We start from the raw sequence: 72,089 nt of genomic DNA on the forward strand, positions 1-72,089 counted from the left end.
CCACCCCCCACCACTCCAGCAACCCTCAGTTTGTTTCCTGAGATTAAGAATTCCTCATATCAGTGAGGTCATATGATACATGTCTTTCTCTGATTGACTTATTTCGCTCAGCATAATACCCTCCGGTTTCATCCACGTCGTTGCAAATGGCAAGATCTCATTCCTTTTGATGGCTGCATAATATTCCATTGTAATATATTACATAATATTCCATTCCAATATATATACCACTTCTTCTTTATCCATTCATCTGTCGATGGACCTCTTGGCTCTTTCCACAGTTTGGCTATTGTGGACATTGCTACTATAAACATCGGGCTGCACATACCCCTTCGGATCCCTACATTGGTATCTTTGGTGTAAATACGCAGTAATGCAATTGCTGGGTCATATGGTAGCTCTATTTTCAACTTTTTGAGGAATCTCCATACTGTTTTCCAGAGTGACTGCACCAGCTTGCATTCCCACCAACAGTGTAGGAGGGTTCCCCTTTCTCCGCATCCCCGCCAATATCTGTCATTTCCTGACTTGTTAATTTTAGCCATTCTGACTGGTATGAGGTGGTATCTCATTGAGGTTTTGATTTGGATTTCCCTGATGCCAAGCGATGTTGAGCACTTTTTCATGTGTCTGTTGGCCATTTGGATGTCTTCTTTGCAGAGATGTCTCTTCATTCTTCTGCCCATTTCTTGATTGGATCATTTGTTCTTTGGGTGTTGAGTTTAATAAGTTCTTTATAGATTTTGGATACTAGCCCTTTATCTGATATGTCATTTGCAAATATCTTCTCCCATTCTGTTGGTTGTCTTTTGGTTTTGTGGACTGTTTCTTTTGCTGTGCAAAAGCTTTTTATCTTGATGAAGTCCCAATAGTTCATTTTTGCCCTTGCTTCCCTTGCCTTTGGCGATGTTTCTAGGAAGAAGTTGCTGTGGCTGAGGTCGAAGAGGTTGCTGCCTGTGTTCTCCTTTAGGATTTTGATGGACTCCTGTCTCACACTTAGGTCTTTCAACCATTTGGAGTCTATTTTTGTGTATGGTGTAAGGAAATGGTCCAGTTTCATTCTTCTGCATGTGGCTGTCCATTTTTCCCAACACGCTTTGTTGAAGAGACTGTCTTTTCTCCATTGGACATTCTTTCCTGTTTTGTTGAAGATTAGTTGACCATAGAGTTGAGGGTCCATTTCTGGTCTCTCTATTCTGTTCCATTGATCTATGTGTCTGTTTTTGTGCCAGTACCATACTGTCTTGATGATGACAGCTTTGTAATAGAGCTGGAAGTCCGGAATTGTGATGCTGCCAGCTTTGCTTTTCTTTTTCAACATTCCTCTGGCTATGCGGGGTCTTTTCTGGTTCCATACAAATTTTAGGATTATTTGTTCCATTTCTTTGAAAAAAGTTGATGGTATTTTGATAGGGATTGCATTGAATGTGTAGATTGCTCTAGATACTATTGACATCTTCACAATATTTGTTCTTCCAATCCATGAGCATAGAACGTTTTTCCATTTCTTTGTGTCTTCTTCAATTTCTTTCATGAGTATTTTATAGTTTTCTGAGTACAGATTCTTTGCCTCTTTGGTTAGATTTATTCATAGGTATCTTATGGTTTGGGGTATAATTGTAAATGGGATCGACTCCTTAATTTCTCTTTCTTCTGTCTTGTTGGTGTATAGGAATGCCACTGATTTCTGTGCATTGATTTTATATCCTGCCACTTTACTGAATTCCTGTATGAGTTCTAGCAGTTTTGGGGTGGAGTCTTTTGGGTTTTCCACATAAAGTATCATATCATCTGCAAAGAGTGAGAGTTTGACTTCTTCTTTGCCGATTTGGATGTCTTTTATTTCTTTTTGTTGTCTGATTGCTGTGGCTAGGACTTCTAATACTATGTTGAATAGCAGCCGTGTTCCTCACCTTAGGGGGAAAGCTCTCAGGTTTTCCCCATTGAGAATGATATTTGCTGTGGGTTTTTCATGGATGGCTTTTATGATATTGAGGTATGTACCCTCTATCCCTATACTCTGAAGAGTTTTGATCAAGAATGGATGCTGTACATTGTCAAATGCTTTTTCTGCATCTATTGAGAGGCTCGTATGGTTCTTGTTCTTTCTTTTATTAATGTATTGTATCACGTTGATTGATTTGCGGATGTTGAACCAACGTTGCAGCCCAGGGATAAATCCCACTTGGTCGTGGTGAATAATCTTTTTAATGTACTGTTGGATCCTATTGGCTAGTATTTTGGTGAGAAATTTTGCATCCATGTTCATCAGGGATATTGGTCTGTAATTCTTTTTGATGGGGTCTTTGTCTGGTTTGGGGATCAAGGTGATGGTGGCCTCATAAAATGAGTTTGGAAGTTTTCCTTCCATTTCTGTTTTTTGGAACAGTTTCAGAAGAATAGGTATTAATTCTTCTTTAAATGTTTGGTAGAATTCCCCTGGGAAGCCATCTGGCCCTGGGCTTTTGTTTGTTGGGAGATTTTTGATTACTGCTTCAATTTCCTTGGTGGTTATAGGTCTGTTCAGGTTTTCTCTTTCTTCCTGGTTCAGTTTTGGTAGTTGATACATCTCTAGGAATGCATCCATTTCTTCCAGGTTATCTAATTTGCTGGCATAGAGTTGCTCATAATATGTTCTTATAATTGTATTTCTTTGGTGTTGGTTGTGATCTCTCCTCTTTCATTCATGATTTTATTTATTTGGGTCATTTCTCTTTTCTTTTTGATAAGTCTGGCCAGGGATTTATCAATCTTGTTAATTCTTTCAAAGAACCAGCTCCTAGTTTCGTTGATCTTTTCTACTGTTCTTATGGTTTCTATTTCATTGATTTCTGCTCTGATCTTTGTTATTTCTCTTCTCCTACTGGATTTAGGCTTTATTTGCTGTTCTTTCTCCAGCTCCTTTAGGTGTAGGGTTAGGATGTGTATTTGAGACCTTTCTTGTTTCTTGAGAAAAGCTTACATTGCTATATACTTTCCTCTTAGGACTGCCTTTGCTGCATCCCAAAGATTTTGAACAGTTGTGTTTTCATTTTCATTTGTTTCCATGAATTGCATGGAAGCAATCATTGTGTTTTTAAAATAATAGTTAAAACATAAAAACAATAGAATCACTTTCAGGAAATGATTTGTTGTTTGTTTCATTCACTCCACAGACAGATGAAAAAGGCAGAACCTCCCAATTCCTTTTTCTTTTCTTTTCAAGTAACATCTTTCATGAAGATAGAAGTGTTTTCCTTTTTTTTTTTATTCTTTATTTAAATTCAATGTAGTTGACATATAGTGTATTATTAGTTTCAGGGGTAGAATTCAGTGATTCATCAGTTGCATATAACACCCACTGTTCATTACATCAAGTGCCCTCCTTAATGCCCATCACCCAGTTTTTCCCTTCCCCCCAACCCTCATGAACCTCCCTATTCTTAATGACATAGGATCTCAAATGGCTCCTCTGGTGGTGGAAGGGTACTACAGTGCTTCAGAACATGGTCTCTGGATTCCTCTGGCCTAAGCTGAAATTTCTGCTCCATGATTTATTAGGCACGTAACCTTGAGCACTTCACTTCATTTTGCTAAATCTCACTTTACTCTTTTATGGAGACTGGATAATTTAGTTATTCTACTTCTCAGGTTGCTGGGGGCATTGAATGAAATGGAACACATCAGACATTTAGCACAGTGCCTCATGAATGGCAATTAACCTTTATAGTATAATATTATATAATAATAATTATTATTGTATACAATTAGCATTTACTCTTACTATTATTATTATTGCTATTGCTACTATTTGTCCACCTTGGAGATAAAAGTAAAAATGTCTAGCCAATTTATCATGAGCTCTTTCCCTGCTGAAAAACTCAGTAGAATTTATCACAAAGACACTAGAATCAGATAAGAGGCCAGTGAAGATAGTCTCTGGGTGCCACTGAGCTTCCTTGAGCAGGCTGTCTACAGCACAATTCTACAAAGCAGCTCTGGTAAACTGCAAATTTGTGGCCAAAAAACCCAAGACCAAACTAACCCCCCATAACATTGTTGGTATGGAGACAAATCTTTAAATGTTGACTTGTCAAAATGGTGCCACTGTTGGTTTTCAACTGTATTTAGAACAGCAGTGCTTTTCCATTTTTGGAGAGAAAATAGCAGAATTGCCAGAATGAGTACCATTCAGCACCATTTTTAGTTTGAGTGTATGGAGGAACCCTGAGACTATTTCTATCAACAGATGAGGTGCCCTCTTCTAACACCTGGATGTCAGCGGCAACAGAAGAATGGGCATTACCAAAAAATTCAGTAAATGGTCAGTGAAAATTATATAAATTGAATAAAGTTGCCATGACATTAGTGATTTAATGTTTAGATGAACTTTGCTCAACTGAGGTCTTGTTGCCTACCCTGTCTCACATTCCCCAGTCCCAATACATGCTTGCTCATGGCATTTGTACTGCTGTAGTGACTGGAGCAGCCCAACCTCAGCCTTTATCTGCAGGAAGGAAACTGGGGGTAGCAGTAGCTGAGCAAGAAACAAGTTGAACAGAACTAGAGTCAGCTCCACAGATAAGCCCAGGGCCAAGCCACATACACAGGATTGGCTACATAATATGTGGGGCCCAGAGCAAAATGAAAATGTGGAACCTTATTCAAAAAATGGCTAAGAATTTCAAGGCAGTGACAGCCAAGCATTAAACCAAGTACCAGGCCCTTTTCAGTATGGAGCGCCAGGCAGCTGTTCAGGCTGCATGCCATGGGGCCAGCCCTGCACATATGTCTTTCCTTCTCTCCGTAACACTAGTCCTATCCCTATAGGAATTGCCTCTGGTGGCCCAGCCTTTAGCATGTCCATGGAAGTTTACTTTAATCTAAAACCAAGTAAACACTCAGGCTTTAATGCCAGATACATGATCCAGCTAATGATTTAGGATTAAATGATCCTTCTTTTCTAAAGCCTCAAAGACAGGACCCTTTAATCAACTGTCATCTCCCCATTGTCTAAAAACTAGGCATAGTTTATAACATATGTGAATGTATATGAAAGAATAACCCTCAGGAATTACTTAATCCTCAGCAAGCAATGGAAAAATATAAATGGAAACATCGTCTGTAAAGAGGCCAAAAGTTCAACAAGGAAAACCATGAGCTTCACATATATTTCAATTTGATTCAATTATTTTAAAGACCCTCAGAGTAGCTATGCATTTTTCTTTTAAAGGCTACAGAGTAGTGAGTTATACCAATAAAACTGACAAACCTCTTAACACTCCTAATACTTTTTGGGTCACATGTCCCTCTGACAACCTGATGAAAGCCATAAAACTCATCCAAGATAAATACATATTCCCATAAGTGTGCATGCACCACACACACACACACACACACACATATTTCTCAAGCACCCTGAAGTCCATTCAAGAACTTCAGGTTAAAAATATTCTTGATCTGAAACAAAACTGTCTCATATGTTAAAATAAGTTTACTAATCCTGAAAGAGTGAAAGAGTTATTTTTAAAATGGTAGTAAAGTGACGCCTGGGTGGCTCAGTCGTTAAGCGTCTGCCTTCGGCTCAGGTCATGGTCCTGGGATCGAACCCTGCTTCGGCCTCCCTGCTCAGCAGGAAGCCTGCTTCTCCCTCTCCCACTCCCCCTGCTTGTGTTTCCTCTCTCGCTGTGTCTCTCTCTGTCAAATAAATAAATAAAATCTTTAAAAATAAATAAATAAATAAAATGGTAGTAAAAATACTGGTGATATTTATTATTTTACCATATGACTGGATGAAACTAGAAAAGTAAGCTGGAGTCAGATCAGGAAGGATCATGCAAAATCCTCTTTAAGAAAGAAATTGTTTTATAGAGAAGTATTTTTAAAAGAATTCTAGATATCACAATATACCCCTAATAATTTGGTGTACAGTTCTTAAAAATAAACATATTTTCTTACATAGTCACTGTAACTATTTTTATACCCAGCAAAATTAATAATTTCTTACTTTCATTTTATACCCAGCCATAATCAAATATCTCCAATATTCCTCAGCTTTGTGCAAAATCAAGATCCAATCTAAAACTAAGCATTGTAATGATTGTCATGCCCCATAAGCCTCAGTTAGTCTAGGACAATATAGATTGTTTGCATGTCATTCCTTGAAGATAACAGATCTCTGGATTTATCTCCTAGCTTCTTCTTAGCATGTTTTAAGTCTAACCTTAAATTTTTTATTAATTGGAAATTCACTCCGAAAGTTGATGAGATTTAAATTCACCATGTGGGCTGGAATGCATTGAGCCTGGTATTACGTTACAGTAGGAGACAAAGCCTATCTCCTAAGATTTGGTTTAATATCTAACTCAAATGACAACAAATATATTTTGCTGGCCTTCCCCTTATCTTAGTGTAATTGTGCACTGAAGATTTTTTGTAAAATTAATTTTAAACCAACCAGCAAATTACTGATGTCCAATGAAACATTGCTAATGGGAGCCCTTTCCAGCTTTTCTCTGCTTTTAAAATGACTACATTAAATTTTGAAAATTGTCTTAGTTTCAAAACCTTTAACTTGATTTGTTTCCAGTTTTATTGAGATATAATTGGCAAATACCATTGTGTAAGTTTAAGGTACATAGCATGATGATTTGATAAATGAATATATTTTAAAATGATTACCACACAAGGTTAGTTAGCATATCCACCACTTCACATAGTTGCTGTGATGTGTGTGTGTGTGTGTGTGTGTGTAGAGAACACTTAAGATCTATAAGCTCAGCAAATTTTAAGTGTACAATTCGTACTGTTACCTATAGTTGCTATGGTGTACATTATATCCCTAGAATTTATTCATCTTAAAATTGAAAGTTTTTTTTTTTTTTTTAAAGATCTGTTTATTTATTTGAGAGAGGGGGGCAGCGACAGCAAAGGGAGAGGAAAGAGAGAGTCTCAAGGCGTCTCTGTGTTGACCCATCGAGCCTGGCACAGGGCTCGATCTCAGACCCTGGTATCGTGATCTGAGCTGAAACCAAGAGTCAGACACTTAACTGACTGCATCACGCAGGTGCCCCTACAATTGAAAGTTTGTAATCTTTGACTAACATCTTCCCATTTATCCTATTCTTCAGCCCCTGACATCCACCATTGTAGTCTTTATTTCTATGAGTTCTGTTTTTTTTTTTTTTTAGATTTCACATATATGTGAATTTGTCTTTCTCTGTCTGATTTATTTCATTTAGCATAATATCCTGAAGGTCCATCTAAGTTGTCCCAAATGGAGGATTTCCTTTCTATGGCTGAATAATGCTCCATTATATACATATATATATGTGTGTGTGTGGTGTGTTTATATATATCTCCACACTTCCTTTATCCATTCATTAGTCTTTGGATATTTAGGTTGTTTCCATGTCTTGGTTATTATGAATAATGAATAACTTTCTTTATATATATATATGTAGAAACGGGATTGCTGGATCGTATGGTAGTTCTATTTTTAATATTTTGAGGAACTTCTATACTGTTTTCCATAGTGTCTGTACCAGTTTACATTTCCACCCACAATACACAAGGGTCCCTTTTCTCCATATCTTGAGCTCAAAATATCCCAGGCTTAATCTATACCTTTTGTGTTCCAGATTAAGAATGAGCCACTTCTCCAGGGAGTTCTGATTCCTTTTACTGAGGAACGTTATTAAAAACAAAATTTCAGTCTAAATGAGTTTAATGATATTGAAGTGAAACTATATTAAGGCCATTTCAATGGAAGAAGCAAGAAAATATATATTTTTTTCATTATGTTTCTTTTTATTTATATTTATATATTTTATTTTATTTTATTTTTTATTATTATGTTATGTTAATCACTATACATTACATCATTAGTTTTTGATGTAGTGTTCCATGATTTATTGTTTGCGTATAACACCCAGTGCTCCATGCAGAACGTGCCCTCTTTAATGCCCATCACCAGGCTAACCCATCCTCCCACCCCCCTCCCCTCTAGAACCCTCAGTTTGTTTTTCAGAGTCCATAGTCTCTCATGGTTCGTCTCCCCCTCTGATTTCCCCCCCCTTCATTCTTTCCCTCCTACTATCTTCTTCTTCTTCTTCTTCTTTTTTTTAACATATAATGTATTATTTGTTTCAGAGGTACAGGTCTGTAATTCAACAGTCTTACACAATTCACAGCACTCACCATAGCACATACCCTCCCCAATGTCTATCACCCAGCCACACCATCCCTCCCACCCCCCACCACTCCAGCAACCCTCAGTTTGTTTCCTGAGATTAAGAATTCCTCATATCAGTGAGGTCATAAGAAAATATATTTTTTAAATCATGGGTTTATATTCAGATTTTGAATTCATTGCTAACAATTCATCAATTTTACATAACTTCTTTGATTTAATAATTATACTTATTTTTCCCTAATGCTGAAAATCTTCATTTCTAATAAAACTAATAATACTTATTAGCTTCAGTGCTCGTCATTAGCCTGTTTGCCCCCAGATCTGTTTCATACTCTTCCCATACTCCATGACATTTGTAGGCTTCTATGCCAGTCAGTAGTACTCGCTGGTGGGAGGTTTGGGGTGGGGTGGTAATAGGGAGAAGGATGCAGCCAGAGTATTCCTACCCTTTTCTCCCTGTCTTGGGAGACATCTCTGAATGAGACTGCTTTGTGGTTTCAGGTCCCCAGGACAGGCACACATCGGTTATAGCTGCCAACAGGTGTCCTGGTCCTCTGGACTCTAGAACTCCATCTTTTCTTTTTTATCCATCTAGTCTAAAGTTGGAGCATCTTCCTGCTGGGTCTAAAACCTGGGTTGCCTTATTGCTCCCTCTCCATAGCTTCTCAGCTCTTCCTTTACCTCTGGTAGGTGATGCTCTAATTTATATTCCTTTAAAAAAAGTGACTTCCCCTCCCTGCCTTGGTGGGACTTTAATGATAGAACTTTTTAATAGTTTATAAATAAAGTAGTTACCAAAACACTAACAATAAAACTACTAAAGGAAGTTTAAAATGTCTTGGTTGTTCTTTTCTCCCCCTACGGAGTACATCCCTGAAGATGTACAGTTAAAGATCTATGTGCTAAAGTTACTGGGAAAAAACATTTCTTTGTGATTATGTTATCCATCTACATAGTTATATGTAATTACTTAAGTTTGCTTCTAGTTTTAAGGATTACCTTTTCACTTTTATCTCTTTAAAACAGAAAGATCTATGCATTACATGGTATGAAAGTCAAAACTATACCAAAAAAATGTATGCCTAGATGCCTCTCCTGGTCTTTCTCTTTAACTTACCCGTCCCTGATCTCTGAATTAACTATTTTCATTAGCTTTTTGTTCATCTTTCCAATGTTCTTTTTGCAACATATATATTTCCCCATTTCATATATAAAAGATGATATACCATATATACTATTCTTTACCTTGCTTTTCATTAAGGAATATATCCCAAAGATCTCTCCTTATCAGTACATAGATAGTCCTCATTACTTTTTATTGTTGCATATTACTCTATTGTATGGATTTATTACAATTCAGGCAACTCCATATTGTTAATATTTGAGTTATTTCTAACTTATGTTACACAAATAATATCCAAATGAAAAACTTTGTTCGTATGTCATTTTGGACATGTGTGGGTGTGTTTATAAGCTAGATTCCAAAAAGTGGGATTGGTTCAAAGTCTAAATGTATCAGTACATCTGTACTTTGATTAAATTTGCCAAATTCTCCTCCACAATGTTATACCATATTTTTATCCTACCAACAATATATGAGAGTACCTGTTTCCCTATAGTCTCACACACAGAGTTTGTTGTTATACTTTTGGTTTTGCCAGTCTGATGGTTGAGATGATATTTCTGTGAATTTCTTTTGTTATATTGAAATCAAACAGCTTTTCACATGCATAAGGGCCATTTGTGTAATTTTCTCTGACACCTATGTTCAGACATTTTCATAACCCTCTTGGAAAAATAAGAGGAAAAACACTGACCTAGAAGTTGGGGACTGGGACACTATCATGACTTTTCAATTAACTAGTCTTGGTTCTCAAGCAAACCATCAAGTTTATCGAAGCTTGTTTTGCTCTACCACCCAGTGTTTGAGGATGAAATAAATATAGTTGGAACATGGTTTAGGGATCTGTAATATCTTGTGCACTTTTCCTCATCATTCAATAATCTATATTTCACATATGACTCAATATTCTTTCCTTTCTCATAACATTTAGACTCTACCCTACAGCTTATAGTCATCAAAACATCTAGAATGAAAGCTTTCATGACTTTTGCATGTTCAGCTTCTCAGACAACTAGTTTCTACTGATGACCATTTAAATTGGATAGAAGTCCACTACTTTAACCAGAAATAAACTAAAGTTCCTTTTACTTCTTTTTTTTTTTTTAAGATTTTATTTATTTTATTTGAGAGAGAGGATGAGAGGAGAGAGAGAGCACATGAGAGGGGGGAGGGTCAGAGGGAGAAGCAGACTCCCCACTGAGCAGGGAGCCCGATGCGGAACTCGATCCCGAGACTCCAGGATCATGACCTGAGCCGAAGGCAGTTGCTTAACCAACTGAGCCACCCAGGCGCCCCCTCTTACTTCTTAATGCTACACCTTTGTAGTTATTTAGATAAAAATTGAGGTTTACCTTTCGAAGATTTGATGGAGCATATTTACTAGCCTTCTGAAATCTGAAGATTGGTGTAGAGATGCTAGAAGAAGATAATAAATAAGTGGGGCTCCTGGGTGGCTCAGTCGTTAAGCGTCTGCCTTCGGCTCAGGTCATGATCCCAGGGCCCTGGGATCGATGCCTTTGGCTCAGGTCATGATCCCAGGGTCCTGGGATCGAGCCCCACATTGGGCTCCTTGCTCCGTGGGAAGCCTGCTTCTCCCTCTCCCACTCCCCCCTGCTTGTGTTCCCTCTCTCGCTGTCTTTCTCTGTCAAATAAATAAATAAAATCTTTTTATTTATTCATTTATTTTTTAAGATTTTATTATTTATTTGAGAGAGAGAGAATGAGAGACAGAGAGCATGAGAGGGAAGAGGATCAGAGGGAGAAGTAGACCCCCCGCTGAGCAGGGAGCCCGATGCGGGACTCGATCCCGGGACTCCAGGATCATGACCTGAGCCGAAGGCAGTCGCTCAACCAACTGAGCCACCCAGGCGCCCCTAATAAAATCTTTTTTTTTAAGATAATAAATAAGAATCCTAATCTTAGATACTAAAAGAAATAAAAATTGGAAAAAGTATTGAACTGGCTTGTCCTGAAATTTCCATGAGTTTGGGCAGTGGCTAGAGGGCATTGTGTTGCCAAACTTCCTCAAAGTACACATTCCTTTGGATTGCTCTTCAAGGAGTTCTTCCTGAATTAAAACAAAACAAAACAAGCAAACAAACACACACTAGATAAGTGGAAAAACACAGTTTTCTCTTAGGAGATGAGCTTTTCTGATACTGGTAAATGGCAAAATTCCTTGTTGAAGAAGAAATGACAGCTGTTTATATAAACAGATTCCATTCATTTTAATTATTGCTTTGGCAAGGTACAGAGAGTTTAATCTTTCCTAAATCCCACTGTAATGTTTGCTGTTTAAAAGATTCATTTACCATGGACAAGAGCTTCATCAGCTTCTTGCTATGCTTTGATGGCTACTTGATACGGTTAAGCTAGTTGAAAGGGTAATTAAATTAATAACCCAAGAAATGAGATACATGCAAATCCAACTCTTAACCAGAGTTTCCTAACAATTAGATCATTGACTTTATTTTTATTTGTATTTCCTGATGTAGGTCAAGTATTTCATCATAATTTCCTCATTTGGCCTCTTCAGATCTAGAAGAATCAAAATACATATGTATTTTAATGTCTATTTAGCAAAAGGAATTGCCTAAATAGACTGATTGGGGCCTCAGGCCTTTTCTATATATACATGTTATTTTCCTGTATTTATATTTGCATACACAATTTCATAGAATTGTACTTTTGCATACTTTCAAATTGTAAAAAAAAAATGTTACATGAAAATGAAAGCCATTGTTTCAAATTTGACAGTCATTGGTTCAAATAGTGAAAGAAGAGCCTTAATTTCTGAAACTTCTTTCCAAATTTTTTTCATAATTTTGTTAAACACTTAGGTGGAGCTTTGTTTTCTTTACTCAGAAACATCTCCACTAAATTTAATGTTCTGAAAGACATATATGATATTTCTTGCAAGAGTAATAAGATGAAGCACAAGGACAGGAAAAATCCAAGAGTCTATTATACAATTTGCATTTTTAGAGACTTGCTTATAAACCTTAACTAAAAAAATGAGTCTTAGATTAGATTAACTTAATATTCATTTAATGGAGGAAAACCAGAACTTTTTCTTTTATGTTTCATGTTTGTAGGACAGGCAGAAATGTGCTTTTTCTTTTTCTACTTCTCAAATTCTCTGAAGCTTACAACATGAACTTAGTATCTAGAAGAAATGTGTTTGCAGTGAATAAAGAGACACAATGTTTTACAATTAGTTTCTTTTAATTCAGACTGATGTCTGTAGGTGGTTTGGCTTAATATATTATGAATAATTAGTAAAAAATATGCTATTGGCTATGTAATTAATGGACACACATGAGAGGATAGGATAAGAATGTAATTAATTGTATACATAATGCTTAAATAAGAATGTATATGAAAGAAGTTGACTCCATGTCTTGAATGGATTTTGGAGATTAAATGTTTATAAAGGAATTCCCACAGCAGCAAATATTACCAACATAGTAATATATTTGAATCTAATGATTTAGAAATGAATTTTCTTTTTTTAAAGATTTTATTTATTTATTTATTATTTATTTATTTATTTGACAGAGAGAGAGCACAAGCAGGGGAGCAGCAGGCCAAGGGAGAGGGAGAAGCAGGCTCCCTGCTGAGCAGGACCCTGGGATCATGACCTGAGCCAAAGGCAGACGCTTACTCGACTGAGCCACCCAGGCACCCCTAGAAATGACTCTTAATAGAACATTAATTTGCATTGTTTTCCAAATATTAGTTAACTATTTAAGCATTTCCAAATATTATTTTTTTAAAGATTTTATTTATTTATTTGACAGAGAGAGAGAGAGCACAAGTAGGCAGAGCGGCAGGCAGAGGGAGAGGGAGAAGCAGACTCCCCACTGAGCAGGGAGCCTGACTTGGGACTCAATCCCAGGACCCTGGGATCATGACCTGAGCCGAAGGCAGCTGCTTAACCACTGAGCCACCCAGGTGCCCCGGTTTTTTGTGTTTTTTTTTTCTTTTTTTAAATGTGTGTTTGATATTGCATAATGAAACACATCAACATTTGGACGATCTACGTTTCCCAGTGAATCATTATATCTAAATGATCAATGTGTGATAAATGCAAAAATAAAAGATATATTCAATGTGCAGAACAGCCCAGTGGATTTTATTGTCAGAGTACAAAATGTTCCCTGATAGGGTTTCAGATTACATATTGCAACCATACATTCGGAAATTGCCACTTTTTGGGTTTTAGTGTGGTATGAAAGAAAACTCCACACTTATCTGAAAAGACTGTTGAAATGCTTTTCCCTTTCTTAACTGCGTATCTGCATGAGGCCAGATTTTTTTCATGTACTTCAACCAAAACCAGAGATGCAATAGATTGAATGCAGAATCAGGAGAATCCAGGTGTTTTATGTTAAGCCAAATTAAGCAAGTTTTCAAAAATATAAAATCATGCAATTCTTCTAAATGTTTTAGAAAAGTTATGTTAAAGTTACTTACATTAATGTAATGGGTTTTTTTTCTAAGGAATTCATTTTTTTATTTAAATTTCCTGCATTAGGAATTAAAATTGATAAACAACACACAAACAAAAGTTCTTCGGGGTCTTCACTAACTTTTGAGAATTGTAAAAGTCCTAAAACAAATTTGAGAACTATTGGATTAAGTAACACTCCTTTTTATAATCCAAGTGCCTTACTTCTTAGGATTATTTAAAGTAGATTTTTCCTGGAGCAACTGCCTGACTCAGTTGGTAGAGCATGATATTCTTGATCGAGACACATTAATGTAAAATGAAATTTACAGGTTTATCTCTATAACCTCCTGGCGTATTTCTTTTACCCCTATGACCTCTTCAATTCCTTTTATCAACCAACCGATCAGTGAGGTGTTTATTAAATGCCTACTACAGATCAGTACTCAGCGATATTGAGGGTGGGTCATGCATAACACATGGTCCTTCAACTCAAGGAAATTATAATTCGATTGTAAGTGCTATGGGAAACAAAGTGAATAAGTGGACATGAAAAATTAGAGATCAAAAACAAGGTAGACAACAAGGATATTAAGATAGTTCAGTGAGGAGGGCGCCTGGGTGGCTCAGTTGGTTAAGCGACTGCCTTCGGCTCAGGTCATGATCCTGGAGTCCTGGGATCGAGTCCCGCATCGGGCTCCCTGCTCGGCGGGGAGTCTGCTTCTCCCTCTGACCCTCCCCCTTCTCATGCTCTCTATCTCATTCTCTCTCTCAAATAAATAAATAAAATCTTAAAAAAAAAAAAAAAAAAAAAAGATAGTTCAGTGAGGAAAGAATAGTTTTTTCAAAAAGTTGGTGGTAGCACAACTGCATACCTACACACAAAAGAACGAATTGGACCTCTACCTAACACCCTCTGCAAAAATTAACTCAAAATGGACCAAACACCTAAATGTAAGACCTAAATTATAAAACTGTTAAAATGAAGTGGTAAATCCTCATGACTTTGGATTAGGCAATGAATACTAAGATATGACACCAAAAGCATGAGAAAAAAGAAAAATACATAAATTAGACTTCATAATTAAAAACTATTTGTCTTTCAAAGGACACTACCAAGAAAGTGAAAAGACAGCCCATAGAATGAAGAAAATTTTTGCCAATCATACCTTTTAAGAGACTTGTCTCTGGAATATATGAAGAGTGCTTCCTATTCAATAATAAAGACAACTCAAGAAATGGTCAAAGGAATAGAGATTTCTTCAGAGAAGATATGCAAATGGCAGATAGGCATAAGAAAAGATGCTCAACATTATTAGCTATAAGGGACAGGCAAATCAAAACTGCAATGAGATGCCACTTTATACCCACTAAGGTAGCTATAATCAAAAAGACAATGATGAATGGTGGGAAGATGTGAAGAAAATGGGACTCTCCAACTATTGGTGAGGATATAAAATAGTTCAGCTGCTTTAGAAAATACTCTGGCAGGTCCTCAAGATGTTAAACATAGAGTTACCATATGACCCAGCATTTCTCATAGATATATACACAAGAGAAATGAAAACCTAGGCTTACATGAGCCATGTACACTAATGTTTTTAGCAACAATATTCATAAAGGCCAAAAATTGCAAACAGCCCAATTATCCATCAACTAATGAGTGGATAAACACAATGGGTATACCCATAAAATGAAATATGATTTAGCATAAAAAGGATAGAGTACTTATTTAAGCTGTGGAATGGCTAAACCTTGAAAATATTATGATAAGTTAAAAAAAGGTAGTCACAGGAGGCCATATATTGTATGATTCCATTTATATGAAATTTCCAAAATAGGCAAATTCATAGAGACAGAAAATAGATCATGGTTGCCTAGGACTGGGTTTCAAATAGGGGTTGCAGGGGAAATGAATTTCTTGGGGTGATAAAAATATTCTAAATAGATTGTGGTGATGATTGCACAACTCCGAATATGCTAAAAACCATTGAATTGTATACTTTATATGAATTATATCTTAATAATGCTGTTAATTTTTTAGTATTATGAATATAACTGGGAGGTTTAAATGACATCTTCAGCCCTTATTGATTCTGTGAACAGAGGAATAATCTTTTTCTTTAAAAAAAGGGGGGGTAGGAAGCAAAAGAAAAGATAATTTTAGACTTAGAGGGGAATTTAGAAAACATGTAGTCTAACTCCCTAAATGCCCCCATTTTTCAAATGAGCAACTTAAACAATAGTTAAGCCCATGGATTCTGGAGGCAAACAGGCAGTGGGTCTCTATCACTCAATGAGTCAGTCCTGCTGGACAAGGCCTATGAACTCTCAGCCTCAGTGTTACCATCTACAAAAAGGGGGTAGGGGATACAGAATATGATCTACAGATATTATAGGATTAGATGAGAATGTTCACGTATGCTTGCACAAGCCTGAAATAGAAAGAGTACTAAATGAAAGTTAGCTGTTATTATTAAAGTGTGCTCACTCCCCCAAGTCATTTAGTATGTGTGCTGTGGAGCTAGGATACTAAACATTTTCTGACTTTTCTTCCTATGCTCTTTCCATTATACCAAAGATTGAAAATTACTAGATACTTCTACCAGAAAAGAATCAATAATCAATATCCAATATCCAAAACCAAATCATTTGAGAGCAATTGATTTCCTATGATTTTGTTTCAGATGTAGAGCTCAGTAATTCATCATTTGTGTATAACACCCAGTGCTCATCATGCATTAAGCTTTATCACTTAGACTTGATTAACAAAGCATCATTCGTATACTTATTTATTCCAGTAATTCCTTCAGGCTCATAAGTTTTGCAAATCTGTGGATTTCTCAGCTGAATGCCTTTCTTCAGAAACCGCTGCTATCAGAATATGAACTGTGAAGACAAATGGGAATACTTTAGTGCAGTTATTTTATAGCTTATTAGTATTACTATTGAATTGTATTAAATTCACCCTCAGTATTCTGACCGTGATAATGTGGATGCCGTGGCAGTGTTTCCGTAAAAGTTTTTATAAGTATTTTCAATGCGAGCTATTACTGGTGTTCATTCTTTTTCATTATATTCAATCCTTGTAAAATGTAACGGTTTTAAACAAAAGTAGAAAGAGTGGAAAGTTTTGTCTTCCTGATGTGCTGTAGTGTGTTTGAAAGAGATGCAGATGTCATCAAGGCTGTTTTCCGAGTAACTCTGCCAACTTGTCGTCCAGTCTAGGCTTTGTGGCTTTGCAACTTTGTAATCTCTCTTTTTTTTTTTTTTTTTTAAAGATTTTATTTATTTATTTGAGAGAGAGAATGAGATAGAGAGAGCATGAGATGGGGGAGGGTCAGAGGGAGAAGCAGACTCCCCGCTGAGCAGGGAGCCCGATGCGGGACTCGATCCTGGGACTCCAGGATCATGACCTGAGCCGAAGGCAGTCGCCTAACCAACTGAGCCACCCAGGCGCCCCAACTTTGCAATCTCTTTATGACCTATTGTACTGAAGGACGTGTATCTGACCAAATATGTAGTAGACATGACAGAGAACAGTCATTTTCTGTCTTGTGTCTCTTCTTGGTTTCTACATTGAGTAAAGTCTTTTGTGTTCCTGGAAGGAAACTTACCTCTTGGGATCTAGTCATTTTAGCCAGCTCTATTCTTTCTCCAAAAAGAAAGGCTGAACCCCTATGTGGACGTGTAATACAGAAAACGAGGAAAGCGATTATACTAAGAAATAGAGAGGATAAAGTAATGAAGATTCAGGCAGTGCTTTTTTCATCCTGCGGGCAGATCCCTTCAGTATGAGGGTGGGGTGCCTTATGTTCCCTTGTTCGAGGGCCGTCAAGACAGTGGGAGTGGTCAGTGATGCGCATCCATTGAACTGACGCATTCCACCACCAAGAAGCTAGTCCTCCATTCCTCGAATATTACCCTAACCCTACCTCCCTGACTGCCACTTTCCCCCCACCTCCAGGTCAAAGTTATCTCTAGTGAGCTGTTTCACAGAAAGTGTTGCTACATGGTGTTTAAAAAAATAACTACATTATGTAATGTGTGTGTGTACATATTTACACCTATCTATAGTTATATCTTTACTCTCCAACTCCAGGAGAGTTGTATCCAGCAATTGAACGGATGTTTTGTTTTCCAAGAATTTTGAGTGATTATTTGAAACATCTTTAAAATTCACACTGAACATCCTGAAAATCAATAGGTGTTTTATTTTGATAGAAAAATCAATGATCACCCCCTGTCGGCCATGATGTATAATTCAAACTCTTCCTAGCTCAAGCATAGACTCAGCACAGGCCCCTGGATCAGGTTACCCCCACGCAGATTTTGAAATTTGCCATTTCTAACAGGAGAGACAAACTGCGGATCATGCTGCCTTCCTCCCCAAACTCAGCACTGTAGACTCAATGTAAGGGAGGGAGAGGAAGAACGGGTCAACACTGAGAAACCCGGGTGGATAGAGAGAAGGGTGGCTTCGTGTGAAGCTGACAGGCAGCCTGGAGTAACGCTGGGGGAAAAGAGGCTGCAGAGGAGCTTTTGAATTCTTCCTTTTCTCTTGCTGTGAGAAAATAGCAGCATCCTCCAAAGCTCTGTATTGTCCAAGGGGTAGCATCACTATAGTGCTCAGAGAGTAAAGAGCTGAAAGAAACAAGAAAGGCAGGTAAACCCTAAACTATCCCTACTTCTTTCCTTGGGGCAATTTCTCCATTATTATCGAACACTTACTATGTTCAATTTGTCCGTTATTTTATATATTTTGTATATAATTCTTAACAAAAAACAGATTCAGAGACGCTAAGTAACTTGTTCGACATCACATAGCCAGCAGAGGTAGGATCAGGATCTGAACTCAGTTCTGAAACATCACAAGCTTGCTCTCCTTTCACTAAAGATAGTACTAATCATCCAAGAGGAAGATAATGTTATTACAAGTAGATTTGTAAAGAATGGTGTATGATTAAAAATAATTTTAAGAACTTTAGTGTTCTTGTGTATTTAGGACTACACAATACATTTAGGCAGTAAACTTTTTTTTTGGAATGTTTACCATTTCTAAGACATACTTAGATAAAATTAACAAGTTGAAATTTGTAATATCTGAGATTCAAATTTTACAAACAGCTGCCTTCAGATATTAGAAATGAATCTCCTCAGGACTCATTTTAAAATTATGCTAAAATTTAAGTGTCCTCTGAGGATGGAAAATCCCCATAAATGCAATCACATTTGGTTATTAGTATTCTTCAGCTACTAGCAGGCTGCATAGTAGAGTAATGAAAACAGTGAAAACATGAAAGAATAAAGGGAATGCAGAAGGGTTATAACTGAAACCATCAAAGTAAATTGTTCTTCTACCTTTTATTGATGCGACATGATGTACTAGGCAGAGTACAGTTTGCACTCTTTAAAAACCATCTCTACATGAAAACGTCAGAGACTTTATCTTTCCCAGTAAACACTTATGATCATAGGCCAGGATAAGAGACAAAACTGTTTATCAAAGACTAGTCCTTTTATGGAGAAAGAACAAATAAGAGGTTTCCTCACATTGAACTTAATCAAACAAAGTAGCTTAAATGTAAAGAGTTCCAACTGAAATAAATGCTTAAAGAGCTTGATTAGGAACATAAATTCACATAGTCTCTGACCATTTAAAGCATATACTGTTTCAAAGAAAAAGAAACATCTTACTCAAAAATACCATATGTAGAATAAGGCAAGTATCCTCTTACATCAAATATTGGATGTTTGCTTAAGTATTTGGTCCGAGCAGTATCACGAAATGGTATTTTAATTTGTCTATTCCAGATATTAAATGTTTTTAAACTAGTTGATCTTAGAATAAAAGAAAACAGTATTTATAGTTGGACATTTTAATTTTCTCATAATGTGTGAAAAAATTGTTTTGATAGCTATATACCATATTATTTTTCTAATTTATTCATTTATCTTTGAATTTATGTTTCCACTTAAAAATCATTTAATTATACTAGGAACTAGTTTATGTTTATCCTTGATGATATGGCCAATCATATTTATACTTAAGGATTATTATTCTATGGTCATATTTCAAAATACTTCTAACAAGAGATGGAACATGGAAAGAGCAGATTGTAATAAGTGGCCATTTTATGACTGGACATAGATATTCATGAACCAAAAAGTGATTCATATGAGAAATATTTTGATCTTTGAGAATTGTGCTTCCCTTTTAATTTCAAAGCTAAAACTTATACCAATAAAATAGTTTGATAGAAAACACAAATATGAAACACTTTACATTGACCTTTGTAGGAAGAATTGTGCTGACAAATATTGACGTGACTAAAATATAATTACAGTTGACGTAGTAAAACCCCTTTAGGAATTTTCGTTATGATCTTTCCTTTGGGCAAATGGAACAAGTCTGACCTTTGGTACATTTGAGTTTGAATCTTATGTCATAACACATTATTTCAGAGCAAACGGGACGTACAGTAGAAATATCTCTTCCAGTGACATGAAATGACATAGAATAGTTAAAACTAAGTTATTCACAGGTAAACATTTCAGCTTTCCACCACCAAAGCTATGATTGAAAATCTTGTTTGCAATAATTATTTGTTATGTTGTCCTTTCAGTTGTCTTCTGGCTTTGGCCCTTCAAGCCAGGCCACAAATCAGCTTGAGACAGCAACAACACTTACGGCCATTGTTTGGGGTCCCTTGCCCACCACTCCATCGATCTCCAACTGCTTTAGCCCTCTGGTTGACCTTTCTTTTTTTTTTTTTCCAGGGCTTAAAAGTTTCTATTTTTTATGTTATTTTATTTTATTTTATTTTTATTATTATGTTATGTTAATCACCATACATTACATCATTAGTTTTTGATGTAGTGTTCCATGATTCACTGTTTGCATATAACACCCAGTGCTCCATGCAGAATGTGCCCTCTTTAATACCCATCACCAGGCTAACCCATCCTCCCACCCCCCTCCCCTCTAGAACCCTCAGTTTGTTTCTCAGAGTCCATAGTCTCTCACGGTCGCCTTCCCCTCCAATTTCCCCCCCTCCATTCTTGCCCTCCTGCTATCTTCTTCTTCTTCTTCTTTTTTTTTTAAACATATAATCTATTATTTGTTTCAGAGGTACAGGTCTGTGATTCAACAGTCTTACACAATTCACAGCGCTCACCATAGCACATACCCTCCCCAATGTCTATCACCCAGCCACCCCATCCCTCCCACCCCCCCACCACTCCAGCAACCCTCAGTTTGTTTCTTGAGATTAAGAATTCCTCATATCAGTGAGGTCATATGATACATGTCTTTCTCTGATTGACTTATTTTGCTCAGCATACTACCCTCCAGTTCTATCCATGTTGTTGCAAATGGCAAGATTTCATTCCTTTTGATGGCTGCATAATATTCCATTGTATATGTATACCACCTCTTCTTTATCCATTCATCTGTCGATGGACATCTTGGCTCTTTCCACAGTTTGGCTATTGTGGACATTACTGCTATAAACATCAGGGTGTTAATAGGTATTAATTTTTCTTGAAATGTTTGGTAGAATTCCCCTGGGAAGCCATCTGGCCCTGGGCTTTTGTTTGTTGGGAGATTTTTGATGATTGCTTCAATTTCCTTAGTGGTTATAGGTCTGTTCAGGTTTTCTATTTCTTCCTGGTTCAGTTTTGGTAGTTGATACATCTCTAGGAATGCATCCATTTCTTCCAGATTATCTAATTTGCTGGCATATAGTTGTTCATAATATGTTCTTATAATTGTTTGTATTTCTTTGGTGTTGGTTGTGATCTCTCCTCTTTCATTCATGATTTTATTTATTTGGGTCCTTTCTCTTTTCTTTTTGATAAGTCTGGCCAGGGGTTTATCAATCTTGTTAATTCTTTCAAAGAACCAGCTCCTAGTTTCGTTGATCTGTTCTACTGTTCTTTTGGTTTCTATTTCATTGATTTCTGCTCTGATCTTTATTATTTCTCTTCTGCTGGATTTAGGCTTTATTTGCTGTTCTTTCTCCAGCTCGTTTAGGTGTAGGGTTAGGTTGTGCATTTGAGACCTTTCTTGTTTCTTGAGAAAGGCTTGTATTGCTATATACTTTCCTCTTAGGACCGCCTTTGCTGCATCCCAAAGATTTTGAACAGTTGTGTTTTCATTTTCATTTGTTTCCATGAATTTTTTTAATTCTTCTTTAATTTCCTGGTTGACCCATTCATTCTTTCATAGGATGCTCTTTAGCCTCCATGTATTTGAGTTCTTTCTGACTTTCCTCTTGTGATTGAGTTCTAGTTTCAAAGCATTGTGGTCTGAAAATATGCAGGGAATGATCCCAGTCTTTTGGTACTGGTTGAGACCTGATTTGTGACCTAGGATGTGATCTATTCTGGAGAATGTTCCATGGGCACTAGAGAAGAACGTGTATTCTGTTGCTTTGGGATGGAATGTTCTGAATATATCTGTGAAGTCCATTTGGTCCAGTGTGTCATTTAAAGTCTTTATTTCCTTGTTGATCTTTTGCTTAGATGATCTGTCCATTTCAGTGAGGGGGGTGTTAAAGTCCCCCACTATTATTGTATTGTTGTTGATGTGTTTCTTTGCTTTTGTTATTAATTGGCTTATATAATTGCCTGCTCCCATATTAGGGGCACAGATATTTACAATTGTTAGATCTTCTTGTTGGATAGATCCTTTAAGTAGGATATAGTGTCCTTCCTCATCTCTTATTACAGTCTTTGGCTTAAAATCTAATTTGTCTGATATAAGGATTGCCACCCCAGCTTTCTTTTGGTGTCTATTAGCATGGTAAATAGTTTTCCACCCCCTCACCTTCAATCTGGGGGTGTCTTTGGGTCTAAAATGAGTCTCTTGCAGACAGCATATCAGTGGGTCATGTTTTTTTATCTAATCTGATAGCCTGTGTCTTTTGATTGTGGCATTTAGCCCATTTACATTCAGGGTAACTATTGAAAGATAGGAATTTAGTGCCATTGTATTGCCTGTAAGGTGACTGTTACTGTATATTGTCTGTGTTCCTTTCTGGTCTCTGTTACTTTTAGGCTCTCTCTTTGGTTACCTTTCAATATTTCTTGTAGGGCTGGTTTTGTGTTTGCAAATTCCTTTAGTTTTTGTTTGTCCTGGAAGCTTTTTATCTCTCTTTCTATTTTCAATGACAGCCTAGCTAGATATAGTATTCTTGGCTGCATATTTTTCTCATTTAGTGCTCTGAATATATCATGCCAGTCCTTTCTGGCCTGCCATGTCTCTGTGGATAGGTCTGTTGTCAGTCTAATGTTTCTACCATTGTAGGTTACAGATCTCTTCTCCCGAGCTGCTTTCAGGATTTTCTCTTTGTCTCTGAGACTCGGAAGTTTTACTATTAGATGTCGGGGTGTTGACCTATTTTTATTGATTTTGAAGGGGGTTCTCTGTGCCTCCTGGATTTTGATGCCTGTTTCCTTCCCCAAATTAGGGAAGTTCTCTGCTATGATTTGCTCCAATATACCTTCTGCCCCTCTCTCTCTTTCTTCTTCTTCTGGGATCCCAATTATTCTAATGTTGTTTCGTCTGTGGTATCACTTATCTCTTGAATTCTGCCCTCATGATCCAGTAGTTGTTTCTCTCTCTTTTTCTCAGCTGCTTTATTCTCCATCATTTGGTCTTCTATATCACTAATTTCTCTTCTGCCTCATTTATCCTAGCAGTTAGAGCCTCCATTTTTTATTGTACCTCATTAATAGCCTTTTTGATTTCGACTTGGTTAGATTTTAGTTCTTTTATTTCTCCAGAAAGAGTTTCTCTAATAACTTCCATGCTTTTCTCAAGCCCAGCTAGTATCTTTAAAATTATCATTCTGAACTCTAGTTCCGACATCTTACTAATGTCCATATTGATTAGGTCCCTGGCAGTCAGTACTGCCTCTTGTTCTTCTTTTTGAGGTGATTTTTTCCATCTTGTCATTTTGTCCAGAGGAGAATAGATGAATGAGAGAACAAAACGCTAACAGGGTAACAACGTCCCCAGAAAATATACACTAAACAAATCAGAAAAGACCTGAAACCAGGGGAAAAGAAAGGGAAAGAAAGAAAAAAGAAAAGAAAAAAAAAAGAAGAAGAAAAAGGTAAATGAAAACAAAACAAAACAAAAAAAACAGAATATGATCAAATATGATCAGGCTGGTGCATAGATCAGGGCCATACACTTTTGGTCTGTTAGAAGAAAGTGCCTCCCAAAATTTTAAAGAAAGAAAAACTTATGTATGTACAAAAATAAGGGTTAATACGATGAAGGGATGGAATATGACTCTAAAGATGAAAATTATAAAAGATTTTATAAAAGGAATTGATAAGAAGTTGGTTGAAAAAGAAGAGGATTTAAAAAAAAAAAAAAGGAGAGAATGTGATCAGGCAGGAGACTAGAACAAAGCCATACACTAGAGATTTAGGGTATATTTTGATCTGTTAGAAGAAACTATCCCAAAATTTTAAAGAGAGAACAACATACCAAAAATAAGGTTAACTACTATGAAGGGATAGAATATGACTCTAAAAATGAAAAATAAAAAAGATTTTTTAAAAAAGGGATTGATAAAATGTTGGTTGAAAATGGTAAAAAGAAAAATTAAAAAAAAAAAAGTTAAAAAAAATTAACTTTGAAAGACTAAAGAATCGGGGGGGGGGAAAGCCTTGGATTCTATGTGCAGTATTCCCCTAGGGCTGGAGTTCTGCCGTTCTCATTGATCAGTAAACTTGGTCTTGGCTGGCTGGTCTCTCTGATCTTCTGGGGGGGGGGCCCTGTTGCCGTGGTTCCCAAATGTCTTTGCCGGAGGCAGAATTGCCCCCCCTTGCCAGTCAGGGCTAAGTAATCTGCTTGGGTTTGCTCTCGGGAGCTTTTGTTCCCTGCAAGCTTTCAGTTCAGCTTTGGAGGACGAGAGTGAAAATGGCGGCCTCCCAATCTCTGCCCCGGAGGAGCCGAGAACTCGGGGACCCCACTCCTCAGTGCGCCCCCAGAGAAAAGCAGTCACTCTCATCTCCCTGGTCTCCGGCCACACTCCGTTTTCACCCGGCCTGTGACCGAGCGTTTCTATCTCTGGCTCATGACCCCATGTGTATTCTCCAAACCCAGCAGATCCCTGTGGTGCGCTCCCATGCTGCTCCTCCCAGGGGAGGAAGGGGGGTCTCCCCACATCTGCCACTTGTTGGGTCCCTGCTGGAAGAGCAGTGGCCCAACTGTGCCGCGGATCACGGTTTATGGCAACCCGAGCTGAGAGCCCACTCCTCAGCTCCGTCTCTGCAGCCAGCTTCCCCACTCCGATACCTGAGAGCTTTGCCGCACTCAGTCACCCCTGGTCTTCCTGTGACCCCAAGGGTCCTCAGACCACATTGTCTGAGCGAGGGTTCCACCACCCCCCCTTAGCCACTGGAGCGGCATCCCTCAGTGGAGCAGACTTCTAAAAGTTCCGATTTTGTGCTCCGCGGCTCTATCACTTGCCAGTAGCGGCTGATAGAGGCCCCCTCCCCTGCCATCTATCCTCCCAAATATCACCTCGGATTCACTTCTCCACAGGTCCTACCTTCCAGAAAGTGGTCGCTTTTCTGTTCAGAGAGTTGTTGCTATTCTTTTCTTTGATCTCCTGTTGAGTTCGTAGGTGTTCAGAATGGTTTGATCCCTATCCAGATGAATTCCTGGGACCATACGAAATCCAGGTCTCCTACTCCTCCGCCATCTTGCTCCGCCCCCCTGGTTGACCTTTCTTGACTTGACATACCAATATGCAGGTAGTAGTATTTCTACATTTTGCTTTGGTCATTTATAACCAGATTTAGCTGAATTTTTTCTTTTTTTATTTTTTTTCCCTCAAGGATCTTTCTGGGCAAGATGCCTTTGCCAGTGCTTGGAGATCTTGCTAACATTCTTGGGTGTCTGCCTGTCAGTTTTGACTGCTTGATAAGTAACAGATGTGAATTTAAAAAGGTCTGAGAATCAAATTCACTTCACCTAGTGCAAGCAGAGTTGGGGTTAGGACAGATTCACTCAAGGCATGTTTCCGAACTTGAAAGGCAGTTTGGATCATCAGCTGTGACTTCAGTTTCCTTTCAGAACAGTTGACCTCATAAGACCATCTAAAAACTAGATGTAGACTTAGAGATAGTTAAACCAGGAAATTCTTACAGAAAGATGGCTGGTTCCCCAGTATTGTGGATGTGAATTTTGATAATAACAAGTCAGGTTGGGTTGGGTAATCCCAGAACAGGGCATGGGTAAATGTTATTTTTATTTCTCAGAATACTATAATCTGACCTTTCCTGAAGAGTTTAATGTACTGAGTCAAATTGGGAAAGTGGAAGGTGGGTAAAATACTGATGATAGCTGAGGACATTTAAGAGTCACTACATATCCTTGTGTGTTCTGGGGTTATTCCAGTTCACAACTGTTAGTACCATGTGTAATATTGATGATGAACTGAAACACAACCAGAGTCACGGAAATTGGTCTGGAAATGGTACTTTGTGAACTTGCCTAGGTCTTTTCTATAACTTCTATTTCTTTGTGTTCCTTTCTTTTTTTTTTTTAATTTGTATCTTTTCATATATAATAATGTTGTATTGATATATAAACATTGATATATATAATGTAATTATAATAAAATTATATATAATATATCACAGCTTCTTTATTCATTTATCTATTCATTAGGTTCTTTCCCTGTCTTGGCATTTACAAATAATTCTGCTATGAACACGGGAGTCTGGACAACTCTTTAGCAGTGTTTTCATTTCTTTTGGATATATATCCAGAAGTGGGATTGCTGGGTCCTGTGCTAGTTCTATTTTTTAAATTTTTTGAGGAAACTCCATATTGTTTTCCATGGTGGCTGCACCAATTTACATTCCCACCAACTGTGCCCAAAAGTTCTCTTTGTCTCTTGTCTTTTTAATAATAGCCATTCTGTGAGGTGATATCTCAATATGTTTTTGATTTGCATTTCACCTGATGATGAGTGATGTTGAGTACGTTTTAATGTACCTGTTGGCCCTTCATATGTCTTCTTTAGAAAAATGTCTATTCAGGTCCTTTGCCAATTTTTAAATTGGATTATTTTGGGGATTTTTTTTTCTGTTGAGTTGTATGAGTTCTTTATATATTTTGGATATTAACCCCTTATCAGATAGATCATTTGTAAATATTTTTCCTATTCCATAACTTCTATTTCTTTGCTAAGATTTTCTATTTTTTTTTCATTTATTTCACGATGATTTGTAAAATTGATTTTTGAAGCTGCTTTAAAATCCTTATCAGACCTTCTACCATCTAATTTATCTTAATATTGGCATAAGTTGATTGTCTTTTCTCATTCAGATTATGGTTTTCCTGGTTCTTGGCATGATGAGTGATTTTCTATTGTATCCTGGACATCTTGGTTGTTAGGTTAGGAGACTCTTGATCCTATTTATACCTTCTGTTTCAGAAGGTAGTTGAAGGAGTTTTGGACACCGGTTCTCTTCTACAAGGTGTTCTAAAACACAGATATGCAAAGTTTATTTGAAGTATCACTAATATTTTCTAGTGATGAATTTATTTTAAATAAATTTTCCTCTAACAATAATCATAAGGTTTGCCACATGGAAGATTTCAACAAAAGTTACAAACAACTTAATGTATACTGGGCACTGTGCAAAGTGCTGGAAATACAAAGATCAAAAAAATAATATGGATCTGGCTGCCAAGAATTGGGCAGTGTAACAGAAGAAAAAATACATGCACATAAACAAATAATTACATATAGTATTTTAAGTACAATATTACAAATATGGACAAAGCCAGAGGTTCTACATAAGAATTGCATTTGATAGCAGTTGAATCAGGAAAGACTCAGCAGAGCAACTGATATTTGAATGGTGCTGAGAATAAATAGGAACTAATCATATAGGAAGAGAGGGAAGACATGCCAGGTTTAGCAAGGTCCATGTCCAGGTCACAGAGGTGTGGGGCAGTAATGGGATTTGGGAGGTACAAATAGCTCTGTGTTGTTCAAGTACCAAAGGATGTCAGATGAGACCATGAAGGGCTCTGCATCTCATGAAAAGGAGCTCTGATTTCATTTATTAAGAAATGGGAAACTTAGGATAGATGTTAAGGAGAGACAGTATGGTATGATCAAGTTTGCATTTTCAAAAAAAATCACTTTATTACAAGTAATACTTAACACCCATTTAACAAATTTAAATTTACAAGCTCATATTCAAACATATTGCCCCTTCAAAGAGTAGAAGAGCTCTAATACTGTATAAATTTAAACATAAAAAGACCCCATTTAGATGTCCCATACCCCTCAGGTGGGGCTTATGTAAGAATAACTGGGAGCTTCTCTCTGGCCTTATGGAAGAGTAGAGAAAAAAATGGGTCCATCTGAAAAAGAGGAAGTTTCCTTTCTTGGCAAATTTTCTAGCAAGCATTGATGCAAATGGAAGAAGTACTCCTCAGATGCTTTCAATTGTCTTGTCCCACCAGCCCTTCCTAATGGAGGGGAGACCCTGCCCTCTGTAAGCATAGAGTGTGCTTGTTTGTGCTGTTAACTTATGTTCCACATATGTCTTCCTGACAACTCTGCATAAAGGCAGGCTTCATGCCTTATTTCCAGATGAGAGCTGAACTCAAAGTACACATTAAAGGGGAAAATTTAGGTGATATGTGCAGTAGAATGTATCCACCATCACTGGTTTTCTCTAATAAATATTTGACTGTAAGGATATTTTTATGTTGCTTGATAATGGTGATTGCCGGAGAAAGATCCACGGATCGTGGCTACAAGGTATACAGCACCTTATAGGTGGTAGGCGACCTATCTCCTTCTCCCTGTCTCAGTCCTTCTCTTGCCCTCATGACCCAAAGAAGCAGTCAGGCTGGCTGTATGACTGTGGGTTCTAACCCTGCCTGACACAGATTTCACAGACTATGGCTATTACTACAAAAGCACATCAGCCTGGATTTTATGGGGAAAAATACAATTTCTGTTGGCATCTTTAGTTCCTTATAGAAAGTACCCTGCATGAAGAAAGCAGCAGAACAAAAGCAGTTGATAAATAGAAAAACATGGCATCTCTGTGCCCTATGGATATGACCTCCATAGATAAAATGCAAATCTCCTTTGTGTAACTGACATTTAGTCTGTTAGCCATTTTTAATAAGAGTAGAGAAGTTTCTCCCCTGTGGCTTTTGCTGGTACTTTTTATAGCCGTGGTGTGGTAGGAAGTAGGCCCCAAGTTCCCTTGGCAACAAGTAGGGTAGAAGTGATACACAGAAATCTGAATCATCAGTGAATCATCTGAGGATTTCTGTTTCCAATCCTTGGAAATAATTTACTGATTGTTTTTAACTATGTGATGTTTGCTGACTCCAAGTGAACACGCAGAGAGCATAAGAGTTTACTTTGGTCAATCATTTAAGAAATGTTCTGAATGTTCCAAGTGGACCTTAATACTGATACCCAAAAACCACTTTTTTTAATTAAGACAACACTCACATTGCAGGGGAACAGATCAGCACATCAAGGCATGAGCAGTGGGGGAAGCTCCCCTTCTACAAAGAAAACTGATGTCCCCAGCAAGATGTTTCAGGACACTGCTGCAAGAAAACTAAATTTTTCTCTGTATCAAAGAAAGGTGATCTCTATACAGCTCGACATTAGTCATAGAGAAAATTTGCAGACGCTTGAAAAGAGAACTGAGGTGGCTCACACCTGAAATGCGCGCACGCGCGCGCACACACACACACACACACACAAACTGAGACTTCTGGACATCAGTTACTCAGTTTCTCCTGCTATTTTTTTTTCCCCACTGATACATCTCTTATATGATCCCTTCATCTCCATTTTTGTTGCTATGACCTTATTTCAGTTTAACACTTTGTCTTCTTGACTCACATTGTCCTTTACTTGACTCTTCGTGTAGAGAGAAAAATAACTTCCCCTAAAAATGCTTTTTCTCATGTCAGCATCCTGTCAAAACTCATTAATGGTTCAGTGGTTTCTTGAGGACCCTGGCTTATTTATCCTTGTATTTGCAGCTTACGTGGTGGTACCTGACTTATAGAAGATGTTCAATAAATGTTCGTTGAGCGATTTATAATTATTGTGGTATTTTTGCTTGTCTGCCTCCCACAGTAGACTTACATCTACTTGTGAGTGGAAGCCTGGTGTCATATTTTTGTATCCCTAGCTCCTCGTGTGGTCTCCATGTTCAACCAACATTTATTGAAACAGTGAATGAAATTCAAATCCTGGAAATCTTGAATTGTAGTCCCTCTCTAGATGATCTCATTTCCCTACCTTCCTGTGAGGTGAGTGTTGATACCAGTCAGGCTCCACTGAATCTCTCCTACCATTTCCCTCAGATGAATTACCACCACCATTCTCACCACCTGCTTCTGTTCTAGCCTCTTTTCAGGCCCAGCCTGTCTCATTGCATCCATAGGTGGAGAGACTTCTTGATTCTCCAGCCCTTCCAGATCTCATGTTCTTCAAACTCCTCATGTCTATGGCCTTTATTCAAATGTTGTCCTTCATGCATTCATCTCTTGTTTGCCTCCTGTTTCCTAAACCTCTCCATCTCCCACATGTTGATGACACTAACATCCTTCATTTCTAGCTCTGATATCTCCTCAGTGCATCAAAACTTGATGTTTTATAAGCTCCTCAGTCTCAAAAATGTTCCAAAGTTGGTTCATATTGTTCAATTTTATAGGCGTGTTAATTACTTTGGTTTTTTTTTGTTGTTGTTGTTACAATGAGTCCTTTTGCCCTTAGAGATACATATTAAAATACTTAAGGATGAAATGATGTGTGGTTTCAAATTTATTTCAAAATAATACAGGAGGCAATAAAAAGGAGTTAGACTATTTTATGTACTTTTGTGTTTGAAATGTTTTTTTTTTTAAGATTTTATTTATTTATTTGTTAGAGAGAGAGGGAGAGAGAGAGAGAAACAGCATGAGAGGGGAGAGGGTCAGAGGGAGAAGCAGGCTCCCCTCTGAGCCGGGAGCCCGACGCAGGATTCGATCCCAAGACTCCGGGACCATGACCCGAGCCAAAGGCAGTGGCCCAACCAATTGAGCCACCCAGGCGCCCTGAAATGTTTTTTAATACAAACTCCTTAAAACTTAATTCATTGTTTTCCTCTCTTATCCCCTTCAGCCACTTTGAACTGCTCCTCCTTTGCTTAAAAGCATCCTTTCCCCCCTTTTCCAGCCCCAACCTTCTGGGACATCCTCTAGGCATGGGGAGCACAGACTGACATGAGAAACTAAGCCAGTTTAGCTGCTGATGTGATCAGTGCTCAAATAGAAGATCCTGGTGTCTAGCCAAGTAGTTAAAAAATTTTTAAAGCAAAAGGGGAGAGCAGCTATGTTCTGAAAGAAAACAAGAGAACTGGGAGTTTACCCTTCCACCCCACCATGTCCCCAGTTTTGTGATTCTCTAAAAACACGACTGGAGAAACATCCAAAATCAGTGGTCATGTTGTGTCATTTGCTTGAACTATCTTTCCCTTCTCTTCCTGTCTCCTTGGAAATTACCTACTTAAGCTTCATTTGAGACTCCTCAACCATCCCTTTTTGTAGCACTCCCTGGACTCTGTCTCCCACAGGCAGAATTAAATGCTTCCTCATCAATATTCACATACGACATTATACTTACTTCCTTTTTTACTCCACCTCCGTGGAGTACAGTTATTAGGGATGGGTGTCCGTCTGGCATTGTGCTGTTCTGCAGAGAGAACTCAGAACACCTCCCCCAGACTCTAAGCTCTGTCTTCCTCGCCATGGTTCTGCATTCAGCACAGTGTCTCGAAAAGAGTAGATGTTTGATGAAAGGCGCAAATTGACTCAGAATTTAAATTTTTTTTTTTTTTGTATATGTTGTTCCGTTTTTCTGCTAATGTTCATATATTGGAAGTCTTCTTTTCTAATTTCCCAACCCAAAAGTACTCCTTCTTCCTTGGAGTTCACTGAATCTTTTTCCCTTCTCACAGCATGTATCATGATCTGCTTTGGTTTTGGTCTTATTTCCTTTGCTGTCCATGACTTATGAGAACAGTGACCATTCCCTTTCCTCCTCCTCCTCTCTACAGAGCCTGCTCGGGGTTTGGTTCCTGAGCACACTTGAAAGACTCATCAACTTAAATATCGAAGGGTAAAAGACATAGGAAGATATTCCATTTCCCACCTAAGATCAGCCATACTCCATATTTGATGTCCCTCATTTGCTTAAATAATTTCATGAGCTTCATTATTTACAGAGGGAATAAAGAGGTCTATAAACAGGCAGCCACAATTCAGAGTACAATAATCATTCTTTCAGGCTTCCAGAACTGTGCAGCACACACCTCCCATTTAATTAGCTCCTGCTCACGAAACACAACAGTGGAGGGTTTGAGGAAACGAGAGCTACATGAGTAACAGGTTCAGGAACAGAGCTCAGAATTTCATCACAAGACTTTTAAATCCCACTCCAATGTCCTTCCCGTCTATACCACTGGTTCCTGTGTGTAAATGACAGCAGACTGAGCTCCTCTAGTTCATCTCTTTACAGGTCTTTAGAGAAGCATTATGACAGAGCAAGGAGCAAAGCTCTGATGCCAGGCTGTGTTTCATTCCCAGCTCCGCTGAGCCGCATGACGCGGGACCAGCCAACACTCACTGTAGAGAGGAAAATAAAAAAACTGCTTTATAAAGTGAAGCACAGCATTTGATGAAGGAAATTCAGAGGGGCTGCTGTGGAGGTGTCTTGCCACCTCATGTGCTTACTCTGTGCCTCAGTTTCCACATCAGTAAATTAAGGATGATAATGATCCCTATCTGATACAGTTGTACAGAAGATTACAGGAGCTAATAATATACACAAAGCATTTACAATAGTGCCTGGCACACTGAAAGCCCTATATGTAATGGTTTGTTTTGTCACTACTTTGATCATTTATTTTGAAACAGAGCACGTGCAATGCATTTTGTGCAATATGAAAGGCAGAAATACTAAGTGACTTTTTGGGGTCAGTTTTTGAGACGAGGCCCAAGATATTTGTGGCCTTAGCATCTAAGATCTCTTTTATATTCTCCACAACTTTTCCAAACATACTTAGTTTGCAAAATCAGATTGGACATTGTACAGGAATAGCTTTTCTCATAATATTTCAGTACTTTCAGTTCCATTCCAGCTGGAGCTGGAAATAGTGTTGCATGCAGAAATTTAAAATTATGTGAAAACAATGTGACCCAAAACTTATTTTTTTATTCACTCTCAGTAAAAGTGATGGTTCACGTGTGAAACAAAAGCAAAGTTGATAGCTATTTGATATCACTGGAGTATGAATTAATCACCTCATCATCATCTTGGGAGCTATCCTGATGTCTGGCTATAAAATAAAAACTAGATAAACTATAAAAATGTTATATAATTTATTTTATCATTGAGTCTGTAACTATCAGTTGAGTACTCTCTTATATGAGGCAGTATTCTAAAAAAAGGACACACAGCCTGTGTGCTCCACAGGAAGCTATCTTACAGGTGTAAGGAGACAGAAAACAAGCAAGTAAACAAATAAAATAATTACAGATTTGATGGTGGGAGTTATGGAAGAAATGTACAGGGTGATATCTGCTAGATTAGTAGGAAGATGGAAGGAGGACCTTAAGGTAATTTCACAAGGTTTGAGCCAAAACCTGGAAGACCAGAAGGCACAAAACTTGGTGATATTTATATTGTGAAAAACAGAGTACAGAAATAACCATAGAGAGGTAAATTACCAACAGTATTTTGTTGTTGTTGCTCATCTTACATATGTATGTTTTTCCTTTCAGTAAATTTGATTTGGTTCAAATGTAGTTAAAATAGCTTAGACAAAGGTCAGATATGACCCACAATGCATACCTCTTTCTCTCTTTTAGTATAAAAGTAGTACTTATTATAAAAAAACTTTGAAAACTAAATTAAAAAAAAAAAGATAGCAGGAAGGGAAGAATGAAGGGGGGCAAATCAGGGGGGAGACGAACCATGAGAGACTATGGACTCTGAGAAACAAACTGAGGGTTCTAGAGGGGAGGGGGGTGGGGGGATGGGTTAGCCCAGTGATGGGTATTAAGGAGGGCATGTACTGCATGGAGCTCTGGGTGTTATATGCAAACAATGAATCATGGAACACTACATCAAAAACTAATGATGTAATGTATGGTGATTAACATAACATAATAAAATTTTTAAAAATGTAAAAAAATAATAATATTTACCCACAATTCAAAAATTTATATGTTACTCATATGTTGATCTATCCCTAAATCAGATTATTTTTTTTTAAGTTCTGTTTGTGGTTATTTAACCTCTGAAATGAGGTTAAATAAAGTCGGTAGCCGGTTCCACGTAGAAAAAAGAGAAGCAGAAGCAGAGGTCCTGCTGATAGTCACAGTTCACATGGTAATAAGCTTATTTTGGTTTAAAAGTTAGAATTGATCACAAAAAAAATGATGTAGTGGTCAGAACAGTAGGGACAGAGAAATACTTGGATTTCTACTATTGCCAAATCTTAACCTCCCTAAGCAGTTGAGCTGAAAAAAGATACAGGTCTGCCCCACTTAGGAAGTAGTAGCCTTGAAGGAGAGGGACCATTGAGAAACTAGCCTCATTCTCATAAGTAGAAGCTGGAGTGGGTGGTGACGGTGGTGGCAGTGACATTGGTGATGAGCCTTCTGGCCCTGCCACAGTGCCAGCTGAGCCCCAGGTGATGACAAGAACACAGCAGCGAATATCTTTGTCATTCACATCATTTGAGACCCAGTTTCTTCTTAAGTGTCAACATATTTTCTTCCTTCTCCTCTCTCTCCACCTTTCAGACTGAGGAGCGGAGAGGTAACAATCTGCTTTTCAAGGTGACCTTCATCTCACAGACTTCAGTACCACCTTCTGTGAGACAGTGTCAGGTTGTGCTTTAGGGGCTCACAGTACACACACCTTCTCCACTTCCACCTTAAGAATAAGCAAGAAAATGGAAAATCAAAGTACAGCAGCAGTGAAGTCTTTGAACAAGAGGAGCCCCTGCACACGCACTTGAAGAAGAATATGCTGATTTAAAGAATCTTCCACTGGGAACCAGGGATGGGAAATTAGAGGAGAAATGATTGGGCTATTGTTAATTGTTGTCTTATTTTTCACTTTACACAATAAAGAGATTTTTCACTTTTGCAATACCTACTGTCAAAGAACCAAATTAGACTGAAGCACTGACATAGGGTAGGGAAAGTGAAAGTACATTGTTTTATCTCGGAAGTCACTTGACAATTATTTCTTTCCTTTCAATTAGAGGTCGGTAGATAAGTAGGTAGTAGGCAGATATATGCAGGTATTTATATATACATATGGATGCTCATTCATTATTATAAATAGAATCCTGCATCTTGTCTTTTTCACTAAACATAAACATCTTCCCATGTCATGAATTCATCTTTAAAAACATCTTATTGAATAGATAATAATCTATTATACAGATGTGTCATACAGTTTGTTTAACCAGAAGTACCCTATTGCTTGGCCCTGTTGCTGGAATTTTAGTTTACCTATGATGTTGTAAATTTTGGTATAATGAATATCATAGGATATTAATCTTCTTCTGGCTGCTATTTTTTTTTTTTTTTTTTTTTTTTTGGATAAATCCCTAGACATAGATCCACTTTGAGCAGTTATTTGAATGTCTGTCAAGGTTCTTGACCCACACTGTTAAATTGCTCTCCCAATAGCAATGTGAAGGAAGACCCCTCTCACTAACTCAGCAGGATTAGCTATCTTCCAAAAAATCTTTACTGGCATTAATTTTAATAAAATTTAACTCTGAGTCATAACTACTTTTTATTTTCTTTTCTATTTTTCCTCATTTCTATCTTTTTTGGGCATGAGGCGATCAAAATAGGATTCCTGGTAGAGCTAAAACATCCACAAAATGATCAGCAACAGTGAAAAAAAAAGAAGAGCATGTAGTTCTAAAAATATTCACAAGATTGGTCTATGTGTTTACTTTTAGGAAAATTGTTTTCTTAGGGCCATTTCAGTGACCTTGGGTTAATACTGCTTTTGAATCCCGCATGGTCAACATTGGCTAATTTTGAGCAGAGAAATTCCTAGAACTTATTTAGGCACTAAATACACTTAAAATAATATGGGCCCTGGGTTAACATTATGCATTTAAGCAAAGAAGAACATTTGGATAAAAAGTTTGCCTCTTGTAATAACACAGAAATAGCACGGTTTAAATATTTTGATTTGCACTATAAATTATGCTTATTTAACTAATTTGAAATGAAATAATTTATCCCTTGAAATATTTTGAAAACATTTTATTTTACTAAAACATAGAATAATGGCGCCTGGGTGGCTCAGTCGTTAAGCATCTGCCTTTAGCTCAGGTCATGATCCCGGGGTCCTGGGATCGAGTCCTGCATTGGGCTCCTTGCTCAGAGGGAGGTCTGCTTCTCCCTCTCCCACTCCCCTGCTTGTGTTCCCTCTCTCGCTGTCTCTCTCTCTGTCAAATAAATAAATAAAATCTTAAAAAAATAATAATAAAATAAAACATAGAATAAATTAAAACTACTTGAGTCTGTGGGATTTCAGCTAAATTGGTAAAACAACATTCTTTCCCATAGTTGTCAAATCAAACAGCTGTTCTATTTCTAATAACATTTGATCTTTATATTTGTCATTTCCTTTGTTGAAATTGTAAAATTGATTGATTGCCCTTTCCCACAATGTTTTTTTTACTTATCTATCTACCGGTAATTTATGTTTTTATACATCCTTATTTAAAATTTAAGTATTATCTACAAGGCTAATGTACCTATAACAGTAATCCTAAATTTAATCCCCCTCTACACAGCCAACAATTGCCATCAAGTTAATATGGGTACTTTAGACTTTGTTTTATGCAGGTGTAAAAATTGATAATTATAGAGACAATGTATAGTATTGTTTTGATCATTCTTTTTTATAAAAATTGTATCATCATATAACTACCATGAGAACAAAACCTGATTTTTTTCCTTTATTAGTGCCTCTTTCCTTTAAACTGCTGCCTTATATTCCATTCCACAGATTAGGAGTCCCTCTATACATAGATATTGAGTTTACTTCCAGTTCTTTGTTGTTAGAAATTTTTTGTTTAAGAATACGTTCAAGATCCCAACATGAAAAAATATATAATATAATATTATGCTTCGATTATAATCATCTGAAATTTATCTTTATGAATATGAGAATGGAGCTAACTATATCTTCCTAAATGAGTAAATAATTCCCCCAAGAACTTATATTAAAAAAATGTACCCCTGGGGCTCCTGGGTGGCTCAGTTGGTTAAACTACCAATTCTTGGTTTGGGCTCTGATCATTGTCTCATGTGTCATGAGATCAAGCTCCATGTGGGGCTCCGCCCTCAGTGAGGAGTCTGCTTGAAGATTCTCTCCCTCTGCCCCTCTCTCCTCACATGCACACATGGTCAGTCTCTCTCTCTCTTTTTCTCTCTCTAAAATAAATCTTAAAAAAAAACTACCTCTTACCCCATTTATCTCATATGCCACTTTAATCATTTTTAAATTAGCATATGCTTTCATCTATTTTTTAGACTCTTATCCCACTGATCTACTTATCAATTCTTGTCCCACTAATATAATGTTTTTATTACTAGAATTCTATGTTTCATATGTGATAGGCAAGGCCATCCCTTCATTTTCTTTTATAGATTTATCTCTGTTATTTTTGCACAGAGGCCATGCTCATCCTCTCTGTGTCATTCTAATTTTAGTATATGTGCTGTCCAAATGAGTACTTACTATGAGTATTTTTAAATATTCACTCTTCTTTGTGGATTTTAGAACAGGTTTTAGAATTTCCACAAAAAAATTATTTTTTTTACTAGTATTGTACTAAACTAATATATTATTTTAGAGAGAACAGACATCATTAAAATATTAAACCTTCTCATTTATGAACAAAGTATTTTTTCCCCATTTATTTAGGTTTTCTTTTATACCTTCCAGTGAAGTCTTGTTAGGATTATTCCTAAGTATTTAATGTGATTATTACTATTATAAATAGACCTCTTGTTCTATTTTAATTTCTAATTGGCCTACAGATATGAATAAAAGCTGAAGGTTATTATATGATGAGTTTGTATTTGGCCATCTTGATTAAATTCCCTTATTTATCCCATTGAGATTTCCACACAAATGTTGATATTATCTGTATATTGTCACAGTTTTATAACTTCCTTTCCAATATTTGTTTTCCTTGTTTTATTACATTGGCTGGGACCTCAATTTGAAGGCTGAACACTTTTCTTCTTCTTGTCCATATGGGCCTGCTTCTAATAGTTTATCACTGAGGATAATGCTTGACGCAGGATTTTGGTAGATCCTTTTATAAAGTTGAAATTACTTGACATATTTTTTATTTTACTAAAGCTTTTAAAAATTGTTATAAACATCTTGAATTCATTTAGAATGCATTTTCAAAATCAAGTAAGATGATCAAATGGTTTTTCCTCCTTTAATATATTAATATAGTGCATTCCATTGAATGTGAAGCTATTTTTGCATTCCCAAGATAAAGCCCTACTTGGTCATGCTGTATTTTTTTACAGTACATTGTTGGATTTAATGTATTACCATTTTATTATTTTGAATCTATAGTCTGCCTTTTTAAAACAGAAATGTCCTGTTTTGCAAAGATTTGTTAATACTTGCTCATAAAATAACCTGGGTCTGGAGCTGTTGATGAGGACTAGTAGAGGTCAAGTCATTATTTCATTACCATTTCAATGTCTGTTACCACTTTTTTGTCTTCTTAAGTTTTCCAGGTCTCCTTTTGCCAATTTTAGTAATTTTTAAATCTTGTAGATACGATCTTATATAGTCTTATTTTTTAAATCTGTGCCTTATATTTCTTAATCGAAATTTTCAAAGGTTTATCCATTTCATATGACCTTTTAATGAATTATTTTTTTTTATTTTTGAACCATGTCAATTCATCAATTATTTTAATTTGCTTTATTTATTAACTGTTATATTTACCTTACTTGATTCCTTTCCTGGATTTATTTTTGTTCTTGTTTTAGATTATTGGAATGATTTCTTGGTTCTTTTATTTTAAATCTAATTTTTTAATAAATACATTTAAGATGATAAATTCTCCTCTGAATACAGTTTTGTCTACGTACCACAAATTTTGATATGTTATGCTCTTATTTTGAATCAATCCTAAACATACTTTTTTCAGTCTCTGTTATTATAACTTTCATTTGCTTCACTTATTTAATATGCTACAGATTAGGAAAACTTTTTATTCCTCTGATACTCAAGAGTGATAGAATACTTATTCCGTGAAAATAGAAAAGCACTGTGGACTAGAGCAGTCACACAATGACTAGAGATTGAATAATACACGATATCTATGAATATGAACGCTTAACTTGCTACCTGGAACAAATATTATACATTTAATGGTCTCTGTTCTTCCAAAAAGACTTAACACTCTTTGAGAAATAGAAGAACAAGAGGCACTTGAGACTGGAATTGAATTCAAAGGGTAGCACTAAGCAAGATGACATTATTATTTTTATTTTCGTTTCTAGGCTTTAGAAAAGGGCTGTTTCTAAGTATGCTGAAAGTCCAGTACCATCCGTTTCATTTATTTATTTTATTTTATTTTATTTTTTAGATTAATGGTTCCATCCCAATGTGCTGAATGAATACAAAGCCCTAAATCAGTAAGGAAGTCTATTGGACTGATAGGAAATATTTCTCAGTGCTTGGGAAAGGAAGAATTGGTTAGATGGTGTGAAATTCAACCGTGGGATTCATAATTCTGGTAGGTTATGCTGTTTCTAACAAAACCATTGTGCACACTCATATCCTCTCTTACACCACCTTAACACAGGATTCTGCTAATGTAACTGACTAATGTAAGTATTTCACAGAAAACCCAGTTTTGCAGACATTTTATTTTTTGATGCTTTGATTATCACCTTTCAGCTCACAGGGTTTTAGAGAGCTAGAAACTCTTTTTTTTTTTTTTTTTTTGCAGCGCACAGACTTTCTGTTTCCCTTACTCTTCATACACATTTTTGAAGATGATTGGCTATGAATCTAATCTTGTTAGCGCCATGACCTTTTCACCACCAAGTTTTAAGAACTACCTGTTAGACCACTGCATAATACCATTAGGAAGTAAAAGTCATGGGGTATTTGAAGTTATCAGGCAGAACAGTATTTGTTCCCCACTGATATATATCTAACAAAACATTACATAGGATACTTTCTACCTGCTTTCAACAATTTGTGATTAATTCTCCTTTTCATTTTAAGATAAATAATATTTACACTTCAATTAAAATTTAACTAACTTTGGCAGGCTGTGGAAGTTCAGAAGTTTGTGAGAGTCCAGAAATCTTCGTATTTTACTTGGATGCTGACTTTTTAACCTTAGCTATAAAGCTACATTGGTCTGGTTATTTCCCACTTGGAATTTACTGATCCTTGTGCATTATAAAAGAATTGATAAGGTAAATGTGACACTGGAGTTGTTGATGTGACATTGTCCCTAAATAAAGAAAGAGAAAGAGAATACTTTGCAGATAACTTACCATGCCTATAAAGAACGTTTTGGGTCCCAGGTAGTAGAAGTAGATTGTGACTACATTTACTGATTTTAACTAGAAAATTACTCAGCTCTCTACTTAATCCTTGGCTATATGGTTGTGTGCTGGCTTATAAGAATTAAGCAGGTTTAATTTGTAACCTTTAACGGTCATTATAAACTAAAAAAAAAAAAAAAAAAAGACTTCATTTTAAGAGTAGATTCTCGTAGGGGCACCTGGGTGGCTCAGTCGTTAAGCGTCTGCCTTCGGCTCAGGTCATGATCCCAGGGTCCTGGGATCGAGCCCCGCTTCGGGCTCCCTGCTCGGCGGGAAGTCCGCTTCTCCCTCTCCCTCTCCCACTCACCCTGCTTGTGTTCCCTCTCTCGCTGTGTCTCTCTCTGTCAAATAAATAAATAAAATCTTTAAAAAAAAAAAGTAAATTCTCGTAAGAAGTAATAGCCATCATCTGGCAAATAATAAAGCCCTGACAATGAAATACTAAGAATTGTAAGGAAAGAGATATGTAAGAATTTTTACTAAAAGTTATATATTTGTATCTACTGTTACTCTCTTATACGAAAAACAGAAACTTCTGTCTTTGAGTCTTAATTAGTAAATATTATGGAACATTAAGTTAAAGAGGTTTTTTATTTCCACTTACATAAAACATTTTGCTCACTTAAATTATAGTCAAGGCAATGACTGAAGATCACAATCCAAATATAGTTTTTGTTCTCACTTGGTCCAAATCAGAGTACTTGATCTTCTTTATCTTCAGGGGAATTTTCAGTGTGAAAGCAAATTATCTTAAGCACAATCACATCCTCTTATCAGGGTAAAATTAACCTTATTTTGAGGAGAGAGGTTGCTATGGTATCTCAGGAAACTTCTAAGTGTGAATTAAAAAGTCTTAACTTCCTTAACTTAAATACTTCCTTGTATTTTTCTACTGTCAACTTACTAATAGAGGTCATATTTTTCAAAAATGACTTTATAATTAAAATAAAATTTTAGCCCATCTGATTTTCCCTCCACTTGTTAGTTTTATAACAGATGTCAAAAAAAAATCACCTATGGATGGTAAAATATGAAAAAGCCTGTATTTCTTTCCTTGGCATAATGAAATTGGGTTTACATAGGGAAAGTAGTTAAATTACTTTGGTTAAAAAATATTTAAGTCTCTCCAGGAAGATAGTGTTGTGTCAGTTGAAAAGGTGGTACTGTTGATGATGAATATCATCTACACAAGCAGGTGTCACAGGAAAGATGAATGTGGTCATACAGCCCTTTCCATGCTCTTCGTGCATGTAGATTGTCCTTTGATTGTTGTGGCAGTTGCTATTGATGGTGCCTGAGCTACTTGTAACCCAGGCCTGGAAATGCTCAATGGCCCCAGCCTTTGCTATTTTCCTATGGCTGCCTGCCAGTTGGTATGGAGGCTGCAGTGGTTTCTGGGTTATCTACAGTTCTCTTACAAGCTCACCCCAGAGCATCAAAAAAGTGTATTTTTTTCTATCTCCATACTTACGTTCACTGAACAACTGTCTGGACCACCTGTTCGTATGCAGTTATTACTTACAGCCACTCTGTCAGAAGTGGTGAAGGAGTTAGCTTTCTTTCGTTGATAAATTGATCTTCTTCACAGCAAGTAAATCACAGAATAGATCTCCAATTAATAATGACAAGCCATTCACTCCCATAACTTTAAAAACATCCAGGTAACTTTTTTCTACGTTCTTTTTAACGTAGATTTAAGTTACTATCTGTGGAAAGAAAAGTCTCTGAGTGACCAGACTCAGAGTTGCTAGAATCCAGGCAAATTTAGGATATATTTTTCTTCCCCCCTCCCCTTTTTTCTTATTTTTCTTATTTTATTTTGGAATAGATCATAAATGTGTTCCATTTACATGGTTCTATCTACATTTTTGGAAATACATCACCATCAATCCTAAAAGAAGAGCTAGTATTAATTGTATGAGCTAATTGCTTCATATGCACTCTTTCATGGCAACTCCATGAGGAATGAATGCTATTATTATGAGTCTTGTTTTTGCTAATAGGCATAAAGAGGTTAATTAACTACCCAAGGTAATACAAATACTAAGTGGTAAAATCAGGCCTTGAACCTACTTGTCTAACCCCAGAGCCTCATCTCTCTCTCTCTCTCTCTCTCTGTCTCTCTCTCTCTCTATATATATAATGAACTTACTATCTGCTAGCAACTCTTTTAATGCTCTATATGTATTAACTGATTTAATCTTCATAATAACTTTTAAAGTAAGCACAAATACTATATGTTCTATATAGATAAGAAAACTGAGGCCTAGAGAGGTTAACTTGTTCATGTCAACATAATTGGAAGGTAGACAATCTAGAAGCCTAAGCATCTAGTTGCAGAATCTGTGTTCTTAAACTCTATGTTATATATTCTCTTTCATCTGCAGAAAACGTTCACAGTAAAAAATGCAATTTCTAGTAATAAAAATATACCTCTATGAGGGTATACTTGCAGAAATAGAATATGTTATTTTTTATTTTTTATTTATTTTTTATTTTTTTTATTTTTTTTTAAAGATTTTACTTATTTATTTGAGAGAGAGAATGAGATAGAGAGAGAGAGCATGAGGGGGGAGGGTCAGAGGGAGAAGCAGACTCCCTGCTGACAGCAGGGAGCCCGATGCGGGACTCGATCCCGGGACTCCAGGATCATGACCTGAGCCGAAGGCAGTCGCTTAACCAACTGAGCCACCCAGGCGCCCCAGAATATGTTATTTTTTATAATGTATCTTTATTTTCCACCTCTATTGCCAATATTTTTTTTAATAATCAACTTCCCAAGTGGCAAAACCTATGACTATTTGTATTCTACATGTTTCAGATTCATCCCAGTTAATCATGATTAGTGTTTTTCTAGTCCTTATATTTATATTTGGCTTATTCATTTTAAAAAGGAATCAAGTAGATGGAGTGCCTGGGTGGCTCAGTCATTAAGCGTCTGCCTTCGGCTCAGGTCATGATCCCTGAGTCCTGGGATCAAGCCCCGCATTGGGCTCCCTGCTCAGCGGGAAGCCTCCTTCTCCCTCTCCCACTCCCCCTGCTTGTGTTCCCTCTCTTGCTGCGTCTCTCTCTGTCCAATAAATAAATAAAATCTTTAAAAAATAAAATAAAAAGGAATCAAGTAGAAAGAGGGGAGATATTTAGGTATGAGAATGGAATTAAGGTGGATGGCAACTTTAGTTTGGAGAAGTATAAAGAAATCTGTTAGAAACATAAAGATGAGTTAAAACATCCGTACCCAGGGTCACATTTACAGTATGAGGTACTAACTGATACAAACAAACCACTGATGGCCAAACAGTTATTCCAAACATAGTCCTCATAATGCTATAATTAATAATGCCTCGTAATAGTAGGATCAATAATCAACTTGTCATTGTTACTGTGTAGTGGAAAGAAACATCATAGTTTCACCCAGTGTGACTCTTTGATTCATGCTTGTCATCTCCTCCATTCTATAAATTCTGTCATATCAGATACTCGGCCTGCTTTAAATCACTAGTGTATACCCATCATCAGTATGTGCTCAATGTTGACCACAGAAAAGGCTCTCAGTAACTCCTGAGTGAGTTACTGAGTGGAGTGAATGAGTGAATGCAGATAAAATAATGACTGAAGTTAAAGTGCCCATAAGCCTGAATTCAGCCCCTTGTGTACCAGACACAAAGCTGACAGCACCAAGCATAAGTCCATCTCACCAGATAACGGGCCAGGGATGGCTTGGTGGATTGGCTGAGTCATGACTAGGAAAAAACTGACCAGAGCTGGTAGAATCTGGGGACATTTGTCCCTGTTACTTCTTGATTCAAACTAAAATAGTCACTCTCCCTTAGCAGATTTGACCCAGTGGATGGCTCCTTCCTTCTTAACACCATCTCTTTACTTCATTTCCAGGACACTGTTCTGAGTTTTCCTATTGCATTAGCCATTTGTTTGTAGACTCCTTCGCTGATTCCTTCTCTTCTCAGCTTCTTGTACTTTCATTTTTTTAAATAGTGTTTGTCTTTAGAAGAGCAGACTTGTAAAATTTTGATCCGATCCGGTTTGTCAGTTTTCTTTTAGGGAGTATGCTTTTAGTGTCTTCATCTAAGAAATCTTTGCCTAATGTGAGATCACACACATTTTCTTCATTGTTGTCTTCAAGATATTTATAGTTTCAGTTTAGCAGTTAGGTCTGTGATGTCTTTGGAGTAAATTTTTGTGTATGGGATGAGATAGGAATCGAAGTTCATTTTTCCATATGGATGTCCATTTATTCCAGGACTATTTGTTGAGAAAATGGTCTTTTCTCTAGTACATTGCCTTTGAATCTTTGTCACAAATCAGTTATCTAAGAGAATGAAAGGACAAGCTCCCAACAGAGAGAAAAATATTTGAAAATCACATATTTGACAAGGACTTGCCCCGGAATTAAAAAAAAAAAAAAAAAAGGAACTCTCAAAATACCACAGTAAGAAAACAACCCTATTAAAACATTGTTAAAAAAAAAAAAAAAAAAAAAAAAAAAACTACCAGACACTTGGGCAGAGAGAATATTTGGAAAGCAAAGAAACACATGAAAAAATGTTCAACATCATTAACCACTGGGGAAATGCAAATTAAAACCATAGTGAGTTACTTTTGCACAAGTTAAAATGGCTAAAATAAAAATTACTGATAATATTAAATGCTGGTGAGGATGTGGAATAACCCATACATTGCTGGTAGGAATGCAAAGATAAAAATAAGATAAGAATGTTGCGACCATGTTAAATTTCCCTGCCTTAATTTCTTATGACAACAGATACATCATTTTTCAAAACAACTTTAACTTTATAGCCTATATTGCCTTATTTGCAGTACTAGGTTATAAAGATAATCTATTTTAAATAGGAAGATATAGCACATATCAAGATCTATTTAAAAAACAATGTCGTATTTTGGATGTGTTATAATACAAAATAATAATATAAAGAGAGATATTAAAAAATTTGATTAATTTTTTTCTTTGTGCCTTACTTACTGGAATTATTTGAGAATAAGTAGTTCTTTAGAACTAGCAGGACAAATGAGATCCTCCTCACTGCCAAATCCCTGAGCTTCTCAAGTTCAAAAGGACTGTCCGGCTATTGCCTGGAGCCATTTTCCTCATTGTTGGTGACAGCACAGGAGTGGTTCATTTTCTCTTTTACAGTGTTGTGCCCTTTAGCTAATTCTGGATAAAACTGCTACACTTGTTTGGTGAGAATTTTTTCCACATTCCTTGCTGCACGTATACACTGCTCACACCCAGACCATATTTTCAGAGTCTAAAGATAGCTTCCAAAACACAAATGCATACAAAAATGAAAATGTGATGATGAGAGACCTTAACATTAACGTGCCAGTCTTGAATTGTTTGTTAATCTGACCTTCCCTTTCCCGTGCCTGCTCAGGCTCTGTAGGAAGACATTTAGGATGAAGATTCTGAACAATTCGCTGGTTTCACAGGCCAAGGGTCAACTCATAGTTTAAAACTTATACTTGAGACCTTACAGAATGAAGTAATGCTTTTCACAGGTCAAAACATCGCCTGGTGTGCTGTTCACATTCTGGTAAACATTTGCCTAACATGTGAAGAAAAAGGTATATAAGACATAAAATAGTCACGACCTATTCAGCACTGTGAGCATAAACAAACATTCACATTTCGCTTGATTGTATTTGGTGCTGTCTCTGTTAAACAAAATACTTTCCAGACATAAAGCTCTGCTACTTAAAATTCAGGCATAAAAACCTTTTCCTGAGACTGATTTATATCTAAACTTTCTACCAACGTCCATGTGTCAGGGCCTGACCATGACTTCAGTTTATTGTCAACACACAGATAGGAAAACTCATGCATAGACCATATTTATTGAATTATTTCCTATCATAGCCTCATTGAAATGCAAAATGCTTACTGCTTAGAAAAACATATAAATCAATTACCCTAATCTGGAACTTGCAGGCAGGATATCAAATGAAAAATTTAAGGTCTTATTTTATCTGGATATGAAATTGAGAGCTGAGAAATATGAGTTTATGAAGGACATGTTTAGTTTGTTATAGAAACAATGCATGCTTGTGACAAAAAAACTCATATTTTTTTACGTATAAGTAACTTCTACTGACTTTCTCATCTTTAGCTCATTTACAGTAACTCCTAACTCCTGACTTGGAATGTAAGGTGGGAAAGAAGATGTGAGAAAAGAGAAGGGTAGTTCAGATTTGAAAAGTTTGAGTGTGAGGGGCTTTGGGGACTTTAACTGGAGATCCTCAGGAAGGACCTGAGCCTGTGGATTTGGTGGTATTGGGGAGAAACCCAAGCTAAAAATGCAGATTTGTGTCAAAAGCATATTGGTGCTACAAGAAGCTACAGAAATGGGGAGAGAAAATCCACTATGTGTAAGAGTAAAGAGGTGAGGAAAGCAACCTTAGGTATATCAACATTTATGGGATGGGTAGAAGAAAAGTTCGTGAACAGAAGGGAAAATAGAGGACAAAAACAAGACATGGTATCAAAAAAAAAAAAAAAAAAACCAAAGGAGGAAAGAGTTCAAGGAGGAATGATTTGCCCATAGTATCATCAAATGATGCTGAGACATCAGGTAAGATAAGCATCCCAAAGTCTTCATTTATTCTAGAAATTAAGAGATCGTGGGTGAGGTGGGCTGGTAGATTTCAGCAGCATGGTATGACTAGGCAATGAGTAATAGGAGCCAGTCTTTCAGTTAGTCTTATGATGCAGAGAAAGAAATGCCATAATCACAAGGGGTAAAATGCAGGTGGAAGATTTTTTTTTTTTTTCCCTTGAAAGAACAGGGAGCTTATTCCCTTAGAGTCAAAGGTAAGGGAGCAATGATATTCCAGGTTCTTACCTTGTATGTCTAGGGAAATGACTCAGGCTTCCCTTAAGAAAGCTTCTCTAGATAAAACAGGAGGAGTCAGACCAAAGGAAGGCATAAAAGACCCATCTACGGTCGCTTCCAAAGAAAGTCGTGTGACCTTACTGGAAAAGGGGAAATTCTGACAGAGGCCTAATTTGGAAAGGCAAAGGTGGGGTAAAGGACAGCTTGGAAATATTCCCCTTGGATCTTCTTCGCCAGTGTAGAGAAGCATCCTGGTGTGGCAATGCTGGGAAACCCAAGAACAGACAGAAACTCCACAGAGTAAAATGTATGAACAGCTGAGCTTCTCCTGACACAAGGCATTATTTCTTCCCCAATTTTTACCACCGCCATCACCAACAGAAAAAATACTTTCATCGAATCTTATATTTTTATTTGAGACAATTTTCTACTGGACTTAGGCTCAACACACCATCTTTCCCAAAAACTCTAAAAAAAATATTTAAAGCTAATTTAAAGTAGACACCTGTTTAAAAAAATATTCCTGACTCAGGTAATTTGTGTACCTGTAATATGGCACACTATTTGAAAATATCCATTTTACAAATAAAAACCAATGACAAAAATAATTTTTCTTTTGAGCAACTGTAATGTAAACATAATGTTTAAAGACTATTTTATCTTATTGTATGTCTTCAGTTTCTTGAATTACTAATGGATGTCTTCTAAATTAGTTAATTCTCCACATGCCCAGCTACATTATAAATGCCCAAATTTATAAGATAGTTCTTAAGAGTATTTGTATTCCAATAACCATAATCTAACAGGAATAGAAGTCATTAAGATAACATATGGAATGTGTCGGATACATAAATGTTTGTTGTGGCTTTCATTTTTAAAAGCAGAAAGAGTTTAGTTCTCTTCCTCAGGAGTGGTGCACATTCAGAATAATTTTCTGAGTTAGAAGATGCTGCAAGAAATGTTCTTTGTTTTCAAACGTTTTTGTTACAGTCATTCATTTTTTTTTTTTTTTTCCACACTGGCAAAGAAAGATAAAGCAGGTTAGGATGTACTGATCTCTTGCTCATGAGGACAGTCTTAAAACAGGAGGTCCCAGTAAATGGAAGGCTTAACTCTCATAAGAGAAGCTGGATTTCTCCATGTGAGCCGACCCTCATCACAAACATAACGTGTTCCTGATAATTAAATAAGTTGCATGGATTTTTCTGTGCTTGGAATGACCTGGAGCTGTAAATATAACGATGAAGATGCTATGTCCATAGCACAATAAGGACATTTACCCTAGTCTTTTCTCATGGCAGTAGGAATGTCTATTTATTCAGTGCTTCTTAGTGGGGTAACTTATCTCAGATCATCTAGATAAGCTCTTTTTAACTTTGATTTTCTAAATTGTGGTAAAATATACATAATACAGAATTGGCCATTTCAACCATTTTTATATGTACAATTCAGTCGCATTAAGTACATTTATATTATTGTACAACCATCACCATCATGCATCTCTAGAACTTTTTTATCTTCCCAAACTGAAACTCTGTACCCATGAAACAAAAACTCCTCTCCCCCTTCCTCCCAGACCCTGGCAACCACCCTTTTACTGTCTATCTCTATGAATTTGACTACTCTAAGTACCTCACATATGTGGAATCAGACAATATTCATCCCTTTGTGCCTGGCTTATTTCACTTAGTGTAATATCCTCAAGGTTCAACAGTGTTATACCATATGTCTGAAGTCTTTCCCTTTTAAGGCTAAATGATATTCCATTATATGTATATGCCATAAATAATGTGCACCTTATAACCTAAGATATATGGACATAATGCCTAAAAACAGTATTAAAAACTGAGAATTGGGGTACCTGGGTAGCTCAGTTGGTTAAGTGTCTGCCTGCAGCTCAGGTCATGATCTTAGGGTCCCACGATCGAATGCTAGTGGGGTTCAGCTCTTAGCTGGGAGTTTGCTTGAAGATTCTCTCCCTCTGCGCCCCCCCCCCCACTCCTGCTCATACATGTGCCCAGGTGCATACACTCTCTCTCAAATAAATAAATAAATAAACTCTTTAAAAAAACAAACTAAAAATTGAATTGTTGAATTGTGTGAAACAATTTGAAGGTATGGAGTCCTAAAAATGCAGATTTAATTTAGGTAAAAACGCTAATTTAATTTCTAACAAAATTGTAACTTTCTTTAGCTTGGATCAATTATTAGGAGAGAGGGAATGATAATGAGTTTAAACTTTATGAAGTATACGATCATTCAGATAGTTTTAATCTTTCCTCTAATGGCTTTGAAATGAGAAACAGAGCTGATGGTTGCAAGCGCTGTGAATGCACTGTGTGCCGCTAAATGGTACACTTCAGGGTGGTCAATTATATGTTAATTTTACCTCATTAAAGAAATATGTTATAATGATGGAAACTTTCTTTAATTTTGTACTGGGATTGTATTTTTACTATAAATACACACATGTTGGTAGACCATCTTGATACATTTGTATTACAATTGAAAGGATTACTTTAATATTATTATTCATAAAAGCAAAGAGGCAGGAAACAAGTTTTGTGGAAATGCCTTTGCACATATGATTCTCTCCGCTCAGAATATTTCTCAAGGTCTGGCCATCTGCAGACTCCAACCCACCGGCCATTTTCTTATAGAAACCTTCCCCATTGCATAAAAATAAAAGTTTCCCCTTTTTTGTCCCTCTGTATAGCCTCAGGTTCTGCCTGGTTCCCCCGCTAAACTTAAAGTGCTTTGAGGCGAGGATAATGCTTTCTTCCTCTTTGTACTTCTCAGTCATACAGCACATGCCCAGTCAATGTTGGTTATGTGGAAACTCTTTGAGTTGAATTAATTAAAATTGATTTTCTTGCTCACTGGATTTTGAAAGGTGTTGTTTCATTGTAATTTTTTTCTCAAATGTTTTATCCATTTGAAAGAAAAAAGGTGAGGGGCGCCTGGGGGGCTGAGTCATTGGGTGTCTGCCTTCGGCTCAGGTCATGATCCCAGGGTCCTGGGATCGAGCCCCGCATCGGGCTCCCTGCTCAGCAGGAAGCCTGCTTCTCCCTCTCCCATTCCCCTTGCTTGCGTTCCCTCTCTCACTCTGTCTCTCTCTCTGTCAAATAAATAAATAAAATCTTTAAAAAAAAAAAAAAAAGAAAGAAAGAAAAAAGGTGGGCATAGAAACTTAAAATTGGACCTGACTACTTCATGAGGTCATATGCAACTTGAGTGGAGACAGGTGTCTGTCGGCATATTCTCTTTAAGAAGCATGCATTTATTTATTTATTTATTTTTAAGATTTTATTTATTTATTTGAGAGAGAGAATGAGACAGAGAGAGAGCACATGAGAGGGGGGAGGATCAGAGGGAGAAGCAGACTCCCTGCTGAGCAGGGAGTCCGATGCGGGACTCGATCCCGAGACTCCAGGATCATGACCTGAGCCGAAGGCAGTCGCTTAACCAACTGAGCCACCCAGGCGCCCCAAGAAGCATGCATTTATTGCTTTACTTTGGAATCAGTTGCTAACCATTTGTTTTGTTTCTTTTATTTTAAAACAAAAATGTTTCTTGACTTCTCTTAGATGTCTCCTTGGTCTACTCATTATAACCAAAGCAGTTTAGTTTTCTAATAAATACCTATGGCATATAAAACATAGCATAATATTCTGTTGATGACAGTCCCTGTTGTTGAAAGACTGAGATATGGTCACTATAGATCAAGCATATATACATGAACTCATTTAAAGACAATGGTGAAACAATTATCCAATACAAAATTATAGATGATAGAAGAAATTGGTCATAGCATAATTATTTCTAAAATACTTTCTTCCATGCTATATATGAAACTATTTCCCATGAAACAAAACATCAAACAGAATGGATCAATATGTAACATTGAAACATGAGCCTTGAGAAGTGGCTGAGTTTAAAGATCTGCAGATAAAGACAGGTGAAACAAGACATCCTGAGCAGCACAGGAAAAGACAAAGAAGGTCAATGTCATGGGAGCCAAGGAAGAAGATTCTTATTTGAAAAATGGACAAGGATAATCCAGGCCTCCAGGAAAAGATTAGAAAGCTCTGAAGAAGTAAATAATCACAAGGTGGTTATAATGGAGTTGTAAATTTACTCACATTCTCCAGATTTGAAAAGAAATCATAGCCTCCTTATTTCTCGGTAACAATGAGATGGTCTTCATCATATGCACCCACAAGGTAGGAAGAGCTACAAGAAAAAGAAACAATTTAGTCTCATCCCAAAACTAAATCCACTGTAATATCAATCTCTGGTAAGATGAACAGTATCTTAGATCAGGCTCTCTTCTGAGCTTTTCCTCACAGGGTTTCCGCAGTTTGGGAGTGTGTGGTTTATTTGACCATTGTAGAAGCTGTGGGAAGGGGTCTCCTCTGGAACCTCTCTGGCCTCTGATGTGTGGTAGCTGGTTTCGTTTGCTGCCTCAGCCACGTGGCAATGGAAGGGCTCCCAGAGCATCTGAGGAGTGTTCAGGCATCTGCTATGGAAGTGTGAGCTAGTGAAACTCGGGTCTGAACACCGTGGATTGGGTCAGGGCACAGTCATCTTCCTGCTGACTCAGCCCCACTGTAATCTTCGTAGGCACTTGATTACTCAGCTACTGAGCCTTGACTTCTGAGCTCCCTGGCGCAGCCCCCAGCCTAACTCTCACCTTACTCGCACATGTCCTCCTCAGGGAACACAGGCACTGGAGCTCCTATCTGTGACACTGAAGAAGCTGATGTAAGAGGAAGCCAGACTCACATCGTCTCTCCGCCACCAAGTTCACCTGCTACATCCGGCCCAGATTAATGAGAGACTTTGGGGGCATCTCCTCTCATGTCACACAATTTTCCTATTAGGACTTGAACCTGGAAAGGGTTCTCTCCTTTCTTGTGTCTCTCCTTCCTCTACCTGCCCCTCTATTTCTCTTCCCATCAACCCTTGGGACTACAAGGGTAAGATTTTCTTGCATCCTCTTTCTTTCTGGCTAGAACCTTTTTATTTCAAAACTGTATGATCCATCTGGCAGGCCAGGTTCTAGAAACTTTAAAGGGAGAAATGAAGGAATTTAGAAAATCCTCCCTGAGGCGGCTCTCATAATCTCCCCCAGGTTCCCAAGTCTGTCTAAGAAAACAACTCTTCACAGGGAAATGCAAAGACATGAGCATATTACATTTCTCAAAATACTATATTTGTTATCTTTACTCTCTTATGACACTATTCTTTCTCTAACAGGAAAATATTTGGATGATACTTCTGTGCTCTATGAAATTTTCCTGAAGAGAAAATTGAAGTTTGTTTCATATCTGAACTTCTAATGCCCTTTCTTAAAAAAAAAAAAAGACTTTATTTTAAAGCAGTTTTAGCTTTACATAAAAACAGAAAGAGATATCCAGAAATTTTCCAAATATTCCCTGCTCCCACACGTGTATAGTCTCCCCCATTACCAGCATCATTCACCAGAATGGTGCATTTTCTACCAAGGATGAACCTCCACTGACACATCACAGTCCATAGTTTACTTTACGATCCAGTCTTGGTGTTGTACATTCTAAGGGTTTGACAAATATATAATGACCTATATTATCATTATAATATCACAGAGTATTTTCAGTACTCTAAAATTCCCTTTTTAAAAAGTATTTTTTCCATGTTTATATTTTTTTCTTTCTTGGTAACTATTGTTACATTTCCTAGTTTCCTAATGTTCTAAAGCCACAATGTTTACATTTACTTACTAATTTGTTCATATTAATTTCTGCATCTTAAGGATAAAACCTAATTGAGTTTGTGTAAGTTCTAAACCAAATGCACTAACACTGTCATCTACCCTACCTCTTCAAAGAACACTGCTTGGTGTTATCTGCAAACTTCAAAAAGATTCCTTTTATTTTCCTGATGGTGTTTGATTCTGTTGACCTGTTGAGTTTTCAAGTGTGAGACAGACTCCGTAAATGTGTAGAGTAATATATGTTTCATTTTTCTGAACTTTCAGTAGAGTTGGTAGTTCTATTCTGGTTGTTTTTAAGCACTTGAACTAGAGGTGCATTTTTTACAAAAAAAAAAATTAAATTTGAGGTTATACACTGCAAGCTTCAGAGGAAGTGAACCAAAATTCAGGGGTGTGATTTAATCATTGAAAAAGTGGTAGACACTATTTTGACCACAAGTACCAGTCATATCAGTGGGAAAGGACTAGAAGGGTACAGACATAAACTCATTTTCATTTCTGTGCATCTTCCTTGAGTATTTTTATCAGATTACCATGTATAGCAACTTGCCATTCTGTGGTTACTCACTTCTAACATTGTAAATGTCGAGAAATGCCAGACTATCATCTTGGGCTTTAAAGTGTGATTGTTTTGTGTGTATGTGGTTTCATACCCAAGTGAGTCATTCTGCCAAGAACCTTGAGAATATCAGTCCAGTCTAGACATTTCACTCTTAATGATTGATACACTGGCGGTGGCATAAGATTATGTATCGTTACAAAGAGGGTGTAGGTGTAAAATGATTCTGTGTAAATACAAATACTATATTCTTAAACCCACAAAATCTTGACTAGTCATTTCCTCTGCTAAATCTTTCCATTCCCGCCATTTCCATTTATTATCACTTGTATCAACAACTGCTCATCAGGAAACCTCATATCTGTAGAATAATCGCTTCCTGTCCTATTTGTATTTCTAGCTTGTCTTAGTAGCTTCAGTAAAAATCTATTAAATGAATGAATCCTGACTTACAGGAAAGCCATTGCAAAATATGCACTTCTGATGCTCATATCCAACTCTTTTTTCTCCTCAGTCTCTCCCCTATGGATTTCTTAACAGCTTCTAGAAATTCTTCACTGATTTTCACAGTGTTCTCCTATTTTACCAACTAGCAGATACGACTATAGCTATGAACGATTGTATAAATGTTACTGTTAACAGATTTTTTGTTTTATAGGAAAATCAAGTTTAATTGCAAGATATTACTTGGGAGAGTATCTTTGGGAATATCAATCACTTTAGCATGAATAAATCTGCTTGTGATGGTCATAGCAATTAAAATGGCAGTTTGGAAAACTGGATGTTAATTTTATCACAAATATTCCTTTGGGCCCCAATCTTTAAAAGGTTTTAAAATGTTGGAATCAACTGGTAAATATATTGTGACTCCTGTAAACCTCTTATGAAATGTTTTGATAAGCATAATATAGAAGGATGTATAGTGAGGGTATAGCCCACCAAAAATTATTTGTATATTTTTTTTCTTTATTGAGAAAAGGGGTAACTCTTCCAGGTATAAAAACAGAATGTTCTTTTAGAATCACCAAGGGTGGCATCCTTTAGAAGGATAAATATGATGAGAAGTTCCTGTTTGCCTAGGGAGGAGTATGAGAGTACCTTTTCGGTTTTGAGAATTGAAAACTACCCAGTGCTTTGGCTGAACCCAAATCAGGGCTACTCTTCAGATGATAGGCCCCTTATCAGTTGTTAAATTATAAATATTTCTGTACTGGTTGGTATATAGCTTCCTCTCTGATTTATTTGCCCTGTTCCCTTCTAGAAACAGTAGCCCTCCTTACTACCAAGCCACTACCTGATGGATGATCTCCAGGATCTTTCTTGGGTGCTAGGGCCTGCTTCCATCCTGACTCACCTGAGTTCACACAGCATCACCTGCTGGGTCATTCTGAGTTTAGGCCTACTAAACATGATGCATTGGAATCCCCTTTATGAAAAACTTGAATGAGTGGCAAGCAGCACCCAAGATAACAGGCAGAGCAGAGGACCCAGTACCAGTCACTGTGCCAAGGCCCACGCCTGAGTGCAGCTTCACCTCTCACAACTTGGGTGCTCCACTAGAGTGATTCAATTACCTAGTTATTCAGCCATAACTGCCGTCATGCTGTGGAGCTCTCTGCCCCCAGAAAGCAACCCCTTGTGCCCATGGCATTAGTCTACCACCTACAAATCCCATAGCTTATGTTCTATTTTTCACATCCATGAAGCAACAGGGAGTAGACAAATCTTCAACCTGAATGGTTGTGGTCACTGTGGAAAATGTTCCACCATGCATAATGCTAGGGAGAGCTCTGTCCTAGCGAGGAGTAAGCAGTGCTGTTGACTTGGCCCACAACTGGCTAAGGCCAACCTTTACTCTCCCACCAGAGTAACTCTTGAGCAGACAAGGTATAAAGACAGGAACAAGCTCATCTGGCCTGCCCCAGGAAACACACAAAAGCACCAGAAACTGTGGACAGTTAAGGCACATTATTTTTCCTGAACTGTACTTAAATAAAATACTGAAAAATAAATGAACATATTCTCATTTGGGAGAAACCCTCTCCTCTTTAACATTCTCTCAACTTTCCATTGGATTAATGGTCTTAAGAACCTATTGCCATTTTGTTTTTTTGTGAGGTTTTATTTTTGGTCCGGTTTTCACTATAATGCCTATGTCTTCCTGATTCTTAGCTTGTCTTTAACCAACCATAGCAGACAGAACAATGACCTCCCAAAGATGTCCTAGTTCTAATTTCTAAAAGTTATGAATATATGTTACAAGGCAGAAGGGAATTAAGGTTGCAGATGGAATTAAGGTTACTTCTCACCTGGTTTTTAAGATGGGGAGATTATTTTGGGTTATTTGGGTGGGCCCAATCTCCTCCTAGTCCTTAGCAGAGAAACTTTCCCGGCTGTAAGTCAAAAAGAGAGAGATGTTGAGAGAAGAGCCAGAAAGATCATACTTCTAAAGAGTTTGACCCTCCATTGCTGGCTTTAATGATGGAGGAAGGGGGCCATGAAGTAAAGAATGTGAGCAGCCTCCAGAAGCTTCAGCAGTGAATGCAGCCCTATTGATGCCTTGATTTTTAGCCAGTGAAACCTATGCTGCACTTTTAACCTATAGAACTATAACATAATACTTTTGTATTGTTTAAGCCATTGAGGTTGTGGTAATTTGATACAGCAGCAGTAGAAAACCAGTACACCAACACTCCCCCCCACACACACACACAAAAGAAACAAAACTAAACAAGAGAAGTTCATGATAATGACACAACTCTCTTGGGCCACATTCTCTGGAGCCAAGAAGGGAGAAAACTCCCCCTCAATTTCCTTACAGTTTGACAGACTTTTGCTTAGTTATTGGTCTCTGGGCTTTCACTGACAAAGTTTTCTGAAGCTCCTGAGCAGACTTTGAGGGTGAGGCATGCTTAGGCACACAACAGAAAAATAGGAGACCCTTGGATGCTCTAGAAGTGATAGGGTGAAAGCCAAACTTCTTGAAAGATAAATTCACACATTCTGTCCCTGTTCCTATTCTCAACATCTGTCGGTTGGAATTTGTCCCAGTCGTTAGTGAAATTCATCCGAGGCCTTCCTAGAAGCGGGGTGAGCTCTGTCTGTAGAGGAGTCTAGACCTGATGCCTATCTGAGTGAGGCTCTTTAGAAACTACAGTTATAAAGTATACATTTTTTCTCTCCTGTTATCTCTGATCCTTTTTGTTCAACATTACAGTCCAGTGTCAGGTGTAGAGATTCAGAAGAGGACCATTCTGTCCATCTTCACAGAAAGCCAAAAGGAGAGTACCATTCAAGACCAGAGTGAGGGTAGCTGTGATCAGTGAAGTACAATTTCACTGGGAGAAAGATCAGGGTGGGGGGAATGAAGGATCTGGTTTTTTAGTACATATAAATGTATCCTTAAGGATTGGAGGAATACTTGGGACTGGGGTATCAGGGTTGGGGGGCTCATTCCCTACATTCAACCAGTGGAGATTTAAGCAACTCTAATTCATGTATTTAAGGAAAATCTAAATTTATTTTGTGGTCCACAATGTAGTAAGGTGTAGACATTGGTTATAGTGTTGGAGACACAAGAGGGTTACTATGCCTAGTGCAGTGTGCCTCCTTATTACAAACTCTGGAATGGAATATTTGTTTGTTTAGAGACAGAGCATGCATGAGAGCATGGGTGGGGTGAGGGTGTGGGGAGGGGCAGAGGGAAAGAGAGAATCTTAAGCAGGCTCCACTCCCGGCACAGAGCCCAATACAGGGCTCAATCTCATGACTTTGAGATCATGACCTGAGCAGAAATCAAGAATTGGACGCTTAACTGACTGAGCCACCAAGTGCCCTGGAATGGATTGTTCGGAATGTTGTACTGATATGGATAGAGGATATCAAACGGATGTGGATTCTCAAATATCAATTCTGCTTTGAAGGAACCCATAAACAGTGATGAGACTGAAATGAAAGAAATCAAACCAAAAAGCTGGTTTCATACACTGACCTGGTATAGAGAGAGCTAAGGAAGATTGTCGGGAAGAAAAAAAATAAGGAATGCAGTCTTACTAAAGCTTGCTGACCAAATGAATTACTTGAAATCATTAGGGAGATGCTAGTAACAGAAAGTGATCAATAAATCCCCTACCTTGGACAGTAAATATTTTGAAAGATTAAATATTTTTTTTAGAGACTGGAAAGTGGGTACTATGACATGCAGCCTGAACCTCGGCCTGATAACATCCCTAAATCCGAAGTTAGGTATGCGTCCTGTTACCGAAACCAGGTGTAAGATCCTCACCCTCCTTTTCAATACTACTGCCTCCGAGCTGGTCACGGCCCTCCTTGTCCCCCTCCTGGATCAAGTGGTAAGAGCTGCCCCCCTGATTTCCATGCTCTCATGCCCCTCAGCAGACTACCTGTGGCCATCAGGCTCTTTTCCTAAACATAGATCTGACCTTGTCTTTCCCTTGCTTAAAAGCCTTCAATTAGCTCCCAGTACATAAATAACACCTAACTTCTTAGGATTGAGATGTAAACTCCTTCAAGAGGTGATTCCTACCTAGCTTTCAGGCATTATCTCCTCCAATAATGCTCCCCTCTTCTTCACCCCCAATACATCTAGTCTAACTGTAGGTGTCCAAACATTTCTTGCATCCAACTGCTTCCATAGATAGTAGACCTTGATATTTTGGAAGGGAAGATTCAGGTCTCAGTCCATCACTCACTAATGTCATTGACTTGGGGCAAGTCCCTTTGCCTTTCTTTTCTTTGATGCCATCATCTGTAAGATAGGAAACTAAGACGGATGCTCACCTTCCAGGGCAGCTGTCAGGGTCAAATGAGAATGATGGTGAAAGCACATTTTAAGCTGTAAGTTGGCATCTGGATGAAAATTATAAATATGGCCATTCTTTCCCATTAGATACTTAGCTCTTATAGATAACTACCCCAACTTCATTTTGTTTTCTCCCAAATCTCACAGTGATAGGCTTTCAACAAATGTGTTTTGAGTTGAAACACTGCATATTTTAGGCTCAAACATTTATAATATGCATCCTTAAAAGTTTGTGCAATATAGGGATGGGGGCCAGTGAATTCTCCCACTCTTCCAAGTAAATCTGAAAGTCAGAATCCTGAGAGGAGAAAATCTATTTTAATAATGCACACTTGGTTTTCAAAATTTAATTATGTCAAAGAAATTAACATCACAATGGTAAGTTTTATTACAATTTTTCTGATATTATGGCTGATAGTAATACTATTTACAAGAATCCTAGGGGTGCCTGGGTGGCTCAGTCAGTTAAGCGTATACCTTCAGCTCAAGTCATGATCTCAGGGTCCTGGGATTGAGCCCCGAGTCGGGCTTCATGCTCAGCGTGGAGCCTGCTTCTCCCTCTCCCTCTCCCTCTGCCCCTCCCCCTGTTCGCGCTCTCCCTTGCTCTCTCTCACTCTCAAATAAAATCTTAAAAAAAGAAAAGAATCTTAGGAGCCACATGATAGGTAAAACGTATAAAAAGTCAATGACCACCTTGTAGAAATGTTCATACCTTTTAGCATTCATAAGATCCATAATGCATGAAATTTTCAATAGGCAGTTTTTAAGTCAAAGGGGGTAACCTCTGATAAGGTTGAAGAGATAAAGAAGAAAGAAGAGACAAAGAAGAGAGAAGCTCCCTGTGTTCGTTTTTCATTATGTCTTGGCATTTTGTATTATGGATACCCTTTTTCTCTTTACAGGGAACTGTGTCTGAGAAGGAAAAGAATCAAAGAACATAGAATTTGAAAGCTAAAAGTTTGTGGTGTTTTTTTTTAAATAGATTATCAACTCCAAACTCCTTCTTTTACAGGTGAAGAAACTGAGATAGGAAGATGATATAGGAGGAGTCCAGGGGTTTAAAATCTGATCGTGGTACATTAACTGTTTTCCAAAGGATTTGACAGTTATCTGCAAATTTATCTTCCTTTTAGAAAAGCAGACACTGCTGCCACTGTTTCTTATAATGGTATCTTTATTTCCTGGGGAGTCTCTCCATTGTGACAGGAAGTGCTTTCCCTAAAGCTATGAATAATAACCTCTGGGCTTTGTCAGACGCTGCAGTACAATGCAGCGAACAATACCCTGGTGCCCTCGTGGAATTAATGAGCCTCCCAAGGCTACTAATTTACTTTGAGGGAGTAGCTTAGAATTCAGGAAGATTAGATTCGTCTTTATTATATCAGTGCCCTTTTATTTTGTTAACCTAATGCCCCTAACATTTCCCACCATTATACTGCTTTCCTTCCTTTTATACCCAAAGCCTTTACAGGAGTAGTGTGTGTGGTACCCTCTCCCTTTACCCCTCACCCCTTCATTTGTTTTTTTTTGGTTGCTTTCCATAAACCCATAAATATTCTGTGTTTCAGGAACTTTGCTTCTAGACAAATGCAGATGTCCTTTCTTAATCTTCTCCTTCTTGATTCCTTTGTCATATTAAACAAGTTTGACTATTGTCCTTCTGAAAACCCTTTCATCACTTGAATTCCATCGTCCTAAAACAACAAACTTCCTGACCACCCCTCTAATTACACTTCATCCTTAGGTCCTTTTTCTCTGGGTATTCCTGAGGCTCACTGGTTTTCTCACTCTCCTATTGAGACGAGTTTACCTACTGGATGGCCTCAGATCACGTCCACGCGATGACCCGCAAATCTTGGTCTCTAATGAGCATTCTAATCTCATGATTCCAGTTATTCTTCTCTTTGATCCTGCCATCTCCTAATTTAACATATCTAAAACCAAACTCATCACTCCCCTAACTAAATTGTAGCCCTTTCCAATACACCATTAAAAAACATAAAACTAAAGAAGTCTCAGCTTTTGCACTTCAAAAATAGTTATTTTTGCTCCCACTTTAAAAACCTATTTGAAGAATTAGGAAGTTGCCCTGATAATTTATTGTGTTTTCTTAGTGACTGCTTTCATTTCTTTGCTTGCTGTCATCACCTGGATCCATCCATCCATCTCCCCACCATCACCCCCTGGTTAATCTTCTTCCAGACAAACCGACTTTTAAATTGTCTATACAGAAAAAACCCCTCAGTGTCAGTTTTCACTGAATTATGTGTATTAAGTGTGCCTGAATACATTAAACAGTTCCACTTGGTAGAACTGCTAGTCTTCACCTGCCTTTAACCTGGCTTCTCTCTAATTTAAACACCATGCACTTAACTTCTCTATTACAAAATGGGTAGGATCGCTATAGCAGAAATCAGCCTATCCTTCGTTCTTATTTGCATTGGGAGCAACTCCGTGGGAAATAGAGAAGGAGGAGAAAAACATCCCCCCACAATGATAGTTTATCTAATAATGTCCTGATGCCAAGGCCATCCTCACTTAAGAACTATTCATTCATAATCTCTAGTTTTATCATTTCGAGATTTTGCCAGTTACTTCCCTTCATGCTGCACAGCTTCCAACAACATAGCCTTGGTGCTTCTACTTAGGGAGGCCAGCCTCTTTGCCGTATATATGTATCATTCTGTAGAATTTCCAGCTGCGACCTTTTTTAAAAGCCAAAGTGTGGGTAACCGTCTCAGGGAATAGGCATCTCTATGGTAACCCTTGAAGAATGTTACTAATCTATGATTTTTCTCTACAATTTTTAAGTCCTACAGTTTCCTAAGTTTGTCGATTCTTCAACGACAGTTTCATTCATTTGACAACTATTGTTGAGCCACTACTGCTGGGCTTCTGGTACTTTGGTTCTGAGAATAAAATGCTAAAGTTTGATAGACCAGACTCTGCCTTCATAGAGTGGGGAAGACAGATACCAAATAGGCAGTTGTGAAGAAATTTGAGGAGTATCAGGATAAGGGAAGTCCAGAGTTCTGTGGAAGTATGTGGTATTAATATTACCACCTCAGTTCCACTACCTGTTGGCTGTGAGATCAAAATAAAGTTAAACTCTCAAAGGCTCATTTCCTCATAGGTAAAATTGCGGCCAATAATAACAGCTGCTTCACAGATTTGTTATGAGGATTAAACGTTTTAAAAAGTACTTAGTACAGTGTTTGGCACCTAGTAAGCACCCAATAAATGTTAACTGCCATAATAAAATGACATTAATTTTATGCTACAACACCGTTTTACTATGTTCACTTTTATTTCGACCACTTAAAATTCTTCTTTTTTCCCCTCAATTCTCGGCAGCCATATTTTTCATTTCTGACTCAAAGTTTCTAAAGCTTCTACAGGTTTGTCCATTTAGTCAATTTCTCAGGCCATTCTTTTATTGAAAACATATTTACTGAGTGTCCAGTCTGAACCAGACTGTGTGCTAGACGCTGATAATAACATACTGAACACAATAAATAGGATCCTTTCCCTGAGGGAGCCTACAGTCTCCTCCTCAGACAGATGAGTGAGGAACCAATCACCCCTTGAAGGAATACAGGATGGCAAGCTGTCTCAGTATGTGCATAAACACAAAGATAAAAGATAATGGTCTTTTATCTGAGCAAAAGCAAACAAGCTTCAAGCTATGAAATCAGAACAAACTAGTCCCAATGTCATAGAAATGATGCTTCCTTCTAGAGCTCTAGATCCTAAAATAAGCAAAGATTAATGTTAAAACCCAGAATATTATATTTCCAATAACCTTCTGTTTCCTTGCTCTGTGAGATAGCTGGCAAAAACACTATTTATTACAATTTAAAAATGGGCTATAGTATACAAATAATGAAAACTTAAATATGGTCATTTTCTTTAGAATGTGACCTATGCTGAATACTCTGTTAACCTTGGAAATGCACATTCTATTTCAATGTAACAGTGCAATCCACAGCGTACATGTTTGTTTGGCTAGTGAATAAACTAGGCACACTAAGGATATACTGATGTGTTATTTAATTTGTTTCTAGGCCCTAGAAGTACTTAAAGATGTGAGTACAGAAATCTATCTTAGTTGGGAGACCTGGACCAGTATCTTAAATCCTCAACGCCTCGTTTCTTCATTAGTAAAATGGAGTTAATAATAGTATCTTCCACAAATCGTTAGAATGTGGCACATACTGAGAAACCAATTAATACTGTGATTACATGTTAGCTATAGGATTTGGCTAAGTTTAAAGAAAAATGAATTATTTGAGGCCATTCATGGTATGATTTAGGGTAGGATTTAGAGTGCCCAGCTTTCCTGGTTTGCCAGGGACTTAGTTTCACCTGACAGAGGACTTCCAGTGCTAATGGGACAGTGCCAGGCACAAAGGGACAGTTGGTTACACTAGTCTAAATTCACATTTGTAGAAGGCAGTGTGTGAGGGATGGGGTGTCTGGGTGATAGACATTGGGGAGGGTATGTGCTATGGTGAGTGCTGTGAATTGTGTAAGACTGTTGAATCACAGACCTGTACCTCTGAAACAAATAATACATTATATGTTAAAAAAAAAAAAAAGATAGGAGGGGAAGAATGAAGGGGGGAAATCGGAGGGGGAGACAAACCATGAGAGACTATGGACTTGAAAAACAAACTGAGGGTTCTAGAGGGGAGGGGGGGTGGATGGGTTAGCCTGGTGATGGGTATTAAAGAGGGCACGTTTGGGATGGAGCACTGGGTGTTATACGCAAACAATGAATCATGGAACACTACATCAAAAAAATAAAATAAAAAGGCAGTGTGCGGACCCACGGGGACCATCCCCTGTTTCCATGACACCATTGCTCTGCCAGAGGAATGACTAATCCTGTTTTCTATCAGCTAAATTGCATGGTCCAATGATGGAAGCAGTGATGAATCAAGGATCATGATAAATCTAATTTGGGGCACCTAAGTTTCTTGAATTTTAGTTCTTGAATTTTGACTGGTTAACAGTGCTTCAGGGTTTTCTGTGTCCCACAGCAGAAAGCCAGGGAGTAAGGAATGGTTCCTGATGCATACCTGAACTAGTTATAAGGGAGAACTCCTTTTAAGTCTGGTTAAGTATGTGGCCTTCTGCTTCTATTTCCTAAAATGAGTTAAAAAGTTCAGAATTTAGCATCTGTGCTTTAATGAGTACTTAAATAACAGTAACTTCAGCTGAGGAGAGTTGAAACTGGGAGAAGGACCACGGGTCTGATCCTTAGGCATGTTCTCAGAGCCCCAGCATCATAGTAGGGAGAGGATGAAGAAAAAATGCTAAAATGGGGCGCCTGGGTGGCTCAGTTGGTTAAGCGACTGCCTTCGGCTCAGGTCATGATCCTGGAGTCCCAGGATCGAGTCCCGCATCGGGCTCCCTGCTCAGCAGGGAGTCTGCTTCTCCCTCTGACCCTCCCCCTCTCATGCTCTCTCTCTCTCTCTCTCATTCTCTCTCTCAAATAAATAAATAAAATCTTTAAAAAAAAAAAAAAAAAAAGAAAAAATGCTAAAATAGTGCCTGAGTTCTGGCATTCTGCTTTTTTTTTCCCCTTATTTTTTTTCTTATTCTTCCAATAGAAGGTCTACATATTATCTAAACATCCTGCTCATCCTGTAAACCTTGAACGTCTTAATATGGTATCTAGCAAATGTTAGGTTCCCAACAACAACAAAAAATGTTGAATTTTCATTAAAGCTGGGGAGATTTTTTTATATTCTATTTTTATTCTCCCTTCAAATCAGTACCTATTATAAATTTATAGAGAATTGGAAAGTTCCAGAGTTGGTTGTCATACAGATGAATTTTCAGGTTGGCATTTATTTGCTCTAATATCACTTAGGAGCCCTTAACAAATCTTGCTTTGGGACATGACATTGCCGATTTCCTGAGTTCATGCTTCACTGTGAACCCAGTTACTGCCAATTGTTATAACGTTGATATGGAAAAGGCAGCTACTGTATTTAGCAACTGTTGCACTAAATCATTCTCCAACTGTCTGCGAGTCACAATCCATAGTCTTAAATAGGTATATCTGTTGTCAGTTTTATGAGCTTCAGGTTATATGAGTCATTTGTCGGCTTTGAGTATAGTAAGTGGTGTGGGCAAATGTTTTCCTCAAAATGTATTTTTTTTAAAGACACACAATTACCAATTCATTTTTGTTCCACAGATACAGAATTCACAAGCAATTTTGTATTTTAACTATATAATCCATCACATTATTATATTTTCATTTGGATCTCAGAGTCCAACTGAGACTATTGGAGATATATAGAGGACTGTTTGCCCTAAATCCTGACCTAGTTACCGCCTAGCATGTGCTTTATGGAAACCTGCTATGGAGGATGAGAAAACCTCTAACTCTTAGAAAAACTAATTCAGTCTATTTCCCTCAAGGTGAGACAATAAATAACCAGATTAATGTATATACAATCAACCTAATGGATTTGAGGTATTTTCACTCTAAGCACAGATAAACTAACTTGAAATAATGACAGAAAACAAAGGAGAGAGGAGAAATGGTGTATTAAGAGATCTCACACTAGGAAATGTACATGAAAAGACACACACCTTGGTTCTGAGCTTCCCACTTCACAAGAAGTGGGAAGGAAAAAAAGAAACATGATGATTACTTCACTTTCATTGTTTTTTGCAACAATGACTATCAAATTAGTACTCCTTGAGGAAGGTTAAAGACACATAGTTAAGACCTGGGCCTTTTAACTGTGAGTCCATCAGAGCAGCTCCATGTTCATGTTTTCCATATTGCGATAAGGCACAGGTTTTAGGTTGACTGCAGTCTGTATAACTTATTTTTTAAAATTTTAATGTGATAAATGACTCATGTAACTTGAGCAATCATATTGTTCAAAAGGAGAATTTTTTTTTCTGGTTGAGAGTTCTGGGAGTAATTTTCAAAGTATAGACTACGGAAAAAAATAGCAGTTCCTCAGAAAAATAGAGAGGCACATACAGCATATGTTTATTTCTAAAATTGTTTCCCAGTAAAAGTCCAAGGCATAACAATTAAAGTGTGGTCTCATAAGACAATTTCAAATGGATCTGGACTGATAGGATATAGGTATGTGGTTTCTAGTGATCAAACAAGATCTTATAGACTTACAATATTAATTGTAGTAGTTTTATTTTATATTATTTTTATTAGTTTGAGGATTTATTCTCTTAATGTATTTATTTTTGAAAAGATAATGTGTGATACAAACTCCAGAATCTTCAAAAGGCATACTGAAAATAAGTCTCTCCACACTGTTCTTTAGCCTCTCTTGACATAACCATCTTACTAATTACTCATGTATCCTTCTAGAGGCATGAGAGGGAACATTGCATGCATTTCTACTTAGGGGATAAGATGCATGCATGAATAGAGTAGTATATGATGAGTGCTAGGTAAGTGATTCAAAATAAGTGCTTTAATAGTTGAACAGGAAGAGAGAAAAGATTTGGCTGGTTTACCTAGGGAAATCTTCACACTGGGGAAGTGATATTTGAGAAGTCTCAATGTATGAAAAAGTTGTTGGACTTTTAAGGGATTACTTAAAATTTTAAATTCTTTCCTTCCTGTGATCAGAACTAATTGAGAATGAAGATGTAGGAGACAGACAAATAAATATCTAAATGTCAATTATGTGCTTGATAAACCAGTTGGAGAACATGGCTTTACATCTGCAGCCAAACAGTTTGCCAAGTCAATTCCCTCCAACCCTCTACCCTAGTTTGGTTTTGGGACACCCCAAGATGCTCAAGTTTGGGTATATAGAACAGACTGTCCCAGAAATGCTTCCTCTCATTGGTCCAGGGCAGAGAGTAAGGAAAAAAGAGTAAAGTTTCCTAGTACTTGGCCTGTTTGAGAAACGTGGGTCAATAGATGCTATGTTGTCATAGAACTCGTTTTCTATCTTTCCACTAAGAGAAAGAGGCAGAGCATAGCATATGATTTCACTCCTATGTGGAATTTAAGAAAGAAAACAGAGGAGCATAGGGGAAGGGAGTGAAAAATAAAACAAGGCGAAATCAGAGAAGGAGACAAACCATAAGAAACTCTTAATCATAGGAAACAAACTGAGGGCTGCTGGAGGGGAGTGGGTGGGGGGATGGGGTAATTGGGTGATGGACATTAAGGAGGGCATGGGATATAATGAGTATTGGGTGTTATATAAGACTCATGAGTCACTGACCTCTACCTCTGAAACTAATAATACACTGTATGTTAATTAATTGAATTTAAATAGTTTTTTGTTTTTTTGTTTTTTAAGAGGCAGAGCAGGAAGCCAGGAGTGTTGCTCAGATGGTTCTCCTTTTTCATGGGAACAGTAGATGAAAAGAAAAAAAATTTCTGTATCCTCACTCAAAAAAAAAAAAAAAGAGAAAAAAAAAAGATGAGGGAAATCTGCAGAACTCACTCAATAAAAGACAGAATTTCTCCCAAGTCAAAAGCAGGAAGAGTAAGGCATCACTATAATCTAACTGTTGAGAGTACTATCTAAGGGGAAAAAATGAATCTAGAGAAAGTATTTGGTCAGGGAGGGGAACAGAGATAAAAATTTGCTACTTTGTGCCATATTTCCAGAATCGAGAAGTGATGGGGTAGAGAAAGAGAGAGAGAGAGAAAGAGGGGAAGAAAGATGTTGGCAATTGGTTAACAGCTCTGGGGGCAGGAGAGCTCTAGTTTGTAATGCTTGCTGATTTCTATGATATAAATACACTCGCTGTGGTTGATTTTGAGCTATCAACATGACATAACTGAACACAAAATTGGGAAGTGGGGTGTAGAGCCAGCTCACGTAGATTGGTCCAAGGCAGTCCCAGTGCCCCCCTGGAGGAGGGAATACTGAAGTGTGAAGACCTGAGCACTTCAGTAATGAGAAGATGTTCTTGGCAGTAGGGTGGGAATGGTGCACCTCCAGATAGGTCATTGTTTCCAAAATATGTTCTAGTGAAACCCAAATGTTTACAGAAGACCACTTGTTAGTCACATTGGGAGTCAGCCTTAAATCAGCCAGAGCAGCTCCATTTTTATCTCTCTTACGTTTCGTCTAAAAATGTTCTGAGAACCACAGGTTCTTATTTTTGTTGTTGTTGTACATTGTAAGCACTTTCCTAGAATGTAGTGCTCATTGTGCAATTTTTTAAAAAACGATATGCTCATCATCCCGATTCCAGGTTTGGTAGAGTTGGCATCTCTACCCCACAAAGCTGAGTTTGCAACTGGCAGGCTATCCAAGTGTATATGAATGAATAAAGTATATAAGTATTGGGGCACCTGGGTGGCTCAGTCGTTAAGCGTCTGCCTTCAGCTCGGGTCATGATCCCAGGGCCCTGGGATCGAGCCCCACATCGGGCTCCCTGCTCAACGGGAAGCCTGTTTCTCCCTCTCCCATTCCCCCTGCTTGTGTTCCTTCTCTCGCTGTGTCTCTCTCTGTCAAAAAATAAATAAAATCTTTAAAAAAAAAGTATATAAGTATTGTCAAAGAAAGGAAAGAAAAATTATAATACTTATGGCAAGCCCAGAAGCTGCCCCGGCTTCCCTGGGCCTTGTTTACAGTGTCAGCCCTTCCTGGGAAGGATATTTACTTCTAAATACCTCAGAGCTGCTGGAGCTGCTGTATGGGTGAGGTATGAACCCAGATGAGCCAAAGCCTGACACGGGCCCTCGAGAAAGTGAGAGAGCACCAGGGGCCCAGCCTCAGGCCACCCTGATAGTCTCCTGTAGGAGGAGGAAGTTGTATGTTTACCCAGTCCTGTCTCTCCAGTGCACTGTCCACCCACTTTACCATGGAAAACCCCAGGACTTGACAGCAGCCCCTGCCCAGGCTCCCTCAGGCTATGCTGTCAGCTCTCACACAGCCCAGTGGTCTATGCCAAGGCACAGCATGCAGTCCTGGGATCTTCTGGATTCCCTTCCCTCTGTCCTCCTGTTCACTTTGCAGAGTACGGTGACATGCATAGTGTTTTTAATGGGGGTGGGAATGTGAAGGGGTTGATTCTTGGGACTCTGAGGGACTGTCACTGAATTTTTCTATTCAGTGTGACCAAGCCCCACCCAGAAAGGGAATTGAGGATGGGCATCAGAAGACATTGTTCCTGAACATACTGTAGGGTGAATTGATGCCTCCTTCCCACCACACACATACACAAACCCCATGTCTTTCCCGTGTTGAATTTGTGGTAACCTTGCCAAAACCACGTGCACCACTAAGAGCCTGACACTGTGACCCTGGCCTCAACCACTGTGACAAGGCCAAAACCTTACCTGGCCCCTCTGCATCTCAGAACATCAAATGCTTTGTTAGGGTCCAAAGACAAAGTCAATTCCAAATAACAGCCCTAGGACTTCTCCAAGGGTCTGGGCTCTGTGGTGGTGTTCATTCACACCCTGAGCTAGGATTTCATTAGCCATTCCCAACTTATGTATAATCCGTACAGAAGGCATCGTCTCTGAAAATACTGTGGGTGAATCATCCAGCCAAATTTATATCTCCAAAATATCTAGCTTTTTCTAAGTGCTATGAATTAAAATAACACACTCAACTTATAAGTAAGTCTTTCTGAACATTAAAAAAGTGATTTTTTCATAAAAAAATATTTGCTTACAATGGAGACTTTAATAGGGAAAAATATTCCTTGAAGACAGGATGCAATTATATCATTTATATAAATTATTTATTCCTGCGGGTTTAAAAAACTATAAAGCAATAACAAATTTTCTAGTTATTCATCATTAAAAATCAAACAGTGATCTGCAATGGTGAATGCAAAGTAAAGCCACTCTTTAAATTTTTGTCTAGGTGACCAGTTGGCTTCTTCAGTGCATCTCTTCTGCAAAATATGGGAGCTATAGTCTAATGACCCCAAGTATGTATTTCTGGCATATTTCTCTTTCCTTAGCCTTCAGAAACATTTTCTGATTGCCTGTCAGATATCTTTATTTTTATGTCCAACCTGCAGTTCTTACTCAGGATGTCCTACACCAAAATCATCTGCCTCCCACCATACACTCTTTAATTCCCTGTCTTATTGAAGGCATCACTATCTGCCCAATGACTAAGAAGGAAACATGGAAGTTATTCTAGAAAACTTATCCCTCCACATCTATCATTTATCAAATACTATTTAACTATGAAATACTTGTCAAATCCATCCTGTTCTTTCCTTTCTCATGCCTATAGGTCAGGTCTTTATTTCTGTATTATAATAACTTCCTAACTGGTCTCATTTTCCTCCTGTTAATTTCCAAATTGCTACTAGTTATTTTTCCAAATAAAGTTTGTACAACATTTATTCATTAATAATAGCTCAACCAAAAATCTATGGACCTGTGAACTAAAACTGCTCTAAAAAATAGCCTTATTAAAAAAAAACCCATGGACTTCTTAGGCACAGGAAAGCTTGCCACAGATTGTAGGACTCTTTATGCTCTGTTCCCAGCAAGTTTTTTCAGTTTCATTTGCCGATGATTTCCCCAGAATAAGTAAAGTTTTGTTTTTTTTTTATTAAGCCTGCTCCTTCTAGACCATAAGCTCAAGACAAACATCACAAATTAATCACAGCAAACTTACACATGATCAAGATACAACTTCAGAAGGTTGATTAATTAGTTCTGGCTTTGAAGCACCTGCTTACAAATTCATGGGAATTTTTTCATAAGATGCAGGATATTTGACAGCCCATTTATTCTCTCTCCCACTTTTTACATTATAACATCTCTGAACTCTTTGTAATTCAAGAAACACACTATGCTTATTTATGCCACCCTGCCTTTGAACATGCTGTTCTCTTTACCTGGAATTCTTTTCCCCTTTCATACCTCTCAGGTAAATTCATATTTCATCTGGGAAATTTTTTCTCAGTGTCACCATTTCTTTGTGATTTCTATGGCCTGATCCCACCCACCCCAACTCCAAGGAAGCTAAATTCATTCTCCTCTGTGAATTATAAGTATGTATATGTTGACTCTTCAGATAGATTAAGAGTGAGCTTTTGAAGAAAGGAAAAGTCTCATATTTATCTTTGTTTTCTTAGTACTTAACATATTTCCTAGGACACTAGGTTTTTAATAAATGATTGCATAATTATTAAAATACACAAAAATAGACTAATTAGTTTTAGTTGTTTATAAAGCATGGAACAAAAATCAGGTCTCATAATTAATCCTCATGATTACTACCAGTTAAAATAAGATGAATAATTCCCACAATGATTAAACTTGTTAAGTACTAAAGCATTCTGGTTCAAAGAGATGAGGAGAATCTAGTTAATCAATAAGAATACTCACTTCATCAATAGGACCTAGTTAGAAATATAATTCTAAAGACCTTTTAACCTTTATTTCTTTTTTTTAAGAGATAAAGAGATTGAGACTATGAAACATGGAAAATGTGTTTAAATTAGAAACAAACAAACATATATATTTTAGGAAGATTGTTCTACCACTATATCTACATGTACCACTATGTCTAAATATTATTTTCCCACAGAAAACATCATTCTCCGGGCATTCTATGGGCTTGCCATTTCGGTGGTGATGAGAAACATGCATTTGAAAAACAATATGGATAGAGTATACTTTGCCTGATGTCTGCTCTCAGTATTTGACTAATGTACTTGGAAGAAATCCATAAAATGTTTAACATAAAGTTGTCGCACTAGAAGAGGCTTTTCCTTGCCAAATTTAAGATTGCCAGATATTTGGTTTGAACTTGTTTATATGAATAAATAAGGATCTGATCCTAATGCTGAACAATTATTGTTCTTGATTTCCTAGTCCATATGACCAGCAAAGATCCTCGATTCTTCAATAGTCACCATAGATAGAGTCTAAGTTTATATATATTCTATTAGGGTTTTTGTTCTTTTTATCAAGTCTTATACTTTTTTCTTTATTATTTCCTTATTCTTAAATCAGGGTTTTTTGGAATGAGTTTATGGTGTCCATGAACCCCTAAAACTCCATACAAAACATTCTATGTATGTGCATATTCTCCTTGGAAAGAGCAGAGTTTTCTTAATTGTACAAAGGTTGCATGCTCCTAAACTATGAAAATATTCTCTCTTTCTTTTTCACTCTCTCTTTTGAAGCTCTACAACTAGCAGAGCTTCATTCCCTCTTTATGTTTGGGTGATATCCTGATTTCCAGTCAATAACAATAATGCCCAAACTCACTCTTATGCTCTAGACTTGTATTTCCAAATGCTGCTGGACTAAACCCTTAACTCATTATGTCATTCTAAAATTCTTATTGATGGCCTACTAACTGCATTGGCATTGGAAAGACAAGACAGCCTTCAAAGACATTTTTATATAACTATCATTTACTGAGCATGTAATATGGTCCAGGAGCTGTGCTAAATATTTTACCTGTATTATTAAATTCTCACAACAAATCTGTGAGGTTTACAGAAAAGGAAACAGAGTTTCAGTGAGATTATGTAACCTACTTAAAATTGCATAACTGTACGGTTGAGCAGTACAGAGAGGTCTATGCCAAGGCACAGCACGCAGTCCTGGGATCTTCTGGATTCCTTTCCCTCTGTCCTTTGAATTTGAATTGGCATTTGTG

General features: G+C 37.5%; 1 pseudogene; it reads right to left on the minus strand.

Moving 5' to 3' along the window:
* Positions 1–37,494: 37,494 nt before the first annotated feature.
* Positions 37,495–37,603, minus strand: LOC118553290 (U6 spliceosomal RNA; annotated as a pseudogene).
* Positions 37,604–72,089: the final 34,486 nt, after the last annotated feature.

This window comes from Halichoerus grypus, chromosome 12 (genome assembly GCF_964656455.1).
Source record: "Halichoerus grypus chromosome 12, mHalGry1.hap1.1, whole genome shotgun sequence".
Taxonomy (NCBI): domain Eukaryota; kingdom Metazoa; phylum Chordata; class Mammalia; order Carnivora; family Phocidae; genus Halichoerus; species Halichoerus grypus.